This window comes from Musca vetustissima, unplaced genomic scaffold (assembly GCF_032173495.1).
Source record: "Musca vetustissima isolate MV318-11 ecotype Yass unplaced genomic scaffold, APGP_CSIRO_Mvet_v1 utg15158, whole genome shotgun sequence".
Taxonomy (NCBI): Eukaryota; Metazoa; Arthropoda; class Insecta; order Diptera; family Muscidae; genus Musca; species Musca vetustissima.
Genome location: NW_026887821.1, coordinates 668,941 through 740,997, shown reverse-complemented (window position 1 = coordinate 740,997; position 72,057 = coordinate 668,941). Strand labels below are relative to the sequence as shown.

The 72,057-nt window shown below is 33.3% G+C and overlaps 2 protein-coding genes across 2 annotated transcripts; one reads left to right on the top strand and one right to left on the bottom strand.

Annotated features, from left to right (window-relative positions):
- Positions 1–37,371: 37,371 nt before the first annotated feature.
- LOC133335569 (allatostatin-A) lies at positions 37,372–49,730 on the top strand. The gene is made up of 4 exons (XM_061543878.1): positions 37,372–37,408; positions 37,485–37,645; positions 49,113–49,551; positions 49,624–49,730. Exons 1-4 carry the CDS (start codon positions 37,372–37,374, stop codon positions 49,722–49,724), a joined length of 738 nt encoding a protein of 245 aa, XP_061399862.1. The 3' UTR covers positions 49,725–49,730.
- Positions 49,731–56,219: 6,489 nt separating this feature from the next.
- Positions 56,220–70,682, bottom strand: LOC133335568 (dorsal-ventral patterning protein tolloid). Its single transcript, XM_061543877.1, has 12 exons — positions 70,590–70,682; positions 70,176–70,522; positions 66,949–67,110; positions 64,506–64,781; positions 63,799–64,441; positions 61,704–61,905; positions 58,164–58,425; positions 57,888–58,093; positions 57,459–57,821; positions 56,928–57,395; positions 56,603–56,856; positions 56,220–56,527 (listed from the first exon to the last, which is right to left on the bottom strand). The coding sequence occupies exons 1-12, from the start codon at positions 70,680–70,682 to the stop codon at positions 56,240–56,242; spliced, it is 3,564 nt and encodes a 1,187-aa protein (XP_061399861.1). The 3' UTR covers positions 56,220–56,239.
- Between the last annotated feature and the right edge of the window lie 1,375 nt (positions 70,683–72,057).

Below are 72,057 nucleotides of genomic sequence, written 5' to 3'. Positions count from 1 at the left end.
TTTATTTAGGTATGATTGTGATCATTTTAAATTCCGATATTTAATTTACGTTCCCGCGCATTTTCTGTATTTTGGAGGCAATGTGCTTTCTCCCCGCGGTGTCACCTGGGGTAGCTACTTTCAACACCCGTTCAAATTGTGAGCTGGTATGTTCACCTTTAAGAAGTCTATAAAATTGATTAAGGCGTCGGGTTAGTTGTCCACACTCGGAAAATCCCACCTACTATTAAAAATCAAGGAAACAGAAAACCAAGCCTACCTAATCTTGGCCCCTTTATACTTTTTCGCTTTGGCGGATGTACTCAAGAAGTACAAATCCGATATTATTGACCTACAGGAAATGCGATGGAATGGAACTGGCGTAAGTAAATCAGACGATTACGCAGTATATTATAGCTGCCATGAAAGGAGGCATGAATTCGGCTGCGGATTTAGGGTTAACAGTAAAATAAAAGACCTCGTCTTCAGATTCACTTCAGTAGATGAGCTTCAGATTCAGCCCCTAGCAAGAGCATATGACCGCTGTCCTGGCCATGACATTAAAATTCAGCTTGGAGATTTGAATGCAAAAATTGGAAGTGAAAATATGTTTGGTCACACCGTCGGAAAATTCAGCCTCCATGATGAAACATCCGACAACGGCATGAGGTTGATTGACTTCGCGCCCGCAAAAAACATGGCACCAGATTTGGATTTACACAAGGCCACCGGAACTTCTCTCCATCATGCAACGATAAATCAAATTGGGCATGTTGTGATAGATGGTAGACATTCATCCAGTGTTTTAGACGTTCGATCGATACGATGAACGAATATCGATTAGGACCATTACCTTGTAATGGTCCTAACACGGACGCCTACTCCGCTCAACACTCGACTTGAAGTACAATGGTAAAGAATTGCCCACTCCCTACAAACTGCAGCAAAAGCAACGGTTTTGGTTCAGGCTCCTCTTTCTGTATGGATGAAAAAGGAGACCTGGTGATAAATACAGACAGCCTGTTGAGGATCTGGAGGAAGCACAACGCTTTTGGTATAAAATAGTGGTATAGGGTGTATACCAACAATCCAAGACAGAATAGCAATCAAACGGCTGATGAATAATTATGTAGCAGGTGCCGATGGATTATAAGACGTACTATTCAGATGCTGATCATGAGCATGCACCATACAATTTGTTAGTACAATTTGGTTAGAGGAATGCATGCCAAATGACTGGAACCTTAGAATCCAGTGTCCCGCGCAGAAAATAAATAGATATGAAGATATGTGCAACTATAGAGGAATAAGTCTCCTTCCCGTCGCATATAAAGTGTTATCCAGCGTTTGAATGACTGAAGCCAATGGTCTATGACATTATTGGACCATACCAATGCGAGACCTGACAAATTCACCATTGACCAGATTTTCACTCTGCGCCAAATCCTGGAAAATACCCATGAAAAACAGAACTACAAAGCCGCATTCGTTAGCGCTATCCGTTCAGAGGCATTTAAAGCCATGTCTTCGTTCGGCGTTAATGCAAAATTAGTACGTCTATACATTAATTGGCACAAGGTAAGCAGTTAATGTCAGGAAGCAACTCGAAAGACATCCAATTGCCTCGGAACAAATGTGAACCTGAATTCGGAGAAGAATAGTGTTAGCCAACAGATGCTACTGTGGTCTGAGTAAACAATTTGAGAACAAGACCACCTCTCGCCAAACCAAACTCACACTCTACAAGACGCTAATACTACACGAGCGCAAGCAGATGAGGCAGCTCTTGAGAGAAAAATACTCTGAAATATATATGGGCCGATCTGCGTTGACGTTGAATATCGCCGTCGAATGAACCATGAGTTGTACCATCTATTCTCGAACATCAGACGTATCGAGCTCTAGCGACTACGTTGGTCAAGTCATGTTGTGAGAAGGGATGAGGATGTCCCATCTCAAAAAGCATATATAAGCGAGCCAACTTATGGTTTATGTAGAAAGGGAAGACCACGAATTTGATGGATGGGTGGAAGAGCTGCGCACAAAACAGACGCTCCTGGAAATCTTTTTTAAGCTCGGCTTATGGAAGAAAGGTTCAGAACCCGCAAGCAAAACCCCTTCATAAAATTACCGAAATATGATTTCCACTTAACATGATCAATCATAATTCTACACATAGTCCTATGCTATTTTCGTTCACTGTAACCATAAACTATATATTTCTACGAGTAAACAAATAACTTCATAAACATGGATACAAACAAACAAAAAATATACAAACTTACATATGTATGTATATACATTTTTGTATAGAGATCTTTGCCTTTACTACCTCAAAAAGTATGTCAGTATGTCTGTCTGTCAGTCGAACAACATGACTTAGAATCACTTGAGGGCATCGTCAAAAGCACATGGTGGCTGGTCTATAGCAGTTATAGTCTGTAATTGGGAGAACCACCTCTCGGCGATCTGAGCGCTCTGTGTATGAGTGTGTACACATTACAGACGCTTCTTACGCTTGATTTTGCACTGAAGTCACAGCTGATGTGCAACTTGTTTACCGGTTGTTGCTGTTGTTTTTATTGTTGTGGTTGGGGGGGTTTTGTCGTGACTTCTGAAATTGAAAAAAATGCCGTTTAATTCTTTTTTGTCGTTCAAGTTCTGGGCTTAAATAAAGTTTTGGCAAAACCTTGGTCGAAACAATCTGATGGTTCTTTAACAGTGAGTATTTGTATGTATATATGTGAGTGCATGTGCATGTACACAATATGTCTACATACCGGCATTAGTTTACTTCTTATAACTGCCGACATACAAACGCTGCTTGTGATCGATGCGATGCGGAGTCATGGGCCATCGTAAAACACTTGTTGCGATCATAGCTCAACTTTGCTCGATCGTGTGAAGTTTTATTTTTTATTATTTTCGTTTTGTTGTTTTTTTATTTTTATTTGATGGTTATTGGCGATTGTTGTTGTATTTCGAATTATGGTTAAATTTAATTTAAATTGTATTTTTATTATTTTTTCTCGTGGAGACCATAAAAACATTCAATTTCATTGATATATTGGAATCTATGATTTATTGCGGTTTAAGTCAATAAACCATGGAAAGATTTATGAAGAGGTTAGTATGAACCGGTGTTGGAACTCATATATTTTTGGAGGACCATATTAGTATTATCTTATGTTTCTAAGGATATAGTTCTCTTCGTCTTACAGATCACAGCACGATCTTACAGGCGGAGGTTCAAGCTATAACAGAGTGTCTTAACTGGTTAATTTCAAACCAAAGACAAAATACAGTAAATATTATTACGGACATCAAGCAAGCTTTAAAGGCAATATCTTCCAAAACAATTAAATCCAAAACTGTACAGGAATGTATAAATACCATTAATGATTTCAAGGAACCTGTACGAATTCTATGGGTACCGGGTCACCAAGGAATCATAGGCAACGAGATAGCAAATCAACTAGCCAGCAGTGCCATTGCACTACCCACAATAGAGGTGTATACCGCCAAACCATTTAGCGAAACACGCCAAGAAATGAGGGAATGGGCACATGAGACCCACAAAAACCTTTGGGACAATGAGGGGACAAATCATCAAAATCTTATGGGGCGACCCAAGTGAAGACAAAACTAAGCCAATCCTAACGCTAAACAAAAAAGAAATAAGCCGACTGACGGGTGTTCTGACGGGATACCTCGGCCTGAAGACACATCTACTCAAGATTGGATGCGAAGGAAGTAACGAGTGCAGAGCGTGTGGGGAAGACAGTGAAACGCTGGAACATTCCCTATGCCATTGTCCAGTATTTACATGCCTTCGGAAACAATTCTTGGGAAATGACACTCTTCACGGACTAAGCGATCTGAGGGGGTGTGAATGGAAAAGACTGAAGGAGTTCGCAAAAAACACGGAATTCCTAGATTCATAGGAAATCAAATCCAAATGTTTTTCTTTATAATATACACTTGCACTAATTCTTGATTTGTTCTTTTTCCGAAATCTAGAGCGCACAACAGGCCTCATATGGCTAAGTGTATGTCCTTCTCATGTTGGACATGCAGTGGTATCATCCACCCCTCTTTTCGACCTAACCTAACCTAAGGATATGATATTTTCATTTCAATCTTGAACGCTGTCAAAAGCTAATTTATAAAAAAATTATACCCTAAGCAAACCATTCCGGTAAAAGCTTTGTAATGGTATGGAGCTGTATGAGCGCTGTCGGAGTAGATTCAGGGATAGGATTTATTATTTTCTAAGAAAGATCATTTGAAAAGTATTGCTGAAAATTGGATTAGAGACAATATTTCATGAATATTAACCAAACACAAGCAACGGATAGTTCGAGAATGGTTTTCGGAAACTCGGAAAACGTGGTAAAATCTATGTATACATTGAGTCACGGTCGGGTCGATTCATATATATGGGAATAATGCCAAAACATGAACTATATATTGTACATTGTTTATTAGGAGTACATATTTGTAACCTACTCACATATAGGTAACCAGGGTGGATTGGCAAATATCAGCTATTATTAAAAGCTCCTAAGCCCTCGAAAATTGGACGGGACCTTAATATGGTATCTATGTCAAAACATTGATTTAAATTTAAATTTCCAATATACCTCCATTTGCCAAACATCCTGGAAAAATACTAAAGCTCTGTCATAAAAATTGGTATATGGTGATTTCAATAGACAGACGGACATGGCTAAATCCAGTAACAGGCAGAAGGAAACGAGATGGACACACGGTTCCTTTTGAGAATATACATAGAATCACTTTCAGAGTCGATTTATGCATTTCAGACCGTCTGAACATGTTAAAATGTAAACAAAGTATAGGGCGCATTTATGATCCGATTTGGGTGAAATTTGACACAACTTATTTATTACACCCAAGGATGAACCCTATATTCGTCCGATTTAAGGTAAATGGTGCACCAAAGTCCCTATATACCCTTCGATTTGCACGACATTTAACATAACGTACTGAATTAAATCTAACGCGTTGTGTGTTAAGTTCCGATTTATATATAAATCAACCATATATATTTTCGTCCGATTTCAGGTAAATGGAGAACCAAACTCCTAATGTTTGCCCAATTGACACGTGGCGTTTTGATGGAATTGGTGCATAGCTTCCATATATACTTCGAATTGGTGTCTGATTTAGATTAAATTTTTAACAGTGCGGTATACCGCACTGACATAAATCGATTTCTATAAATTTGCCCCATTCCTTCGAGGTAACATTGACATGAAAGTGTTATGGTGCATATGTACAATACACCCAAAGTGGTGAAGGGTATCATATATTCGGACCAGTCCGACTTTACACTTTCTTTACTGGTTTAATCTTTAGTTATTGCAAACGGAATGACAAATTTAATATAAAATCCACTGAAGGGTATAAATTGAATTTTATTTATAACAATTTATATCGGTAACCAAAAAAGGTTATAGAATTCGACTCGTATTATATGGTTATACATTCAATTCTAGTTATATATAATGCGCACACTTTCTCAAAAATGTATTATAACATTTTACTACATATATGTACGATTGTGTAAACATCGTACAACATATTATCACGCTATCTAACGATAATGCGACGACATTTGTACATTTGCTATCATTTCACTTTACCAAGGATTATAAATGTAAAATGACAGAACTAGGAACTTGTTACGGATATCCACAGACCGACAATCATTCCCCATCCAGATTATTACCATCATAAATGTGTCGGTGTTGATGAGATTTATGATCGATTAGGTGGAAATGCGATGACACCAAACATGGAATATAATACACACTCATACATTCCCACACACACACATTTACATATGTTTTCATTTTCATATTTTGCCGTTTCAAGGTGATCAGAATGAATGAAAATGGTATGAATGAAAGTAGACAGATGAGAATTGGCTGGTTGACGTACGAATGTACATACATACATATATTTGGTTGTAAGTACATTTGTCTTGTCTGTCGTGTCGTCTCATCGTATATCTAATTTTATCTATTTGATATCAGCGACAAAATAATAAAGAACCGAAAAGTAAAAAAATGGTTCTGGTGGTGGTGGCAGGAAGTGAAATAAAAATACTGAAACATCATTAATTTGTATCGCCGATGAAACCTGTTGAGTTTTTATGACACAAATGTATATTTTTATGACAGAACTATTCATAATCTGCATATAGTAGTGGAAGGTCATATTATTGTTGTTGTTGTTTTTATGGTGAGAAATGAGAATTTCATGATTTGACGTCATTTGAATTGTTTGCCGCCTTGTCGCAAGTCAATTGTTGGTCATATAATTGTACGTGCCGATAAATGTCATTTGTAAATCTGTCATAAAACACCGATAATCAATAAAACTGTTCAATATGAATATCTACATGAATTAATTGAACAATGTTGTTTGCGATATAACAAGCATTTTTGGAATGCGTTTAATGAGAAAAACCGTAGGACTATGTTGGACTTCGATGAATATAACATCAGAACAAATTTGTTTTATGGAATTCAATCTTTAGTAGACTTACAAAAATTCCTTGATCTATAAACCCATTTACATCGTTGTCTCATATATAATCAAAATCACTTATAACAATGGACAAGGGACCAACGAAATTGGTCGTTACTATAAGATAGTTTTATTGTTATGACAATTTGTCGTTATAAACGCTATCAAAAAAAGGGCAAAACTTATCCTGGGTCTGTTAGAAACGATTTCGACTGTATTTGCTATTTGAAATTTATTATTGAGAACAATTTTTAGTTATTTCATATATCATAAAATAAAATTCCGTATATATATATGGGAAATTACAAAAATCTTTTAAATTCCTTGAAGCTGAGGTTTGCAAGGTTATAACTCGCGAAATATGAACATATGTATAATTTAAATTCAATCTATAAAATGAAATCTTGAAATTTGGTAATAAATAATAAGTTGCGTGGAAGCTGTGATGGTGGTAATGTAAAAAAATGGGTGAAAATGTGTTGAAGCCAACGAGTTTTTTTGTGTTCGTTCCCGATTTGTGGCTAAACTACACAACGCACACACATGTGATCAGTGACTAAGTTGCAGAATACCCCATGGACAATATGGTTCTAATGTATGATTTTTCGATATAATCACTGCATCCACCCAAAATGGATGCTGACATTTTGAAGCCGGATTTTCGGTGTTTTTTGAATTTTTCTTATAATTAGGATGCGCATCCAGACAATAGAATAAACTAATTATAGGATCGTAGAACTCGTGATTCTGCTTCGTTTAGTGTATATCTCATGAATGTGCTCACTGTAGCTTCTTTGCAATTGGGTTCCAAAGACGAAAATTTAGTGCGTAAATTTTTATAAAAAACATATTTTTTTAGTCTAAAATTAAGAAAGTCCATTCAAATTCCGTGGAACCCCGCGTGATTTTAGTTTTTTTACGTGCCGGATCTAATGAGCCCATCCATGTTCAATTCCGTCCATTAAAACGGCGGATATAGGTACCTTGAATGTGGGAAAAACTGCAAAAACTTATTTTGACAAATTCGCGTAAATAATCGCGGTTTTCTTCGAATTAATTTTACATGCATTTATGCTTGTATTGTCAAATTCGCGAATCTGCGTGGAAATAGGTCAAAAATACATCGATATGCGAATAATATGCGTATTTTATCCAAAATTGATTGTGGAGGCACATCCGCGGTTCTTAACCGATCCTTTTAAAATAGGTGTCCTTTTGCGTATTTTCATAGGAGATTACTAAAATCGGATGCGCATAAAAATCGTATGCACGTTGCGTGATTTTTAGCCATTTTTAGGGTTTTTGCATAGTAAAGTGCATCGAGTGGCACACTTTGACCGCTAAATTAAACATTGAAAAATTAATAATTATTGAAAGACATTGATTCGGTTTATACGAAAATCGCATGCGCATCAACTGATTTCAATTAATTCGCGAATTGCAAGCTTTTCAATATTGATCATTTTTATGTATTGTAAATGCAATATATTTAGCCATTAATGACGTCGAAACTCTTATCAGATGAATCTGCCGATATTTAACAATCATCTAAAAGAATTTGCAGAAGAAAGCGTCGTATATTTTAGAAGATTAAGGCAAAACCGTATCCTCTTAACCATACTAAAAAAATCGAAAATTCAAAAAAAAAAAAAAGTTTTAATTCAAAAATTAATTTATTTTATTTTCCGATATCTTCATGTTTCTATTTGTTTTTCGCGACTATTAAACCGTATTTCAGTGTGATTTGACTAGTATGCAAAGAAAACAATGGTGTTTAAGCATTTGTGAAGAAATTCGCGAATTACAACGAATAGGAATCCATTTAATATATATTTGAAATACAAGATTTAAAACCGCTATAACTTTTGTGCGCAGCATCCGAATTTGTGAACGCGAACAGATTTCGAATATAGCATATTTCTTAACCTATGTACCAAAAATCATAAATGTGCTCGCAAAAAAAATTTTCAAAATAACCTATATATATATTTCACGTACCAAAAATCATAAATGTGCTCGCCAAAAAATTGTCGTTTATATTTTTCCTCAAATAGTCAGAAAATCGTATATCTATGGACAATAATAAATTTTGTTTTGTTTGGGTTTGTCATTTGGAATGAAATAGCATTCCTAATAAAAATGAAAAAATTGTGCACTCAAGATTAAACATATGCGGTGGCGGTTTTCTGCGCCAATTATGTGTTGTCGTGGGTCTTTTCCAGGATTTGACGAAGTGTGAAAATGTAGTCTATAGTGGATTTGCCAGGTCTGAAGCCGCATTGATAAAATCCAATGATATCATTGACCATTGACTTCAGTCGTTCACACAGCACGCTGGATAGCACTTTATACAATCCTCTACAGTTGGCACATAACGTCTTATCTCCATTTGTGAGGATGCTGAGGTTATATTCTTCTCCGTTACTATTTGACACCAGAAGCATTGCAAAATACTCCTTACACAACCTCAACACGTTGTTTGTGTCTGTCACCAGGTTTCCTTCTTGATCTCAACAAGAGTATGTGGCGTCGGTTTGATGCTTAACTCTTTGGTAAAATTTCGGGACTTCATTGTGACTCATGTACATCTCGATTTGCTCACGTTTTTTCATTTATTATTATTATTTTTTGAAAATATATTTCTCCTCTCTCCTTTTCTCCCGATAATTCCCACTCGCATTGATTGTTGTTACAGTTTGCAGGGTTGCCCCATAATCTGCGTTTTCCATCTCAGAAGAATTAAGACACTCCTGATAGTACCATGTGTTTCTTGGTGATGGTATTTAGTACACAATTGTTGCTTTTGTTGCAGTTTTCTAGAGAGTGGGCAATTCTTTCCCATTATGCTTCTATATTATTATTATCGGGACAAGGAGTACTTTTGTCAAGCAGATGGGCAATTTGAACGGAGTAGGCACTTGTTATATGCTGTGTTTGCAGCTTTTCAACGTCGACTTTCCATGTTGTGTTAGATCGCACCTTTGCTGCTACATTAGGACGAGTGCGAACCTTGGCTGCAACGAGGTAGTGGTCCGAATCGATGTTCGCTCCTCGGATCGATCGGACGACTAAAAAACTGGATGAATGCCTTCCGTCTATCACAACATGATTGATTTGATTTCTCGGTGTTTGATCGGGAGAAATCCTGGTGGCCTTGTGTATATCGAGATGCTTGAATCTGGTGCTGCTAACTACCATGTTGTTTTTGTTGCCGCAAAGTCAATCAACATCATGCCGTTGGCGAATTTTTCTTCATGGAGGCTGAATTTTCCGACGGTGGGGCTAAAAATATGTTCTCTTCTGATTTTTTCATTAAAATCTCCTAGCAGATTTTTAATATCATGATCAAATGAGGAGACCAAATATATAGATTGAGAGGGGACCAAATATATAGATTTGTCCGACTCGACAAGTAGCGTGGTTTTACTGACTGAGACACAATTTTGTCGCGCATCTCACCGTGGTCGAAATCGCTGATCTAAGTGCGCAAATATAATAACTTTTAATCTAATTCAGGTATGTTGCTGAAATTTTGTACCAATTGTGGCTATATCTATGGGAATTTGTGGATTAGTGGAATGCTTCCATATAACGGTAACCTCGATTTTTATTATTTTTAAGATTTTCGACACGTTTTTCAAATTGGCGATAGTTTGATATTTTGGTTGCTCATGGAGTACCAAATATATCTATTAAATATTATTAATATTTGTCCAGCCCACATGAAAGAAGATCTATTGCATTTTAAATGAATTCTAAATATCTATGGTTGGATATTCTAAAACATTCACAGAACCTAAAATATTCTTTGACCCAGTAGTAATGGTGTAGGGTATAAATTTATCTGTTCAGTTCAACTAAACCGCTCCCTTGTTTTAAGTTATTCAATTTTTTAACAATGAACTAGAAAGGTTTGTGTACATCTCATTAAGAGATTTAATTATTAACATAACAATGTTTGTAACTCATGTGCATTTTAAAATTCAATATTTTATATCTGTTTTAGTTGTACAGAGATAGCCATAACGTTACCTTATTTATAGCGGTCGAAGTTTCTTTAATTCGGAAAGTTCATAACTACTTAAATTGTGTCGGAATTAAATGTAAGTAATTTTTATATATAATTCATATGTTTGCCCTAAATGGAGCTTGGTACCAACCATCGATTTATTATTAACAACAATGAAATCTGTATTTTGGAGGCTAATTTTTGAGTATTACTATTGCTAAATGAAATTATGTTGGTTTTAGCTTGAATATTATTTAATATTTCTTTATGTAAGTATTTTCGTCAAATAAAGTTTCGTTGTGTAACAAAAATATATCAACATATTTCATATTTCTGAACTATGCCAAAGTTTTTTTATTGTGCCACAATTACGTACAACAAGTGGATGCTGTGTGCATGACCATAAATATGTTTGTGTGTAATGGTTCTCTGATTCTTACCTACCCCTGATTGATTGTGTTACAAAACGATATACAAGTTTATTTTTATTAATTTTCATTTAATTGGAATAATGGCCTCATAATCATCACTCAGTAGCACTAACGACGTGTCCATAAAGTCGTTTAATGACGACCAACTTGTGGTTGCTGCGATGTTGTGTGTTCGAAGTGTTACCATAGTTTGGACCGCAAACTATTTATTCGCTGCAAATATAGAGTAAACATAGTCTAGAGATTCAATTAGCTAGGACGGTACAACCTAATATAAGTTTATGATAAATTTATTGAAAATATGTTATTTATTACGGTGAGGTAATAAATGAAGTTCTAAATGTTCTGTAAGTGAGTGAGATTTTAATAAATCAATTCCCAACTAATTACCTATTAAAGTCAAATCTATTTTTTTATATGAGTGGATAATAATAAATGTGAATTTTAATTGTGATTCAAGGTTTTCATTTTAATTAATTTCAAAAGCCGCAGGGCACAATAAGCGGTATTCCACTCACTCTAAAAAAAAACAGAACATTTAAATAAAACTCAATTCTTCAGACAAAATTATTATTATATAAACTTATACCCATTCCATGTCAATCCACATTAAATTTATACATTTCATATAGCACTTCAACCTTTACATTACACTGCACATTTGTTCCATTCCTATTTGTTCATAACAAATTGCAAAACATTTATTTGTAAATATAGTCGGTCAAATGTCATTCATATTGATCTCATCCTCGTTCATTGTTACAATTAGTATTTGTCTTCTTGACAAAACTACATGGGGAATATTGTGACGTCCTATCTCTGTTTGCAAGAAAGCCAATGAGCATGCAAATGCAAACCGGAAGTATATTGCTGGGAAAAGCAAAGGAAAAATAAATGATAAATATGAATGCGAATGCGAATGCAAAGTAGGCATACACATATCCAACAATTCACACCAATACTCTCTTCATATTCATGGCTATGTTAAATTTATGCTGCAACGCATTTCATCTTCAAATACAGAAGAGGACATGATTTGTAAGGAAGAAACTGTTGAGGCGGTGTTCTTGGAAATTTCTTTGTGTCTGGAATGTGTTGAACACATCCTTTGGTTGACAGTTTTTTTTATAAATTATAAGGAATATTATCGATAGTTAATACTTTAATATCAAATGGGAGAAGTTCAGTATGAACAGTGGATTTTTTATTATTTAAAACAAATCTGTCAATATTTAGGAAATCAAATGGCCCAAGACTTTGTGTGAAAAAGATATGGGCCGGAGAAGTTGACAGTATAACCAAGAGGAGCGATAGATCCTTAAAAGGGCACCAATAATATTGATGTATTTACTCAGATTTACAATTGTCTACATGTAGTGGTATCGTATAACACTAATATTATCGCCGATCATTACGAAATTGCATGAGGCATATGGATGACGTCTATAGTCTTTGGTTACGATCGGCTAATAGTTATAGGATCAAATGGACAAAAACGTCATTTTTGTCTATTTTTAATAATCGTTGTATAGATAATATTTATGGAGATGGATCTAGGCAAAATGCAAACTATACCACTTAGTCAAGATGATGTCAGAATAGCAATAATTCGGCTAAAGAATAATAAGGCAGTGGGTGCCGATGGGTTACCAGCCGAACTATTCAAGACTGGTGGTCAGATGCTGGTAAGGAGCATGCACCAGCTGATTAGTACAATTTTCCTAGAGGAATGCATGGCCAATGATTGGAACATCAGCATCCTGTGTCTTAATACTGTTATGCAGGATAACATTAACTGGCACAAGATCAGACAAGGTGACAGTTTGTCGTGTGATATTTTTAACATTCAGCTAAAAAGTCATACGAGAGGAAAAATGAACAGAAATGGCACTTTGTACACCAACAGTGTTGCCAAAACTTCGTTGGGGAAAAATGCTAGATTTTGTTGAAAAAAATGCTAGAAAGTGCTAAAAATTTTAAAAAAGTGCCAGAAAAAAGTGCTAAAAATTTCTAGAACAAAATTGTTAATATTTAATAATGAAATATTAATCAGAAACCCCATTTATTCTTAACGGTTATTCGTTGTCGATTTAACCATGTTCGTCCGATTGAGGTCGCAATATTTAAGTCAGAGCTTTGGAATTTTGCACATACGTTGGCACTACTGCTATGAGATTTGATATTGGAAATGGAATATATCGGTCGTTTTTGGGTACACCATACCCCAATATTTGTTTTTTAAGCTTTTAGGCACATTTTTATACCCTTCACCACACTGTGGTACAGGGTATTATGCCTTTGTGCATATGTTTGTAACAGGCAGAAATAATCGAGATAGACCTATGGTTCCTTTTGAGAATATGCATAGAATCACTTTCTGAGTCGATTTAAGCATGTCCGTCCGTCCGTCTGCCCGTCTACCCATGTTAAATTGTAAACAAAGATTTTAGGTAAATAGCCCACTAAAGTTCCTATGTATCTTTCGAATTGCACGAAAGTTGGCACAGCGTAATTAATAAAGTCTAGACTGATGTGTGAAAATCGGTCGGCTCCCATATATAGCTTCGTCCCATTTAAGGTAAATTGTGTACCATCTATCTTTCGATTTGCACGAAATTGGCATAGCGTACTGAATTAAGTCTAGAATGATGTGTGCTAAGTTTCGTGAAAATCGGTTCAGATTTAGATATATCTCCCATATATATATATATATATATTCATCCAATTTAAGGTCATTGGTGCGTCATAGCCCGACTTTACAACTTTCCTTACTGGTTCAACCTAAATTGCTGTATATTTGTATATTGTGTTCTACCTGGATATATAGTCTTTTTACTAGAACTTATCAGTATTGGTCCACTCTTAAGGGTAGCCCTCATCAATTGCTTAATTTGATTGTTTAAATTTTGTTTTTTTTTCTATTTTTTGTTTTAATGGGGTTTGAAGTCTTCCTACTAAAATATAAATGCTAATAATGTCCAAATTTGGTTAAGGTAAATAGCTGTAATTTTACATTGCGTACAAATATGAATACAATTATCAATTTTCGTCCCATTTGCGTACTTTTAAGGGCTTATAATCTCATTCCCAACAGCGACTTTAATATAAAAAAAATATGTTTGTCGGAATTTTTCTATTTGGTATTTATAAAGGGGTACGCTCGCCTTTTCGGTAATCTAAAGTGGTTATAACTTGGCATTCGGGATTCCCGCTGAATAAAAACCTTAAAAAAATGCCTAACAAATTAAAAAATGCTAAAAAAAGTGCTAGGTGCTAGATCAATTTTTTTGGTGCTAAACGAGTTCAAAAAGTGCTAAATCTAGCACTAAAAGTGCTAAATTGGCAACACTGTACACCAAACAACATATCGCTCATTTGCTGCAAGACAGGGATAACTCAAACAAAAAAAACGATTTTGCAGAAAATGCGTTTTATGTTTCCATGTACACAGACATTACATAGAACAGAGGAAATTATATAGAGTCTCAACACTATAAGAACAACAATCGTGCATCATTAACTCGAAAATCTCGTTTTTTATTTATTCCTGTCTTGCAGCAAATGAGCGATATGTTGCTCACCTACGCCGCACTATGTCGCGAGTTCATATTAACAACGGCCAAAAATATAAGGAGTTATCGTAGGTGGATGAAATTTGGTACAAGTGCTTATTATTGGCCTAAAGAGTAGCAGACAAAAAATTGGATAGATCGGACCAAGATTTGGCATATCTCCCATATAGTGGGTCTTGAGAATTTCAACCTTTTTGTCTATAAAATCTTTAATTTTCAACCAAATTCAACGAAAATTGGCAATTTATATTTACGTAGGTCTATAAAGCAACTGACAAAAACCTGATCGAACCAATATTTGGTATACCTCCCAAACAAAGGGTCTTGAAAATCGCTATTTTGTCTATAAAATCGTTAATATTCCGCCCGATTCGATGAAAATTGAATGTTTACTTAAAATTTGGACGAAGACAGTAATAAGTGTTGTTGGTTGACGTTTTCAGACATACATCAGGAATAAATTATATATTGTCTTCCTTGTTATAATTTAGCGCATTTGTTATATAAAATACAGGATTGTTATATAAAATACTGGATAATAATCGGTATTTGACTCGGTTGTACCAAATATTCGGGTTGCTTCTAATTGTTTTGTGGCTTGGCTTGATAGCATCTTGTGAATGTCACTTCAAAGGTTAAGTACCAATGCCATGTACGAAAAATTTCTGTATGAACTTTCCATAAAGGTAAAACAAGTGCGTTGCCTAAATTTAAACTATAATTTTCCTAAAGAAGAACTAAATAATGCGTTAAATTAGTATAATCTTCAAGCTGACCAAATCAAATTCAAAAGGAATCATAAAAAAGTAAAGTTTTAATACTAATTCGACTATATATCCGCTACCGATAGCATTCTTTTCCTTCCCGTTTGACCTCAATAATTTTTTTAATGGTATGCATAACATATTCGATCCTGAACTTCTAACTAGTTCTTGAATATGTCAAAATATTTTAATAAGGTGGTCACTAAAAAACGTGAATAGCTTTTAGGTCCGCAAGTCTCCGCTACAAATTTAATTTTACACGTTGAAGAACACCCTTTTCACAACTCAAATAAAAAAGAATTAGGACGAAACCTTTTTAAACTTTTTTGTTCTACTCCACTAATATAAGATTTGCTTTACAAATTATATGAACTAAGTAGTACAGGCGTGGATAGCTGTAAACTCCATATTGTCTCTATTTACATAAAAACAACAGTGAATCCTAGTTTTTAACATCCCAAGCAACCAAAATAATCACTTTTATAATAAGCGTTAATTTAAATATTCACGTCGTGACAATGTGCGCCGATGACATCGATATAATGGGTCGAACATTGAGAACTGCAAAAGCCACCTTCGAACAAATTGAGAAGGAATCTACCAAAGTTGCCCTGGCAGTAAACGGTGAGAAGACCAAGCTGATTGTATCAACGCGCAAGACGTCCAGTAGACTCGTGCCAACAGCGGAACTTGAGAACTACAGCTTCGAGGTAGTCAAAGATTTTATATACCTTGGTACCGCCATAAACAAAACTAATAACATCAGCTGTGAAATACGGAGAAGAATATTGTTGGTCAACAGATGCTACTATGGTCTAAGTAAGCTGTTTAGAAACAAGGCCACCTCCCTCCAGACCAAACTCACACTCTACAAGACCCGTGCTGTTAAATGGATCTGATGCATTGGTACTTGAGCGAGCAGCCGAGGCAGCTCTTGGGATCAAGTGGAAGAGAACATTTTGGAACATGACTTTCAATTGGAAGAGCTGCGCACAAGACCGACGCGCCTGGAAATCTTTTTTAAGTTCGACTTACGCAACAAAGCCAAAGACAGATAAGTAAGAAAATAAGCAAACGGAATGACAAATTTAATATTCACTTCACCTTATTAACCCTTTCAGTGTCAAAAAAATTTTTGTCGGAATAAAAATCAAAAATTTTGTACTTAAAATCATATAAAGGCACAGAGCTCAGAAAAAAAAAACAATTTTTATTTTAACCCTCGGACAGTTTTGTCTGTCTTTCAGCAAAAACAAAGACATCAATTGTAACGGTACATAGAATAACCGAAAAATTTCAAAGGAAGAGAGTAATTTTAAATGTCGAATATATTCGACAAAAACGCTGAAAGGGTTAAAAGTAAACGTACTCTCAAATAATTATAATTGGTGTTAATTACAGTTTGGTGGAATATGGAAATGTGTATTATTCCTATAAAACAAGAGTGATAAATTTGTTATAATTTTGGAGATAAATTGACATTATTTATTATCGTTTTATATGGTATAGTGTAAACGAACATTTTTACTTTGATCCACTGTAACAATAAGTGTAAATGTTAAAGTGAAAATTATAACCTTTGTGGGCGGAACATGACAAGAACATATCTGACTTTGAGAAATGTCTTATGAACATATTATTGCAATTGAATGTCACATTCAAATGATTTGTGCCAGGGTGAACAGATTGTAAAATAACAAACATAAAATAAAATGTTTTATAAGAACTTTATAAAAACCAATTACAGAATACAGATTTTTTATTATAGATGTGAAATAAAAAAATGTTATTAATTTTTTTTTTAATTGGGCGCCTTTCGTTGGTGTTAGTAACCCCTTGACAACAATCATTTACTTATTTCCCCTATTTAGTTTCAACACTATCCATCTTAAGACGCAAATAGTGAGTGACCCCTTTGTTAATGTGAATGCTTGCAGCACACGAGTGACATATTACATGCAAATTAGAATCGAGTTAAGAAAACGATTGTCACGAAAGTAAATTGTGTGACAGGAATAGAAAATTCTTTCAGATGCTGCGTGTTGCAATTTTTTTTAATGGCATTTTTGCAAACGTTTTTAGATATTCTTAAATGCATTTAAATGAAATAAAATTTAAATATATCCATATATTTATTTATTGACACATGTTGAAAGTTGAAATTTAAACTTGAATCCATGTTATTGATTATGAGATAGACTCGTGTGTTTATTTACTTGTGAATAGAATGATTATTGAATTACAAAATTAATAAAATTGTTTGAAAATATGATTAAGTTCCATGTTTACATTACTTGAAGTTAAAACTACAATTCATTTTTGCATTTCAGCAGAATAATTAATTGCAAAGATTTCTTGACATGTGTTATATATGTGCGCAGTTATAGTTCTTTATTTCCTTTAGTTAAATAGAATATTTTAATGATTTGTAGTATTTACGATTTTGTGGTTTTTAGTATTGATAATGAGTTTCCATGGGTTATGCCTGTAACCACAACTGCAGCCAACTTCTTTCTCTTCCTTGAAATGAACATGCAATTGTCCTTTTTGACGTTGTCGCTTTTTGTGCTTTGCATTCATAGAAAAAGTTAATAATGTCGGCGTGGAATGTGAATGTGGGTGTCAAGTATCGATTTATTAGAAAATATTTTCAGTCCATAAATAAACGAGCCCAAAATGCAAATATTGGTAAATGTGTATAAGTGTGCTGATATTTGTTTGGGTGGTGAAATACCGTATGGTATTCCATACCGTATTTAATGTGCCTAAAACTAAAGGGCATTCAGATCGCTATCTGTGCTAAAGAGAATTAGCTGACATATGTCCTTTAAAATTTAAATAAATATCTAAAAATAAAAATGAATAAGACTTAAAAGAAAAGTAGCTATAACTTTAATTTTTATAGCTAATAAATTCAAATGAGGAATTTTTTGTAGAACATTTCTGGATTCCTTGGGATTCCTTTATGGATTCCTTGGATTTCCCTCCTGTCCCCTAATTATTGAACCGGGCTTAAATTATACGAAGATGCGATTTTTCGTCCTCGCATTATTCTACAAAAATGTTGCTCATAAATTTTAATTGCGGTCCTTAAAGACGAAAAATTGATATTTGAACATTTTAATGCTCTTTTCACAAGTTCACTCATGGTCTTATTTACTTAGGCTGGTTTGTGACAGAACGTATGTTCCATAAGCCGAGCTTTAACAAGATTTTCAGGCGCATCGGTCTTGTGTACAGCTCTTCCAAATTGAACGACCATTTTCCGAGATGTTGTCTTGGCAGTCCCTTTCTGTTAACTGGCTTGATAGAACATTTGTTCTCATCTTCCTCCAATTTGAAAGAACATGTTTCAAGATGGTGTCTTCCATTTGATCATTCAAATTCGTGGAATTTCCTTTCTGCGCGAACCATCAGTTGGCTCTCTTTTATATGCCTTTTCAGCTAGGGCATCCTCATCCATTCTCACAACATTACCTAGCCAATGTCGATGTCCGAGAAAAGTACCATCTATTTTCTCATGGTTTATTTGACGGCAATATACACCGTCGACGCAGATCGGCCTATAGGTCTTTCGGAGAATTTTTCTCTCAAATACGCCAAGAGGTGTCTCATTTGCTTGCGCAAGTACCCATGTTTCAGATCCATACACCAGCACGGGTAGTATCAGCGTCTTGTAGAGGGTGAGTTTGGTCTGGCGAAAGGTGGCCTTGCTTTTGATTTGCTTTCTCAGACCATAGTAGCATCTGTTGGCGAACACAATCCTTCTTCGGATTACAAAGCTGATGTTATTAGTTTAGTTTATGGCGGTACCGAGGTACATAAAATCATTTTCTACCTCGAAGCTGCAGTTTTCAAGTTCCACAGTTGGTTCGAGTCTACTGAACGTCTTGCGTGTTAAAATAATCAATTTGGTCTTCTCACCACTTATTGCCAGTCCCACTTTGGCAGACTCTTTCTCAATTCGTTCAAAGGAGGCTTGTACTGTTCTCAATGTTCGACCATTGCTGTTCACCTTTGCATCTCGTATGACCTTTTCAAGCTGGATGTTAAAAAGGGCACACGACAAACTGTCGCCTTGTCTGAATCACCGTTTGGTTTTTTTCCGACTTTGACTGCCGACCTTGTGCCAGTTAAAGTTATCCTGCATAGACGTATTAATTCTCCAGGAATACTGAACACCTACATGGCGGCTTTGTAGTAGACGAATAGGTGGATTGTGTCGGTGAATTTTGTGGCTCTTTTCCAGGATTTGGTGCAGTGTGAAAATCCGGTCTATAGTGGATTTGTCAGATGTAAAGCCGCATTGATTAGATCGTTCACACAGCACGCTGGTATTGTCTCCTTTTTTGTCCACGGGACACAGGATGTTGAGGTTCAAATCATTGGGCATGCATTCCTCTAGCCAAATTGTAGTAATCAGTTGGTTTCTGCTCCTGGTCATCGTCTGACCACCTGTTTTAAAAAGTTCGGCTGGTAATCTATTGGCACATGCTGCTATTTTATTCTTCATTCGAATAATTGATATGCTGACTTCATCTTGGCTAGGAGGTACACAGCCCGATACTATTTTATACCAGAAGCTTTGCAAAATGCTACTTCCAGATCCTTAACACGCTGTCTGTATATGTCACCAGGTTTCCTTCTTCATTCCTACAGGAGGATGTGTCATTGTGTTTCTATATTATTATCGGGAAGAGGAGTGCTTTCGTCAAGCAAGTGGGTAAGTTGAGCGGAGTAGGCTTCTGCTATCTGACGTGTCCCTTAATAAATTTACCTTAAACTAAATAATTATAAAATTGTATATAAATTTGTTATTGGTCTTTCTTTCACTCAAAAACGCGCCATTTCTCATAACAATTCCCCAAATTCACCTCTTTGTGTGTTGACTATTTCTTGCATTCCCAAAACTGTTCCCATCCATTATCTGCTTATGAAAACGAAACACAACACTGTTTCCTGTTTAGTGGTGATACACAGACGCACATGCACGCAAGTAAACAACGACAAGAATAACACACACACACACACATCCGCAACCATTTCAAGTGTGGTGGAAAAGTGTGTGTGTGGGTGGCAGCAGCACCCATACCCATACTAATGCTGATAGTCGGCCGAATTGACTAAAACCCAAACAACAAGTTGTCGGGAATATGGACACTGTTCCTACTACTACTTGTTGCTTAAGGAAGCTGATGACGATGGCATCAAAGATAATAATGTTGTTGTTGGCGGTAGTGCTCTAGTGGTTGTTGTAGTAGTAGTAGTGGTGATGGTTGTGGTGATAATGAAAAAATGTTGATGACGGAGCCCATAGGGAAAGCTGCTAGATAAACGGCTATGCGTAATGATATCTATGATGTGGTGGTGGTGGTGATGGTGTTGGTGGCAGTGTGTGGTGAATGCTATTACCAACTTATTTGTAGTTGTTATTGAGGGTGGTTTGTTTTGTTGTGTGAGCGTAGAAAAGCAACAGTCCCTGTAGGAAATGTCTACAGTAAATCAGTATTGACTTACTATTGACATCGTCACCAATACTGTTGACCGACTATACCCAACACAATGCATTTTACTATTGACATTTAACATGTGCTTGTCATTGGAAATGAACTAGTGACGTGGTCAGTACTACAGCGTCGCATTGTGGACACGTTCAGTGTAGTCAATAGTTGATATAAAGGTCACATATGTCACTTGTAAATTTTTTATAATTTCTTTTGCTCAAAAAATTTTTCACCAATTAATTAATTAATTTAATTATTACCATTAATAACTTTAAACTCGCGTTTTTAACAAAATATCTGTCTATTGCCGCCAACATATTTATAATTAAAGAAAAAAAGAAGAAGCATAACCATGCTCAGTTGGTTGTTAACATAACAAATGCTTGATATGTAGACAAGTTGTAGAAAATATGGAGACATGTCGCCACAATAGTAGACAAAGGCGATACAACACCCCACATTTCCTTCAGGGAGTGTTACAAGCAAATGACACACGCACAGACACACACACTTCCATACTTTACCATTAGACAAAGTTAGTGTAGCCACAGTTCGTTTAGAACAACACCAAACTTAACGGCGGCATAGCATCGCATCGTCTGGTCTCGTCCACATATAAGTACCATGGATGTCAGCAAATATTCTGCAAAAGTTAACCGACATTTGACCTGTGAACAACACAACAAAACAAGAATCCTCTACTAAATTCGCAATCAATTGGTAGCTCCCAAATAATCACACAATTATCAAGTGAAATATATTTTCCTTCGGCCAGTGCATAATTTAGCAACGATTACCGAGACTGAGAGAAAGTGAATAGAAAGAAAAAAACTGATGCAGAATTTTCGTCGATTTCAAATAAGAAATAAGTGTTTCAGATATTGCATTGGTGAAGAATAAAAATCAAACTTTATTGTTATATTTTGGCAGATTAAGCGACAAAAATTTTGCCAAATAAATTTTGGTTTTTATTGGTGAAAAACACAGCAATTTTGTTATCTTCGATATTCCATTGAAAAAATAAAAGTAAGTGAAATCATAGTTTGGGGTGTTTAAAAACAACAATAAAAATGTGTGTGATCCATTTTTAAAATTTATTGAGAATGAAAATTTTTGAACATTCAATTCCGGAATTAAAAATATGTTTTGTATACAATTGGGAAAATACAACTGCTCGCGTAATATAAAAATTGTATTAAAAAAAATAAATTAAATAATGGATTCAGTTTTGGTTAAATTTTTGGTAAAAGAATTGAGTTGGTAAAAGACCTATTTTTAAAATAACAATGTTAATTACCTAAAAATAAAATATTTTTCAAAAATAGAGGGTTTTGTAAATCTTTAAATATTACTTTTTTATTTAACATTTGAAATTTAAAAAAAGTTGCAGTTAATGTTCAGTGTACATAAAGAAATGTAATTACTTTACATCATCTTTTATTTATTGATTCATTTTTTTCTAAAATTACAAATCCTTATTTCGGAGATTATATGTCTTCAGTCAAATCGTATGTAAAATACAATTACTTTACGGCTTAAGAAAGTTTTAACCACACGCAAAAAAAAAATTGTTTGAAGGACAAACTGTTCAGCAAAAATCTTCAATCCATTCATTATAGGAACAACAACAAAAATTTCATCATTTTCCATAAAACAAGGAGCTCTATTCATTCAAAAATAGGTTTTATATATTTTTTGCAACTGTTTGCACAAGTTTTTTTTTCATATGGAAAATATATCTAAAGGGGCAATATTCTTTCAAATATATACAGCCAATTTTTCATCGTTGATTGGTTTTATATGTTAAATTTCATTGGGCTATTTCTTCTCAGTGAGCATGGAACTTTTTATCGAATGCCAAATGCAAGCCACTTTTGTAGAAAATGTGGCTAAATCCTAAAAAAATTAAAATTTGGTAGGTTTATATGGAGAACATACATAGAACATTTTCTGTAAGGATTTTTTCATCCTAATGGATAAATTATATCCACTTCGGTGGGAAATTCAGCTAAAAGTTTCAATATACCGAAATTGGGGACATATGTATGTGGGCTATAAACGTATCTACATTGAAATAGTTCTGCAAAAATGCTTCTCGTCATCCAACAAACCAGAAAGCCAAATTACAATCACTTTAATAAAAATATGCGGCTAAGAACGTAAAAATTCCGAGAATAAATCGGGAGCTTCATATGGGGACTATGTAAAAACACGAATCTATATTTATAAATTTCTGAATGGATTTATTTCAGTCCTACAAGCTTGGAAGGCCAAATTTCTAACACTTGGGTGAATATATGCAGCTAAATAATTCTCAATATCGAAAATGGGTCAGATCTTTATTTTTTTACCATGCCTTGATCAATTTTGAAAGCGGGCTTTATCACTCCATAAATTTTTTAATTGAGTATGAATGAATTTGAATTTTTAATTGAGTTTGCCAATATAAAATTGTATTTCTTTTTTTGAATAATAATATTCATAAAATATTTATAGGGATTATTTTTAATTCCTAAAATTATCCTTATATCATTTAATGTCTTTGTTTTTAGATACTTGAGCTTATTCTGAAAGTCTTTAAGTGTTTCTTTAACTTTGGACGACATGAGTCCTTCTTCTTAATTTGTTACATATTGGAAGAAAAATCGTGCAAGATATTTCTGTTAACAACATGAGTACAGTTACTTAGTTTGAAAGAACAAAAAGTGGCCGGTACATTTCAAAACATTACATACTTCTCAATAAATTAGCTAAAATTTTGAACTTCCTTCTCAAACAATTAAAAATAGTTGTACAGTTTAAATGTTGGTCGAGATCTGAAATTTGATTATAAGTTATCTGAACTTAGCAACATTTCACTTTTAACAAAAAACGCCGAAAATCGAAAAATTTTCGAAATTTTCAGATATCTAACTATATAACTAACTTGACATTTGCCTTTTGATAGAATTTTTTGTCTACAATATCCGAGAATAAATCCATTAATAGTAATGTTGATCAATTTTTTTTTTCAAATTGTCAAATCCAAATTTGTCTCATGAATATGTATTGGTACGAACTAAGGTTACCTCCACTATTCTCGATCAAAGACATAAAAGTATAAAGATACGACAATTGATACGTTAACAATTTCCTACAGATGACTTTTTCTCTGTTGTTACGATATCATAACAACGGAGAGAACAATATTAAACGTTTTTAGTGCTATATCTTAAGCTTATAAAATGAAAATATATATTTTGAGTACAGATCTCTGATTTTATTTACATTTCATACACACATTATCGCGTATTGGCAGTTTTATTCGTAACAGGCCTCTGTTATGCCTGATTCCCACTGGATATTTTTTCATAAACTATTTTGTCAAAATGCATTTTGTCGAGTCTTTACGGTTTCTATGTCTTTGTCTCGAAATTTTGATAATTTTCAATCGGCTGGCTAAAGGCATACATTATGTTAACAACTTCTAACTTTGCATATGTATTTGAAGACTTAAAGAAGAAGAAAATATTTTGACAACGCTTTGCCGTTGTTTGTTGCAATCAAAGATAAGCCCTACTTTTCGTCGGCGATCATGACTGCCGATCACTGGATACAAAATTCCAACGCACTTAGGACTATTGACTTTGGTCGAAAATTACCAAAATGGCTGGCCTAGGATATATATATTTTTTTTTTTGAGAAACACACATGTAAGTGTCACTGCACCTGTCGAATACACAATACATCGATTCTATCTTCACAAGTTTTTGAATTTTTTACTCGAAAATTTAAAGAGACTTTTTTGAGAAGCTTTAGGACCAATTAAATAAATCGATATTTCATAACAGAGAATGTGGTGGGGGCATTAAAAACCAATAATAAAAACCTTTTTGACACTATATAAAAGCATGAACCCACAGCAACAATTCTCTGAATGGACGCCCAGCAATCACGAAATGAAAAATCCAAATCAGATTTAAATGAGATTATAAAATGCAAACTCTGAAAATTCTATTCGGAAATTACTAATAATGTAGTAATAATTATGTGTAATTTTTAAAACATGATTCCCAAATTTATATTTCTACTGTGGAGTTAAATCGTCATTACTTTATGTTTATTTCTAATTTGTTCATCAATTTCTCCATTATAATACAAAATTTTTTTTTAAATGATATGAATACGTTGTATATCTTACATTTCTTATATTGTCTTTTAAAATCACAAATTTTAATATATGCATTTGTGGTATAGATGTACCGTATAATTTTTCGAGGTTTTACAAACAACTAATCTTATAATAAAATGTTTGAACAAAATCATTGACACAGATTTTCATGTCAATGAAGAGTAAATTACAATCAAGTAAAGTCATAATGCATATACCTAGAACTATGTACATTTCTCAATCAACTTTGTTTTAGGTATAACAATACATTCAACAATAAAAAAACAAAAAAGTTGGCAAAATCCTTTGGGACTTTAAACGTAGGCCATTCGGTAGACAATATTCTATGGACACGCTTAAAATTCAATTCATATCCGTGTGTAGTGCGTATTCCCACACTGATGCTGTTATCATCTATTTGAATACAAACATATGTTTGTTGTTGTTGATGTTTCGTTTTTATTTTGTTTTTATGTTTGCGTTAACCGAACAAAAATACTTTTCATTGATTGTTTTTCTTTTTTTTTTGCTTCTACCGGAAAGTAATTGCCCCCCAAAAACATATGCTTAAACAATAGTTATTTTTCTATAAAAATCTCAGGATTTTATTATGTATTTAAAGAGAGAAATTGTGGAAAAGTGCGTCATAGTTTGTGAAAGGATATTACTTAAAAGTACAACATGTAGTAAAACAGAAATAAAAAACCTGTACAAAAATAGGTTTTATTGTATAAAAATCCGGTTTAAAAATATTAGGAATCCTGATCAGACCACCGCAAATAAATGCTAATTACTTGTTCGTCATAATGAGCTCTATGTATGGTAAATATTTCAGGTGAATTCGACTGTATTTTATATTCCGAAATTGGGTAGTGTAATTAGATGTAAGGTTTTTGAACAAGCATCGGGTTAATGTGGAAAAGGACGATGAAAACATACAAATAGCGATTTTTTGACTTTGAAGACCATATTTGAAATCTTATGTGCGATATTTTTGTAGAATATTTGGAGGTAAAAAACTGCTATTGTGGTTTTAGGGTTCAAGAAAATGCACGTGTAAGAAGAGTAAAGAAATTGCCGGGCCGAACATTTTATAACCCCCTCCATGAGGGTCTTCCAAAAGAAAATGAAATAAATTTAGTAAAACTCTGCAATACTAAAACTGCTGAATATGTCTCCACCGTATTATGGTGGCTATATCAAAAGGGAACCTATATTGACAATTATTGGGAGGAATATTTGACACTCAAGACAGTACAAAATATAAAATTACAGTCAATTTTTTGGTTGAAAACGGAAAACGAATTTACTAATATGGACATTTCTCGGATGGCAGATGTTATATCCAGCCAGTTACAAAATTAAATCCGATTGTGTTGAAAAAATATGCCCCCAATGCTACCCCGAAACATGGATTCATATTGATAATATTTATTAGGAAGATTTGTAATAAAATGAGGACCCGAAATACCACATTATTGCGAATTCGGTTGAAAACCATGGCAAACATTCAAAAAATACTGATTATTAAGACCACCGTTATAAGGAGAAGGTGAGAGCTATACCAAAAGGGGGACCGATATTGATAATTTTTGTTAGGAAGTCAAATCTTCCTCAATTATAATCCAAACAGTAAAATTACAGGCAATGGAAAAATTCCAAATTATGGTTATATTGGGGGGCTAACCCGAAATATGCGTCAATATGATCTTGATAGGAAGATGAGCTTCAAATCAAAACCCAAAATAAATGTTTTCTGCCAATTCTGCTGAAAAACGTGACCAACCTCCCGAAAATCGGTACCACCAAAATAACATTAGTGGTGCCGATATATCCCATTTGAAATGGACAGATAAATTGTTTATAAAATGTGGACCAACGCCGACAAATTTCTACATTGATATTTTTTACACATTGAGAACTCTCTGTGCCAAATTTTAGCCAGTTTGATTGTAAAATTTGGATAATATATACAAATTACCTTTAATAAAAAAAACAAGTTCGAATACAGTGATTTTTTTATGATTTTAAATATTCAAATCTCTTTGCCTTATAAGGCTCCTATAAGAATTCGAAGCAGTGTTATCTTTTAAAAAAATTCCAGCTCAAAATGTCTATCAAAAAGAATCAAAAATGAATTTTTCAGTCAGCATTTTAATTATAAAGGGGATTGATCTATATTATTATTATTAAAACAAACCAAAATGGAAATCAAGCGGTCTAAATTGAAAATTCATTCGTTTTTTTTTCTATAAAAACAGGATTGTGAAACAATATTTTTTAACAACAAAAAAATTAAAAAAAACACACACAACATCATTGCGAATAATTATTTCCCCAGAACCAAACATTTTGAAATTCAAACAGCTACCCCCTTTTGATCTCAATTAAAAATACAATCGTTATTTTAAGGGTATGTTCACACATATCCTTATATACATTCAATGTTACATACATCTAACAGACTTACAAATCAATTTAACCCATTTTTAATTCCTATGAATATATCTTTAGTCATTGTTAAAAAGAAAAGAAAAATTGAAAGGCAAACAAAGAAAAGAAGAACAAATCAAAAGCTAAATCTTGTCATTTCTTAAGAAAATAATAAACAACCGTTAATATGGAAAAATTAAAAAATAACAACATCCACCCAGTGACCCCAAAACAATTCACTGTCACCACACATATAAAGGATTTTTAATAGAATTCGTTGACAATAATTGATTTCAAGTGTCCTTAAGCAGTGGCAAGCAATTTCTTTCAACTCCTCCGACTGGACTCGACAAAGAAATGTCATAACACAGAGACACACATACACTCACACACTGACAAGATGATGTCCCAGCATAAAACTTTAAGGTCGACGAAGGAAAAAAGCCAAAGGGACCAAACTGAAGAAGTAGTAGGCAGCAGCAAGCAAATGAATAGACCAAAGCGGCAGCAGCAAAAAAATCATTATGAAAATGAGAAAATATGGGAAAACGCGCAACATATGAAAATGCCCTCAAGTTATAAACAAAATAGAACAATAACAAACACACACATTCACCACAAGGGCATACCACACACACAAACACACAGCAGTGTAACAACAGTCAGTACGTGTCTGCGTTGCGAGTTTTTACAGAAGTGGTAATAGGGAAATGACCGTCCAACAATGTCCAAAATGTAATAATAAAAAAATACTAATAACAACACCACCACCACAACTGTTCAGTTATACATTTTTTTTGCAAAGAAACAAAAAATCGCCTATAGCATCTTTGATACTTCTAAATCGCAGCCTTTTGAATATATGAAAAAACGCCCACATGGAGTAAACAAACAATCATAAAATCACAATCGAATGGTAATAATAATATTTCAGAAGCGATTACTTCGATTTGAGTACATGACAAACAAATAAAGCACGAATTTATTCAAACGATATTTATAGAAGCTGAAACAATAAAGAAACAAATAATTAAAAGGCTAGTTCTAATAGAAGATTAGATGTTAAAAATTAAAAAAAAAAAACTTTAAATAAAAATCCCAAAAACGTCATTTAATTCCACCCGGGCGAATTTTATATTTTATATGAAGTGGATTCAAAATAACCGACACAGATGGACCAATGTTGATAAGCTGATTCAATAAGATCCAATGAGGACCAAAAATATAAAATTGCAGGCAATTTAATAGAACAAAGTGTCTAAAATTTCCAAATATAGGGGCCAAAAATATAGTGGCTACTCTAAACATTCCAGTAGTACTAGCAACCAATGTGCAAAATTTTTAAAACTACATTTTAAATATTGCGAGCTCGAGAAATAGGCATAGAATTCGATCCCTTAAATAAGAAATGAGGTTTCCTGAAAGTACAGCGGATTTCTGAGTTTCAACTAAAAATTGTCCAAAAACCATTGAGCTGAGCAGTATAGACGGACGGAACTGGCCATATGCTAAGCTACACAACTACCATGAAACTCCAATTTTCTGCGGATCTATATTTCGTGTTTGAGCAATATGTCGCAATTTTTGCATCAACTTGACTGATTATTTTCCAAATTTTATTTTCCCGCGGTGAATATTTACATCACAAAATGCCTTGTTTTTATTTTAAACAGAAAGGTCTCGTTTGATTTGACCCGCTGAATATTAACCAATCACTATCAAATCACCCCTTCTAATTAGTTGGGCAGACTTCCTTTCCCATGCAAAATTTGTGATGATCGGCTTATAATTTTGGCGTCTAGAAAACCAGACAAAAAAGTTTTCGGTTCATTTCATTCCAGAAATATCAACTGATCAAAATCGAAAACAAGTAAAAAGGTATCAGTCGGTTTGCGTAGGTCTTCGGTGTTACACACAGGTTTTATTATTAGATGTATATATGTTTATAGATGTTCTTATCAAAGAGGTTTCGGATTTAATGTCCGCTTCAAATAAAATATACAAGTTAATATAAACCCTTTTTGGGGGAGGTACCAGAGGAGAGGGTGGACTTCAGACTTGACCTAGGCTTAGTAAAGATAATTGTGCAAAGTTTGGTTAAATCGGATTTAGTTTGGATTTATAAATATTGAAAATATTGACCCTTTGTGGGTTACTCCCTTCGAGGATTATCGTGCGCACCAGCAGGCTAGACAGACAAACGGACATTTGTATATCAACTCCAAATTCTCCGAAACGGATTTGGTTAAAAGAAACATTAGACCAAATGTTTCTTTGGAACCAATATTTCGATGAGGCACATTTTTGCAGTAACAAAGAATATAATAAATTTGTTGATCGGATCTTCTTTGGCAAGAATCGTCCTGCATGCAAAATTTCGTGACAATTGGTCCATTACTGAAACCTGAATTGTGTTTACAAATTATAATGGGCGGATATACATGTTTAGATCGAATTTTGTTTTCCCGATATGAACATTTATACCAAAAAACCAACCTCTTTTATTTTCTGCAGAAAAATCTTAATAGGGTGTAATGCAGTAAATGTGTACTATTTTGTAACAATTTTTATTATTATTTTTTTAAGCATACACCTGTAAGATGGATTTAATAAAAGAAAATGTTTGAAGTAAAAATATTATTGAGTATACGAATGGATTAAAATTTTGCACATAACATTATATTATCTATACCGTGAGAAACCCATCAGTAACATTTTTTTGGTACATCCCCAACAAATGGTGAAGATATTGAAAATGTATAAATTGTATATGAATTCAGTAGAGCATATGATTAAATCTAATATTTTGGACTTGACATTGCGATCTTTTCACAAAACATAGAACTTTGATTTTTTCACATTGTGACCTCAGCAAAATTGTCGGATTTGGTCCAAATATGCACCATTTTGTTGTACATATTTGTTGCCATTTTATATAGGTAACTTCATAATGCCTCTCTCATTTTTAATTGCAAGTCCTGTTCACTATTTGCAAAAAACTCCTAGTAAATGCCAATTTTTTATCATAATTGAAGACATTTTACAATGCATTTGAAGATTTAAAGGATAAGAATATGAATTGAAATAATTTTGTTGTTGTTTTGTAGTTGTATGCATTAAAACTTCCCAACCAAACTCCTGCGAAGTTTCAAAATTCGGAATAAAATGTGTGTGTGCCTATTTTTTTTTTGGTGTTTACATGCAAATTTCAACGACTATTTTTGTGATATCAGCAATAACTGAAAAGAGAACATACCATGGCGTCGATTGGTAATATAACCATTGTAGAAACTCGAAACAACAAGATTTACAATAATGTTGGCTACTCCTTGTTTAGGAACTACTTCCAGTCCATCAACTTGAGCAAGCGTGGCCTTCAAAAGAATTAGGTGGGACTTTAACATCACAAATTAGATTGAACTTAGGAACTACTTATGAGAAGCAAAATTTCACTTAATTGGCTGTATAAAAAGGTAGTAATTTCAGTGATATAGGTTTTGGTTTGCATTATTTACATGGTTAACCATTAAAAATATTTAAAATGTATTGTATTTTCTCTTCAAATGATTAATAACACGTATTTTTAACATAGTAAATAACATTTCAATAAAAATGAATGCACCAAACAAAAAACATCTAAATAATTATATAATAAAATATTTTTTTACCAAATCGAAATTTTCACTTGAAAATTTAAAGGGACGTACTTTAATTGTCAGTAATGTATTTACTTTAATTGTTTTCAAAATGTATTTATTTCTTTGAAACCGACAGTGACCTCCTTGAAAAATCAACATTCAATAAGTATTTTGGATTAATGGTATCACCCGAATTTTAGGCTTCTTGTTCGACGCCGCCAAAATAATATCATTTTTAATTTAGGTTGTAATTTTTAATAGTTAGTTTTTATAGTAGTAATACCACTTTTTTTTCACCTTGCCCTCTAGACCGGAAACCGATTTTCCTCATTGTCGAGTGTTAACTTTGAGAAAATTGAAGAATAACCAAACAAGAAGAACCTTAAGTACTCTGTCATAGTTTTTATTTCACTTCAATTTTTGTTCTCAATTTTTTAAACTAAACCAACAGAATCTGTCCGCATAGCCCCGCATTTTTAATTGGCTGAAATGCCATGTTTCCTTGTAATTGTTGGTCATGTTATTATGACGAGAGAATAGTTTTTTTTTCAGTTTTCGCTCGGGAGATACTGAAAACAATTTTCTTTTCTTTACTTTATTTCCTTTTCTGTTGTTTTCCTTTCGTTGGTGCTGGTTTTTCTCTTCTTCGTATCTTCAATGTGGTTAATTTGCAACACATTTTAAATGTTTGTGGGTCTATTGAGAATTTTCGCACTTAATAATATTCAGATTTTTAAGCATTATCATCTTGCGGAATAGTTGTGGCGTATGGTGTGACCTTGGAAGAATAATTAAAAAAGTGTTTATAGGACAATGGCGGAATTTTTTAAAGAGAAAGAAAATAATAAAACAGAAGAGTGTGACAAATATTATTATTGTAATTTAAAAAAAAGAGGATATGTATTAATGTATATTTCATATGTTTCATTTTCGAATTTCGGGACGAAGCTTTCAGCATCTCTAGATTGTGGGTCACTGAATCCAAAAAATTTATTTGTATCCTTTTTTCTTATCAGGATAATCGACAGGATCATTTTTTTTGGGGCTGTGAAAGGAGTTTTTATATTGATCTATATGAGTGTGACCATATGGTCACGCTAGCACAGCTCGGGTTAAGAATAAAGTCCCGAATAATTTGTATGTAATATTTTAATAATAAAAATATTAAGAACAAATTTCCATTCCACAATAAATGTTTGTCCCTTTTCCATATACGTATGCGCATCTATAAATTCTGTGTGTGTATGTTTTAATTTCATATCATAGAAAATCCTCCTGCTTTTTGTCTCACATACATTTTTTTTTTAAATATTACTCGAATGTCTCTCTTAATGGATCTCCGTTCCATTGAACTTTGTCAACTACTGCCAGTCTCAAGCTATAAAATATGTTTTAATTTTTTGTCGTTGTGCTACCTATAAATCCTAGGCATAAAAATGGACTCATAAACATAATTACGTGTGTATTGGCGGCAACAAAAGGATTGAAATACAATACAATTAGCAAACAAGCACACACACACACATACAGACAAACATAAATAAAATGGCAGGAAGCAGAAAAACGACAGCTTCTTTAGACACAACAAAGACTGTAACCTAAATACTGGAACGTAGAAAAGGCGGCATGGAAGCATTGTCTTCCATGAAATTTCACACGAATACTAGGACAATGAGAAAACCAGTGATGACGATGCTGCTGTTATTTAGTTAGTGTTTAGTTCCTGCTATAACTCGGTTTTTGTATTATGTCCAAAGTCTACATCATGACCATCATGGAAGCCGCGAAAAACTACTCCCACTCTTTACAGCTTCTAAATATTCTCAACTTAGAAGCCTTTGCAAAAAATGCTAATTTCTTGTTAGTGATTTCTCATATCCGTCGAAACAATGACTTTTTCATTTTCTCTGTTTATCTTTGGCGTTGTAATGTTGTTAGCCGCTCGAATGGAGTAAATGTCCTTTTAAAATAATAATGATGAAATCGCAGTTGTATGAAGGAGGGATAAAAATATTTTTTTAGTAAATTTGGAAGTAACGAGGATTCAGCTTCATAAACTTTAAAACGCGAATGGTGTAATAATTAGGGGCCAAATATGTCAGTCGCCAAATAACAAAGCAGTACTGTTGGAAGAATTAAATCCCCTGCTTAAACAAAATGGCGTGACGATTAATGCCAGACAAAACCATGATGACTTGTTTTAATATTTCAAATAAAATCGTTGGTCTATTTGACCCACAAAAAATTGGATTTCTCTGTGTAAAAGTGTGTTTAAAATTTTTGGTCTGTAGACTGACAAAACAAACAGATCATCCTAGTCAAAAACGTCAAAAACCTCCAACATGAAATTGATCGGAACTTTTATATGGGGATTTGATATGGTAACATGATGTAATAGGAAAACGAATTGCCATGCTCTTGCTCAAGTTGGAAATTCTCATCAAAATTACAGCGAAAATTTGGTGTATTTAAAATACAATCAAGTGGTTTTGCTTATATGAGGACTATAACGAAGGGATACATAATCTACACTAATAAAAAATATTAAAGTAATAGACTGACTTAACGATTCATCAACGCCAAGACGAACATGAACACTGAAGTTAGAATCTTCAAATTTGGGGTGGATGTCACTCTTGGTCCAAAGGTGTCGGATAAGGCTGATTTTTGCAAATCCGTTCAAGAACGGCACGAAAAGTACTAAATGAAATTTGAATTTTGGATGAGCCGATAGAGCTGAGATCCTGAAATTTAGTGTTATGGTCATTGTTGGGTCGTAAGATTAGGTTATGAAGGAAGTTTTGGAAAATTGTACTAATGTGTACTAAATGGTACCAATAGTGAATTTGGGTGAACCGATATAGTTGAAATCTTGCAATTTGAGATTAGGATCACTGTTAGGGTGTAGGATTGGGATATTTACGAAGAATTAGAAATTCATACTAAAGTGTTCGAAATGCTACTAAATTTGGTACAATTATATTTGGGTGAAGTGATAGGGCTGGCATCCTGAAGTTGGGAAATATGATTTCTATTGGATTTATGTTAATATTGGGAACCACATGATACTCCACAGAACAACCTGTAGACTGGTTATACCTGATTTAAATAATAATGTTCGGGCGAAAGTAGCGTTGTATAATAACACCAGAATATCTCCAAGGCACAACTATTTAAAAAAGTTAACAACTATTAAACCTATCTGTTACAAATTTTAACATGTTATTCTTGACCTAGGTAGCTATAGTATGAACTAGGAAAAATGTAATCGGTCACGATCTTTCTTATCGCCATCTTGGTTTTTGATCGAAAATGGACGATTTTAGAGGGAAGTCAATAATCCTAGATGTACTCTTTCTAGAGATTGAAATTTTGAGATTTGGATATTCCAGTAATCGGTAATCATGCCCTTCGATGAAAATCTTTTCTTTTGAAATCGAGAATGGGGGGTCCCCTAATAAAATTTTCTTTGTGGGATGGATTATCGATCTCCCATTAATATCTTACCGACTACAAGTAGGAGTCAATAATTTTTATTTGAACTTTCTACACCCACCACCTTAAGATGTATATTTTTATTTTATTTGCATATAAATATTCTGGTTGTAAACATCGATTTAGATTTTAAATATACGGAAAAGGGTTTATAAACAATATAAAATTTGAAAATTTTAAAAATTACATTGACATTGCAAAATGTCATTGTAATGTAATTGTGCTAAACACACCGAATTTTTAAAATACGGTGAATTCTGATCACTTCTGGTACATCTATTCATTTTGGATCATAATGTTGACATTAAAAGTAATAACAATCTATGACAAAGGAAAATAATTAGGAAGACGTGGAAATTAATATGTATGCTGCCTTATTTATGGGTCATAATCCCTATAGTTCTAACTTCGAGTCTAAATATCAAACTAATTCCCTTAAACACCTTATAAAAAATTTAAAAATTTGGATTTTCAATATTATCATACGAATAATTCAGTGAAAAGAATTCGAAAATATTCTTATAATAATTCCATATTAATAGTTCTGCAATATTTTACTAGAAACTCATTCCTGAAACTACTAAAATAGTAAAAATTTCAAGCAAATTTAAGAGAACACAAAACAAAATGGATTTCTCTTTGCAAACTTTTTACTCAAGAAATTTAGGCGAGTAAAATTGGTAAGCTAGAATGCTAAATTCTTATTGGCTGCTGTGTTGATTTGAAGTAATGTCATCTAATTTCGAAATACTTCTGTTCCCGAACTTTTCGATTTGTTTAGTACTCTGAAAGCGATTTTGATATTATTCCCCTTTACAAGCTTTACTATTAAAAAAGTACTGGAACAGAACATATGTTATCTAATTGAGTGGAACATGTGTTAACAAATTTGCCTTCATTTATGTATGACTATGTATATTTAGAAACATCACAAGAAAACACCCATAAATTTCCTTACGATGACACATATATTTTTTCCGTACATTTGACGATTAGACATTATCTCCAGACACCATACAAATGTGAAATTCAATGTAAAAACCAGACTATTTGACCCGTTTTCTGTTTGATCCAATCAACCAGCCAAAATCATTTAAATGCAACTTTAACCTTAAGACATGCATTCAAATCGTTTGGGTTTTGTGTAAACACTTTTCCCTATGCCCATTCCTTCTTCTCCTATTGGTTAAACTTTGACTTCTTCCTTGTCGACGGGGCTTTTTTTTGCGCTTCATTCATTCATTTGTTCCAATCTCATGGCAAAAGAGTTATAAAATCCAGTCATGCAACAGGTCACAAATCATACAACCCCCAAAGATAATGGGTTTCTATTCGTATGACTTGCCATGGTAGCTGTTAGTTTGTTTGAGTGTGTGTGTGAATGTTGTTGAGTTTGTTCCAGTGCTATCATCATAACCATCATCAAAGCAGGTGGTTGTAAATGAAAAAAATGGTCTTTGAAGAGCTAGCTATGGGAAAATGATCAGAATGCACTATGGGATTGAGGATGAGATCTTTATTTGTAAGAGGAACAAATCAATCGGAATTCTTAAGGCGCAAAATAGGCTCCAATTTGAAATTTTTACCCCCAATCGTGGGTTTCTTCAGTTCTGGAACTTGTGGAAAAGCAGGAATTTTTCTATTAGAAGAACAAGATGTATTCTTATAGAAAGCTAAACACACTTTTAATAGAAGGCCAGAAAGTCTTCTTATGGAAGACCGAAAGTTATTATTGTAGAAGACCGAAAAGTATTCTAGGACTAGTAGGAATTCCGGTAGAAGAACACAATTTAAAATTTCACTATGTCTATTTTGGGGAGAGCAAAATGTTTCTTTAAAAAGGATAGAAATTGTTCTAATAGTAGACCTGAATATCCTCCTCTAGAATAACAGGCGGACATCTTTCATAATGCCAGAAGAAGAAGGTATTTTAGTGAAGACTAGAATATGTTCTTACAGACGCTCAGGATTACTTCTCACAGAAGATCTGTATACCATGTTATAGAAAATCTGGATGCATTCTTATAGAAGACCTGAATATCCTCTTGTAGAAGACCATGATGTATACATATAGCGGTCTATTAAGACTTAATTTAGAAGACCAGAAGATCTTCTTATAGAAGGTCGCAATGTATTCAAGGACTTGACTGGATGAAGAGCATTGTTTAAAATATCGCAATGTCTACTTTCTTAAAAAAGGATAGAAATTCTTTTAATAGAATACCAGAAAGATATCTTTCACAAGACCAGAAAAAGGTAGTACTTTACTGAAGACTGGAAAATATTCTTAACGAAGACCAGTAGGCCTTCTTATAGAAGAACTGGGCTCTTCTAATAGAAGATCAGGAGTTTTGCTTATAGAATATCTGGAGGTTGTCTTCCAGAAACATTTCTTGTAGAAGACTTGGAGGAAGGATAGAAATTCTTCTCATATTAGATCAGAAGGTCCTCTTATAGAATACCAGAAGGATACTTTTCACAAGGAAGAATGTTTTTTACTGAGGACTAGAAGACCATGTTATAAAAGACCAGGATGTCTCCTTATAGAAGCTCTGTATGTCTTCTTATAGAAAACCGGGATGCATTCTTATAGAAGACTTGGAGATCTTCTTGTAGAAGAAGTATTGTTAAAGAACCCCTGAAGGTGTTTTATAGAAGACCAGGAGGCCTTCTTATAGTAGACCAGAAGGTGTTCTTATGGAGGACCGGAAGTACTTCTTATAGACGACCAGAAGTATTTTTTATAGAATACTAAAATTACTTTTTTTATAAAATACGGAAAATTTGCCATATTTTTGGAAAAACCCTAATACACATTTCCATTTTGAACTCCAAAACATGATACTGTCCTACTTCCCCAATGTCCTATCTCCATGTAAGATTTATAGCACCGCACATTTTTAAATCCAAATAAAATCTCTTTAGAGTTACTTCAACGCATTGTGCAACAGCAACACAGTCAACAACAACAACGACGCAATGTAAAGCTTTGCAACACACATATTCCCAGAGTCCTAGAGGAAATCACAAACAACAACAACAAATACCAGTACTAAAAGCGAACATACCCAGGTTCTCATGTGTGCCTCCAATGAGCCATGTGTGCCGTGAGGTGAGTGTATCTGTGTGTCGGTGCACCCACTTGACATTATAAAATTTATTGTCGGCGACAGTTTATGCTCAACTGAAGTTTATGACTTGTAAACATTAGATTGAAATACACTGGCTGTCAAGCACACACACAAACACCCGTTCACACTTGGTGATGGAGCTTTTTTGTTTCTCTCGAAATGTTAAATTCAGGTGGAACAGTTCACGCGGTTTTCCCCATTGCCTTCCTTAATCGTCGGTAATAATATGCGGAAAATCATTTTGTCAATTGTTGCTGATAACAAAAAATAATATTGAAATTTGTTATTATTTATGACAATATTGTGGGGAGATGTATTATTTACAACAGACAAACCCTACACCCCATTGTCCATTGTAAATAATTTGTAGCGTTAAGTTGTTCCCATTACACGTGACATAATTGAGTCTGAATTGCATGTGGATTAAAAAACATTCGCTCATTTTTTATTTTAATTTGCTGAGGATTTAGCTGGACGCCCGCCCTGCAGCACGTTGTCATTCTGTGTACTTAAATATGCATAGCCAGTAAAAATGAGATTATACTCGATGACAGAATTTCTGTGTCTCAAGGGTATTTTATTTATTTTGGCTGCTGTGCGAAATGTCGGGTCGGGTCAGTTTAAATGGAACAGAGTAAGCAATGGAAAATTTGAACAAAATGTGTAATATTTTTTAAAAATGGGGAATGTGTGAAAAATATTTAAATATTTAAATATTGCAAAAAAATATTTTCGGAACGAAAAAAGTGGCCGGATTTATTTTTGGTTTCTAATAGGAAACAAAAAATTCTTTTTAGGAGAGGCAAACATTTATTCTTATTAAAAACCAGAAGTTCTATGTATTTAAGACCAGATGGCATTCTTATAGGAAAGCTTGAAGAACCCTCAATGCAGGTCCTCTTGGTGAAGTTTTTATACCCTCAATCGTGGGTTTCTTTACTTTTAAGATTTGTGGAAAATTAGAAGTTCTTATATTAGAATACCAAACAGTCTTCTTATAGAAGGCTCGCAATACATTTACATGAGGATCTTCTTATAGAAAATCACTAAAAGATATTCTTCTAGAAGAACAGAAGTTAAAAAAAATCACAATGTCCACAATGTGAGGAGATCCAAAAGATTTATTAAAGAAGGCTCAAAATAATTTTAATGGTACTCCAGAAGGTCCTCTTAAGGAACACCATAAGGATAACTTTCATAAGGCCAGAAGAAGATATTTTACTGAAGACTGGAAGATAATTAAGAAGAGCACAAGGCCCGCTTATAGAAGACCAGAAGGTCATTTGTAGAAGACATGGAGATCGTTTGTAGAAGACCTGGAGATCTATTTGTCTTTTAGAAGACCTGGAGATGTTAATAGAGAAGACAATGATGTGTTTTTATAGAATTATTGGAAGCCTTCTTATAGAAAACCACTGGACTTCTTAAAGAAGGCTAAAAATGGCTGGTAGACCAGAAGGTTGTTATATAGAATACCAAAAGGACAACTTTTCAACTTTTGTAGAATATTTATACATTCACGCAATGTCCGATCTTCATCAAAACAGTCATGCGTATTCCATGGTCATACCTTTTTTTGTGTGTAAAAATTGGTTGTGTTCGGGTGATAATTGTGGCCTCTAGGACGACCATTAAACAGACAAAATTAAGTTGTTGGTCCATTTTATCCCCTAACCATATGGGTCTTAATTGGCCAGAACCCTCATACATGCCAAATTGTGTGACGATTGGTCCATAACTGTGGCCTGTATCGTGTATATCAATTATAATAGACAGACGAACGTATGCACATACATGTCTAGTTGAGATATGACGATCGGTATACTAAAAAGTGGATCTAGGACCAATGTATATTAAATTTGTCATTCACTGGAGACCCCACAATGTGTATATATTATTGGTCATAATAAAATTCTATGTCGATTCACGCATGGCCCTCTGCATGTCTGTCTATTGAAATGACGATAGAGGTCGTAATATTTTAGGAAGAGTTCTGAAATTTTGCACACACATTGATAGTACTCCTAGAACGATTGGTATTGCAAATGGGATATATCGTTTCAGGTTTTATTACAGGCCCAAATAACGGCAGCTCCACTATTAGCTATTTTAAGAATTTCAATTACCTTTTTCCCACGTATTTTCAGTATGTTCAAGGTCCTATGATAACTTAAGCTTTCTCCTAGCAGCCCTGAATTATTACAGATATTTTGATTGTTACCCTCATAGAGGAGGGTATAAAAAGTTTGGCCGGGCCAAACATAACATCGTTTTTACTTGTTACACCATATTTTCTAAAATACGACAACCCCTTGACACCTGCCGAAGCATAAAATCTAACTCATATTTTGTCTCAATATTAAAACCCTTTTGAAAACGCAAACTCTAAATCTAATAAGTTAGCTAAGAAGTATCCCCTCAACAGTGAACCAGAAATGCTGATTTAACCACATTTGAATTAACCACACAAAACATCGTAAACTTAATGAGTCGAGAAGGTCATAAAACTTTTCCAACTAAATCAGCAAGTCTTTAATGTCAGCGACACAAACGCCACCGCACATGGCCTTTTTGGTGACAACCTGAAACTAATTTCGTTGTTATGGTAAACCGCTGAAGAGGAATCTGCTCCACCTGTATACAGGATTAGCTTTAAGAAAATAATGATATTCCTTCTTAGCTATTTTTTCTTCTCAAAATTAAAATTCCTGGCATTCTTTATGAACGAGATCTTGTGTGCATTTTGTCAGGCTGTGCAGTGCATTTTGCATGGTGGAAACATTTTGGGCACCTGTTCCCGGGTGAATATCTCATAAGGTAAGGCAAAACTTATGGATGATGCTCTTGAAAGAGGTTTAGTATGTTGTGTTTATTAAAAATGTTGCAATATGGAAAGAAACATAGGGAACATGTCAGCTCTTAGATAATATGAAATAAAAAAATATTTATATGTTGAGGGTGATTATATAAAATAATTTTCCAAGGAAGATTACTCAATTGAAATTGAGAAAACAACTATCAAATTTTATAACTCTGTTATAAAAAAAGAAAAAGAACAATTTGAAAAAATATATATTTTGAAATAAATCTTGTGAATTTCATAATAATTTTGACTAATTGTTTTGAGTTAAAGAATAGTCTTCTCATTGTCCACATTATTTTTTCCTCACAAATTAGTTCACTGCAACGTATGAGTAACACCATGAACATCATAAATATTACTCATTCGCATCACGACTGCTTCCTGGATTTGTTACTATAATTTAATTGTTCACTACAATTTATTAAATAATTAAACATTTACAAAAAAATACACATAAAATTACGCTCATTATAAATAAGTTAAATAAGTGTTCGAACAACCTTTACAAATCCACTACGAAGAAACTGTGGAAATTTAGTGGACCCTTGCAATAACAATCAACATTGATTTGAACGTGACATTGTATTAATCGCCAGGGCTATTACACTCACTTCGTTTGGAGGGATACATTTCATGGACTAATTAATTGAATGAAGACCCAACATCACCTCCTGCTCTCTCTGTCTCCAGACTTCATGGTTTATTTACATGGCATTGGTATTAGAATATATATTGTGAGTATATGTGTGTGTGTCGTTTGTTGTTCATTGCCAACGGAACTGATTTAAATATCATTGACCTTCAGTCATCTAGTCCTTTTATATGAGGAAGTAAAATAACAAAAGGGAACAAACGAAAACAACAAGACAAGCCAACTAATAAACATTAAGGTGGCACATTGTTACGACAATCATATCCTTCTTATGTATTTTAATACCTTATATATTTCAATTAAGATATGTGAAAGAGGCTAATTGGTATTTATAGAGCAGTTAGTAGACGTTAAACAGCTGTTGGGTTATGTGCAGAGGAAAGTAGTAGTTAAACAGGAAATTATTTATTAAAGTGTGAACTATAATATAGGGATAGTCAATTGACTTAAATGAAGACACAAATCGATTATAATTGACACAAGGTACCCAAAGCAGTTCTTCTCTACTTTCGAAGTTTTTATTTGAACATTTAAAAAAAATATAAAATACTTTCAAATATGCGTTACTAGCTGTGTGGTGAATATGAAATTATTTGTATTCCATTTACCATAAGGTGAGGGGTACAGTATTTTGGTCACATTTCGATATATTTGTTGGAAACCCCAAAAGCAAAAACATTATAATTAGCAAATGCAGTAGTGATATAGCTTTAAATTATGTACAGATATGATATGTCTGATCATGCTTTCAGTTAGGCCCTATAGAACATACTTTAAATTTGATTATTATTGTCGTAAATATTCTCAATGGTAATTTTGACATGTACTCCTGTTACTGCTCTTCGAAGCATAGGGCTTATAATTTCGTTTATCATTGTTTTTATTCCACCTAAGTAGATGATAGGCTTCTTATAGCATGTCCTAGGTGATGGGGCTGCCTTGAAACAAGACCGCCTTGAATTTGTATACACTACATCACTATGTGGTAAGGGCATTATAGATGTGTGTGGCCACAAAAATTTGTAACACCGCCAGATATTGATTCTAGACCCACATTTTAGTATACCGATCAGTGATCGTCATATCTCGCTAGCTGGGTCGATATAGACATATGTGTCCGTCCATCTGTCCATTACAATTTGCAAACACCACACAGGCCACAGTTATTGATCAACCGTCACGAAATTTTGCATGTAGGACGGGTTCTGGCCAAAGAAGAGCCCTATTGTTTTTGGTAATGATCCGTTAATTTATAGTGGATGAAATGGACAAAAAACTTTATTTTTTGTGGCTTGAACACCACGAAATTTTACACAGAGAAAGTGATCTGACCACGAGGCAAATGGACCCATACTTTTGTGTGAATAATTACAAACTTTGCATTCTATCGCGTATAAATTTACTCTAGAAGGATATATACAGAAGAAGTTGACAGTATATCCAAGCATAGTGGTTGATCTTTAAATTAATACCAATTATATTGGTGTATGTCCTCGTATGTCGAGTTATAACTAAATATTTACAGGGGTCTACATATTCCTATTTTGATTATTATTACCATTACCGCACTATAGGACAGAAATGTGACGCTGACAATGACCCCACCCCAAAAAAAAAAAAACAAAATTCGGAAAATATGTCAGTGTGTAGTTGTGTAGAGTATGTGTAGAGTTGTAGTTGTGTAGAGTATCATATTGTCGGTCCCTTCCGACTATACTGCTTCGATCATTTTATTTATAATGTTGCCATGTTTCCTTTAGTAGCATGTTAGGCTACGGATGGATTTCACCTGGGTTGTGCCTCATTTTGTAAATATTCGAAAACCAATTGGAAAGATTTTTTCCCTCCTCCGCTGAGATCCGAGGTCCATCGATTATCTCAAAGCATAAATATGTATCATAGGTCTATATTATGACTCCCCTTTTTCGGTGTTAATTTTTTTTTTTTTTTTTTTTTGATTTACTTCGAATCTACTGTAATTCTAGAATGACCCTACACAATTTCAAGTGAAAATCTTAAGAACTCTTGAAGATATAACCGATTTATTGTGTCAGCACCAAGGGACGGCAAGAGTGGTTCTCAAACTTTAAACACATTTTTCTCAAAGCGAATGGCGGGCACGATAACTCAAAAAATAAAAATCCAATCGGTCCCAAATTTTGACACGTTTCTCTGGGAGCTCTCGTATGAACTAGGATAAAGCCAATCGGTGAAGATCTTCCTTATTTTTTAACATAGTTTGTGGTCAAAACGAGGCGATTTTCTAGAAAAAAAAAACAAAGTTCCGCCATTCGGTTAATTGTTGTGCGAAGTCAATAATCCTAGTTCATACTAGAGCCAGACAAGTACACTCTCCGTTTGAATTTTCGGATTCCGATGTTCCAGTGAGGAGTTATCATGCTTATCATGTTTCCTTAAAGGACAAGATTTTTTTTTGTAATTAACGAAAAATCCTTCTTTTCGACGGCCGGCAAGATTTCTGATCACTGGAACCTCGGCAGATCTTGACCGATTATATTTATTCCAGTTCATACGATAGCTATATACGCACAGAATAACGTGTGATTTTGAACGTCATATTAGATAAATAATTCTCCAAAATTTTAACCGTTTTGTGAGGAGGGTAACAGTGAAGTTGGACCTATGTAGCCTATATAATTGCACAAAACCTATATTAAATATAAATATTGAAGTCTGCCATGCTTAGACTACACAGGATTTACTATTCGTTTTAAGTAAGTTGACCCTCTGTGGGAAGGTACTAGAAGAAGTTGCCCGGATTAAGAAAATCCCCAATTCTCGATTTGAAATTTTCAATATATTGAAGACTTGTAACTAGTAACTAAATCCACCAATTGATAGGACAGTTCGATCAGGAATCCCTTAAGTAAAACTACCGAGGTGATAATTTTTAATTAATTTTAAATTTTCAGTATAAAAATGGCATGCATGGATGGAATAATAAATGTTTTCAAAAATTTGTTCACCGAAATTGTGAGATTTAAAAGTGGGGTATATATAAAAATTTAATAGGCTAGAGATTCTATTTCGTTGACAACATCTTCCGTTAAAATATGTAAATCTTTGGCATGTATTACAAATTATACCACAAGCCACTTCTACTCCAAACGTTCTGTCAATAAAAAGTCTCTAATATTCCAATAATCCCCCCTTTAACAAATTATCATTGATAGGATAATATTATTGAAAGTTTAAACAAAATACCGAAGATAACTGAATTTATTAATGCCAATTTATGTTGCTTTTCACGCTCCTCTACGACAATGTCAAAGCCGTGTCAAGTGGTTGGAATATTTTGCAATAAAACACTAAAATAAGGGTGCGAAAAATGTGTGCAATTCTTACATGTTTCAACTGGTGGCATGTAAATTAGACATGAAAAAAAGTCCCGCCGATGAAGATGAATGGATTGGGAAAAGGGCGTGTTTTTGTTTTTGCCACAAAACAATTCTAATGTGCTTCATGTTTCACTTCCATTTTTTTAATATATGCGGTGGAAATAACTCAAATTCCAAAGTGCTTAGAAGTACTTTAACTTGTCAGAATGTCAGTTTAGCAGCGAGCGTTATATCCTTTAACAATGAAGAAGGAAAGCAAAAAAAACAGCAACAAAAAAGACGAAGGGTGTTAGCAACATCGAGACTGATAAAAGGGACATTAGCCCAGGATGGATTGCAAAGATGCAGGATTCTGTAGTTAAACAAATATCAATGGATACAACAACAACAAACACCCACCCGTCCAAGACACAAAATTCCAACAGCAAAGAGAAATGAGCAGGCGGCGAGACAAGCATACCAAGAAATTTGTTAATAGTGGCACTTTTCCTTGAGCTGGGGTATCTGCTCGGCAGTATTAAAGATGTGTCACAGCTTTGCTATGCTTACAAGAAATTTATTTATTTTTTTTTTTTTCAAAAAATGTCCCTACATTTTCTCCTTGTCGTAACTAGAGCTTGCTAATATTAACAATCCACCAATGGATATCACATCGCAACCCATAAAATATTTTAAAGAAGGAACAAAAAACAATAAGAACTGTTGACAGCGTAAATACCAAACAAAGTAGATAAAAAATACTTTAATAGCTAATATAGCCTTAAGTCTTCCTTGTGCCCGGTATTTTGAAGAGGTGGTTTTCCGCAAAATAAATTGTGAAGTTTTTTTTTTCTTCAAAGGAAATTACTTCCTTCCTGTTACAAACCAAAGAAACACAATTATTTGTTTGCAATGGTTATTTTTTGTCAAAGCGTTTAAAGGCCAGGGTGAGTTTGATTGAAAAAAAAAAACAAATATATACATATTTCATCACAATTTCGGTTAGAAATAAAAATCTCTAAAGAAATGTAAGAAAATAATGTCTCTAATGAGGATTATATAATTTTTGTTTAAAGATATTTTATTTCTTATTGGACTATTTTTATTTCTGTTGTGTTAAATACTTTTGTTTTCACTAGAAATTCGTTTACGTTATGTTTAATGGACAATGAGTCCATTATCCATTTTCTTTAAAGTCTGGTCACTGTCAAAAAGGGGAGGATGTGCTTTTTTGGTTATGTTTTTATTTTATGGTTTAAATTGTCAATTAATTTGTAAACCAACCAAACAAGCAACCAAAAAACTCAAGGGGAAATTCTTTGGCACGGACTGTCGTTGTAATCTATCAGCCCGAGGACATTATAAACAAGATTAAGAACTTCTTGATTGGTGATGGACGAAATAAATTGTTTGACCTTCTGCGCATATAGAACAATATTTTGGGGAGGGTCAAATAGGTGGAGCTTAATAAAGTTATCTGCTGGAATTTGAAAAGCTAACAATAATATTGATTTAAAGATTGATTGTTATGTGTGGTTAATGCCACATATTTGTGACGTACTCAAAATAATAACTGGATTTCGTTTGTCAAATCAAAGAAGCTTAACAAAGATGACATATGAATTTAAGGATGAAATCAGTTTGATGAAAGTCATATCAGATAATTAATTTTCCAGATTGTGAAGGAGGTAACTGTGATGATGGACCTATATAACCTATATAATTTGACAAATCTATATTCAGTTTAGATCACACACGAATTACTATTCGTTTTATGTATGTTGTCCACCTGTAGAAAGATACCCGGAGAAGTTGCCAGAAGTTGCTTTTTTGTAATTAAAAAATCCTTCAAGCAGGCATGATTCCGACGGCTGAAACATTTAAAAAGATCAGATATTTAAAAAGATCACACGATAAACTGTCACATTGTCTGAATTCTCGTTCAGTATTGAATGGCTCGGAGTGGTCCTTTTCGACTTTAGCTGCTAACCTTGCAGGAATGCCGAACACAGACATGACTTTAAACATCTTCGAGCGCAAAGGGATGTCGAATACGGCTTTATATTCGACGAATAGGTGGAATGACTTGATGTGTTTTTAATGGGTCAGATGGTTAATCTGGTCTATAGTTGATTTGCCGTATTGATATGATCCAATAATATCATTGACCATTGGCTGCAGTCGTTCACACAGCACGCTGGATAACACGTTATATGCGATGGGAAGGAAAATTATTTTTGTATAGTTGACAGACATCGTTTTGTCCCCTTTTAGACATGCATACCTTTAGACTGATTGTACTAATCTGTTGATGCTTCTGACCACCGGTCTTGAATAGTTCGACTTGTAACCCTTGCCACCTGTCGACCTCATCTTGGTTAGGTGGTATACAATATATACCATCATCTCTTATTGGTTCTGCGGCATTTTTTTCACTGCTACTATTTGGTACCAGAAGCTGTGCAAAATGCTCCTTCCAGATCCTCAACACGCTATCTGGATCTGCCACCGGGTTTCTTTCTTCGTCTCTACGGGAGGATGTGCGAAGTCAATCGACTCAATGTTGTTGTCAGATGTTTCTTCATGGAGGCTGAATTTTTCGTCGGTGGGGCCGAACAAATGTTTCACCCCAATTCTAGTAGAAATTTAATGTCATGTCCAGGGCAGCAGTCGTGTGCTGTTTCTAGGCGCTCTTAGAATATGTCTTTGGTCTGCTCATATTCTTCTTTTGCCGGATCATGGGCGCAAATGAGGCTGATTGAGAATAAAATCGCTTTCCTGTAAAGCAATTAATCGGCTTTGTACTACATGAGTACATCCGCCAAAGCAAAAATTGCGTCAGTTCTGAACAAAGTGCGCAAATTCCAAGTGCAGATACGTCGATCATGGTCCTTTATAAGTTTGCGGGAGTCGTCAACATTAGGGGAGTTTGGTTTTCTTTTTCGTTGCTTTCTCATAGGGGGTTTCCGAGTGTGGGCAACTAACCCGACGCTCAATCCATTTTCATAGTTCTTATGGTTGAACTCGCGGCATATATCAGCTCACTATTTCAACGGGCAATTAAAATAGTTACCCCAGGTGACACCGCGGGGAGGTCAATGTCCATGATTGAGATAAAAAAGGGACCAAGATAAGCCTGGGCTTTGTCATGTTAAAGCCAATCAAAGCCACACCTTACGTTACCTCAATTTAATACGCTATGCATAATTCCGTGTAAATAGAAAGAAATATAGGGACTCTGAAGCATCAATTATATAAGATCGGCCGAAAATATATGTGGGAGTTATACCTAAATCTGAATCGATTGCAACGTAACTTAACACACGCTATTCTATTCTTATAGCATGCGTTATTCCAAATTTCTTCTCTATCGGACTTACTTTGGGAGTTTACCTAAAACCGGCCAAATATATATGCATGAGAGCTATATCTAAATCTGAACCGATTTCAACGAAACTTAACACACATCAATCTGGACTCAAAACATGCAACATTTTGTGTAAATCGAATGAAATGTATGGACTTTGGTACACCATTTATATAAAATCTGAAACGACTTCAACGAAACTTAAGACACGTTATTTTTTATTAGGGTATTTTTTCTCAATCGGACTAACTTTGGGAGTTTGGTGGACCATTTACCTAAAATGGGCCGAAAATATATATGGGAGTTATATCTAAATCTTAACCAATTTTAACGAAACTTTACACACTTTATAGTCCCAATTTAGTACGCTACGCAAAAAGTCGTTTCAATCAAACAAACTTTGGGAGTTTGGTTGACCATATACCCAAAATCGTCCGAAAATAAGTGTGGGTGCTATATCTAAATCTGAACTGATTTTTTTCCAATTTGTCTTTGGGTCTAATAAATGAGCTGTGTCAAATTGCATCTGATTCTGTAACACATATCCCAATTATATCTCGAGTCCTTCTACATCTTCTTCGTCCTTATGAACCGTAAACTACTACCACTAGACGAAATTTTTTACCTACACATATTTTACAAAAATGACGCTCATATGTTCATATATAGGACCCTCAAAGACAAGAAATCGAAATTTGTAAATGTGTATTTAATTGCTTCTTTTGCCCGAACCGTGCTCAGAAAACCTTATATCTACAAACACTAAGAACATTTTCGAATTTTTGTAATCCATGACATTTCTCAAAACTTCACAATGTTAATTCTTCTCAATTTATCAAATAAAATTAAATAGTACTAATGACTTTTATTACAAAAATAAGAAAATGGCACTGTAAAATGTCCATAACATTGCAAATATATACTATTTGTTATTCCCCAAATAATGTTGATGGTAATACAGATGTTCCTTGCATATGGTCATCGTAGTTGAGATTAATTTAAGATATTGACCCAAGCATTGTCATGTCAATGGTTATTCAATTTCAAGTGATCGTCAAGCATCATTAAACACACTTGCACACAGACACCCACACACAAAATCAAACCTTCTTCCCCCGAATAACCAAAAATCGCTTTACTAAATACCTTGATGTGTGTTATTTGTTTACTTTCAGCTACACCCACCCCGTAAGAAAAGTCATTCTGTTCTGATTCCCCCACCCCTCAGAACAAAAACATCCTCACAATGAACAAGTGTTTTGTTAGTCTTTTGATGTTGGCCTGTTGTGTGAGTGTGGCCTACAGTGAACACAGCTACAATGAAGACGCCGGCGATAATGGTCCCGCCACAGGCGCAGACAGTGTCAATTCGTTGTTCAATACAAATGTAGATGCCAGTAGTGCCGATACCGATGTGGCTAAGGACAATTTGGACAAACGAGTGGAACGTTATGCCTTCGGTCTGGGCAGACGTGCCTACACCTATACAAATGGCGGTAATGGCATCAAACGTTTGCCAGTCTATAACTTTGGCCTGGGCAAGAGGGCACGTCCTTACTCCTTTGGTTTGGGCAAACGTTTCGATTATGATGATTATGAACAAATGACAGAAAATGCCAATCTAATGGCAGCCAGAGGTATGTTGGCTGGATACGGAACAATGAATGGTATGTTGTAGCTCTTTGAAGAAGAAAAACAATTTTGTTACAACATTTAATTTATTTTTCTCTACTCCGCAGATAACAAGCGCAATCGTCCCTACAGTTTTGGTTTGGGTAAACGTTCCGATGATGGTCAAATGTACTCAAGACCCTATGGTTTTGGTCTGGGACGTCGTTAAACACCATTAGCAAACACCTTTAGACTTTGTTTTGGCCAGTTGAGGAATATTTCAAAGGAAATTCCCCCGAACATATTTTTTTCGTTTTGTTTCCAGCCTAAATTTCCTTTGAAATGTGACTTCAACCAGAGAAGGCCATCACAAGGAAGCAAGCAAGCAACCAACCAATTAACCTGCAACACCCTCTACCAAAAACCACGCATAACTAAAGCAACAATTCGGGAATATTCTAATGGAGATAGTTTCATTTGAAGGGATAACAAACAACAAATCAAAACCAAAGAAAAAATTAAAATAAAAAATGAATTCTAAGGCAGCCAAATATAAGAAAAAATTATTTATAAAAAAATAAATGTTAAAATTAAATAAAAATCTTAAGCAAATAAAAATTTAAAGAATTTATTTTATCTGTTTTTGTTTAATATTAAAAAATAACATTATAAGGTGTAGCCTCCTTATTTAGTGTTTTAGATTGAGTGCCATTTGCAAAATATTCTAATCAACATTCAGCAGAAAATAATTATAAAAAAACAAATCTAAAACTCAATGTCAATGTTTGAAAACAATTATTTAAACAAAAACCAAAAAACATATATTTATATATAAAACACACAAAGAAATGTAACCACACAATTGAAAATCAGACAACAAATATATCTAAACCTAAGTTCAATTAAATTATAAAAAATATATTAATTTTAGCCAAAAACAACTAAATGTGTTATCTGTGTCATTTGAGCAAAAACCAAGAAAATAAATAATAAAAAAAAATTGTCAAGTCGTTTCCGGAGGAAATAATCACATAACACACGATCTGATAAGAAACTGTCCTCATCGTTCGTGCATTCGCGGTTTATTGTCAACAGAGCCAAAACAAAAAATAATCATCAAAGAAGAAAATAATTTAATAATAATAAAAAAGTAAAAATCTTCAAACTAGTCAACAAACTCCCATCATTGAAAGCCGCCCACACTCCACTCCACTTCCTTCCTTACTTTTTTGTCTCTGTACTTTTTTTGCTGTCTCTGCTAAGAAAACTGACTAACATGTCAACGAAAATTAACATCAATAACAAAATAAATTAATTAATTGTAAATAAAATGTTTAACATTCATGTACTATACAACAACAATTATCAAACAAAAAGTAATAAATGAATACAAAATATATATAAAAAACAATGTAAGCAAATAAAATATATTTAAACAAAAAGGTATCAATAAAATATATATTATCTCAATGTTGAATAAATTTATTTTCAAGTAAAGTCGTTTTGAAGGCAACAAACAAAATATTGGATACATAATAGGAAGTATAGGTTCTAAAAGTAACATTTTTATACAGACAAGAAACATCAGTAATCAATGCAATTGAGACGAACGGTCTTAAAATATACTCGCACAGGAAAATGTGCAGCAATTCCAATGGAGACGTTTAGAAAATCGGTCCAATAAAAAATAAAAATAAATATATCTCAACCGATTTTCAGCAATTTTGATAAGGTCCTTGAACAAAAAAAAATGAGCTATGCCAGACAGCATTTTAAACAGCTTTTCTTGTAATACCAAGGTATATTGGATCTAAAACAGTTTATGAGTGTGTTCCATTTCTAACCATTCGAACAGTATTTGTAAATATTTTACATAACGGTCTAAAATAAAACTAAGTTGGTGTGTCATCTAGCGGCGAGTAGTTCAAACTATACAACCTATATGTTTGTCAAACTGTATAAATGTTCGAAATGTAGGTGGCGGTAATAATGGCATTCTAGGAGTATTTTAAAATTTGTAAACTCGAATCTTAAGGGGACCCCCCATTCTCGGTGTCAAAATTTTTTTTGATTTAATTCGAATCTACTCTAATTCTAGAATGTCTCTACAAAATTTCAAGTGAAAATCTCAAGAACCCTTAAAGATATAGCCGATTTATTGTGTTAGCATCAAGTGACGGCAAAGGGCTTCTCAAACTTTAAACGCGTTTTTCTCAAAACGAATGGCGGGCACGATAACTCAAAAACTAATAATCCAATCGGTTTCAAATTTTGGCACGTTTCTCTGGGAGTGTGTAGCTCTCGTATGAACTAGGATAAAGCTAATCGGTGAAGATCTTCCTTATTTTTTAACTTAGTTTGTGGTAAAAAATAGGCGATTTTCCATCAAAATTTTTTCAAAGTTCCGCCATTTTGTTAATTGTTGTGCGAAGTCAATAATCCTAGTTCATACGAGAGCCAGACATGTCCTCTTTCTAAAACAGTCGGAATTTTCGGATTCGGCCCATTTAAAATCTTAAAAATTAAAAAAATCGAGAAGGGGGGTGGGGGGGGGTCCCTTAAACGAATGTGCGAAAAAATCCACGCCAGTAATAACTATTAAAAAAAATATAAATGCAAGTCCATTGGTAGCTCTTGAAAAACTGATCTTAAAAAATCCTCGCCTATTAGTGACCCATGAAAAATTAATTTCATAACTCCACGCCTTTTTTGGTAACTTCAGAAGTAATTTTAAAGAAGCCACGACTATTAGTGACCCTTGAAAATTAAATTTAAAAACTTCACGTTTTGTTTCACACTTAAAAAATTAATTTAAAATAAACCATAACCATAACCCCATTAAAGGCCAGCTGCCTTTAAAATTAAAAATTATCCATTCTGTTCAAATAGTAAATAGAACTCAAAAATATAAAATTTTATAAAAAAGTATTTTTATGATTTTTAGTCTGTACCCAAGCAGGTGGTATACATGAGGAGTATAATTATGTATATGTGATTAACCCTAGTCTAAATAACCCAAAATCAAATCAAAAGCAGAAATAATAAATTTCTTAGAGGATTTATGGCATTTCAAATATGAATATTTTTCTGTACCTGTGCAAGTACAATGGACACTAATGAGTTAAAGCAAAAAATCCACTCCAATAATAAGCCTTGAAATGTTAATTTTAAAAAAATCGATGAATTTAACAATACTTCTTGAAAAATAAATTTAAAAAATCTACGCCTAAAGCTATACCTTGAAATTTAATTACAAAAATGTAACCATGAACGGTCATAGACTTAATAAACCTGAAAAATATGCTAAATATAAAAAAGTAGAATCACATTTATACTCAGCAACTAGATATATTACCCTGTCTAATGCTTTTTATTTCACTTTAATACGACTATTATTACCAGAGATATACCAATTTAAAGAATCAACGACACAGCAAAGCAGTGCAATTCAAAAATATGCATGCACAATCAATGGAGACCTCAAATCGAGATCCTCCCCCCACCACCCACTTTAACTACAATACGAAAGCACATAACAACAACAGCAGTATTTGCTTTGAACACCTATCCTCCCATTGCCACCCACTTTGTGGAGCATAACAATATCACAATAAGGGACCAGAGCACGAAACACTGGTAAGAGAGTAATTGTATTCTGCTCCACTCAGTTACATATTCACATAATGAGAACAGTTAATAATATTAATCAATGGTTTTCTCTTACATGAATCTTCTTCATTTATTAAATTTAATATTTTTGAACAGTTAAAAAATAAATTCTTTAAAAAACCATAGTTTATTATCTTTTAAAATCAAAAAATGTAAAGAGAACAAAAGTTACTTGATGCCTTTGTTTTTCTTGGGAGACTCAAAGAATGTTCTTGTTCTTACCTTCCGATCATGTCCAGTTTGGATAAAGGGCTCGACATCTTAACTAACAGAACATACACACGGACATTTAATGAAAAAATATTTTTTCTTATAAACGGCAAAGGCGAAAATATAAAACCCCGAAAATATTTTAACACACAATCTTTCTTTGAATATTTATCGCACGCTTTCGACACAGAAACGAAAAGGAAAATCAGTAGGAAGAAAAAGACTTAACTACTACAAAACACAGTTATGGCAAAGCGACACACGGTTTGTTTCCTTCATAAAATATATTTTTATTAAATTCATTCGCGAACAGAATACGGATTTCTACCGGGCAATTTATTTAACAATTTTGCAAAACAAATATTCCAATACGATCGATTTCTTATTGCATAGCAACTCCCGCAACCGCACTTCACGACATTTAAAGTCGAACTAAAGTCGAGTAATTTCCGAGAACGATGAATGGATCAAACAAATGGAGAATTACCCCCACTCTACCTAGGAAGAGAGCCAATTGTTAAACTCCATTACATTACGCACCCACACACATAATTGTTGGTGCATGGAGATGTCGTGAGATGCAAAATTAAAAATCCAATTAGAACTCCCAAATTCAGGCAATCCACTTTACTACAGCAACATAAATGACAATTAAGCGATTTTTTTGGTTTTGACTTTTTGAAAATTTTAAGAGTAAAATATTTTCAAGGACTATTTCTTATGCTCCATAGAGTGAGTGACAATACGGTTGGTTTTTTTAATTAATTAATTTTTTTCATTTTATAAAACAATTTTTTTTTTGCCACTCGCTGTTGTAAATTGCATTGCCTGAATTTTGCGAGTTCTACTTGGAACTTTTATTTTGCATCTCATGACATCCTCTCGTACCAACAGCTCTATGTGTATGTGCGTAATGCAATGGAGTTTGCCAATTGACTCTCTTCATAGTTAGAGTGGGTCAACTCTCCAATGGTGAGTCTCCATTTATTTCATCCATTCATTGTTCTCGGAAATTTCTCGACTTTAGTTCTTCTCTGAATGTCGTGATGTTCGGTTGCGGGAGTTACTATGCAATAAGAAATCGGTCGTATTGGAATAATTGTTTTACAAAATTGTTAAATAAATGGCCCGGTGGAAGGCCGTTTTTTGTTCGCGAGTGAATTAAATAAAAAGCTTATAAGGAAAAATCGTGTGTAGCTTTACCAAGACGGTGTTCTTTTTATAGTTACGTCTTTAACGTCCTACTGATTTTCCTTTTTGCTTTCCTTGTCAAAATTGTGCAATAAATATTCAATGTAAAATTGTGTGTCGATTTTAATTCGGGGTTTTTACAATCGCGTTTGCATTTTATAAAACAATAATATTACATTTTTTTAATTCCCCGTGTGTGTCTGTGTATGCTTTTTGTTTTGTTAGAAACGACGAGGCCTTTATAAAAAAGAAGAATATTATTTGTGACTCCTGAGAAAAAAGGCGGCAAACAACATTTGTTGTTGTTAGGGTCTATTGATGTTAACTGTTCTCATTATGGGAGAGTACACATGTACTCTTCTCAGTGGTTTGTTCTCTGTTTTTTTACTGTGATATTGTAATGCTCCACAGAGTGGGTGGTAATGGGAGAATAGATGTCCATAGCAAATACTGTTGTTATTGTGTGTGTTTCAAACTATAGTTAAAGTGGGTGGTGGGGGAGGATCTCCCGTCGCAGTCACCATTGGTTATGCATTCTTTAAATGGTTGTATCTCGGGTAATACTGGTCGTATTAAAGTGAAATAAAAAATATTTGAAAGGATAATGCATCTAGTTTCTGGGCAAAGAGCGATACATACGAGTGGATTTATTTAAATTAAATTTTGGATTTTTTAATTAATTTTCCAAGGGCTACCAAATGACATGGATTTTTTAAATAGATTTTCCAAAGATTTCCTATTGGCGTGGATTTTTTTTTAAATTTATTTTTCAAGGCTACCAATAAGGGAGGATTTTTAATTTAAATTTTTCAAGGGCTACCAATAGACGTTTTTGTTTAATGTAATGTCATACGGGTGTGTTATCTAGCGGTGAAAAGCAGAAACAACATCGATGTTTGTCAAACTAAACAAATATTCAACATATAGATGGCGGTAGAGGTGGCAGTTAAGAAATGATTTACACAGTATTGACTGAAACGAAGATGCTTTGTTTTATGTATAAAGAATTGTAGTCAATGTAACTTTAAAATTTTATGTTTGATTTCATATTTGTTAAATATAGATGTCGCTAAGACTTAACAGCGTCTGTTAAGTAGTAACATAAAATTTGCTGTTGTAAACAAATCCTACTCTACCACAGCACAGTAGTCCAATTTGTTAACATACAAAGTGTGATTTTTAGATATCTTTATAGTATGTTTAGTGTTTTAGTATATGGATAGCATTACAATAAAGATTCCATGATTTTTCCTGAATTTTATGTTTATTAACTTTTCCATAGCTCTTAAAAATCATCCTATAAATAAAACTCCTTATTTAAAATAATGATAATATTTTTTTTAATTTTAATTTATTATTTTTCATATCAACATTTACTTAATACACATACAGGAATAATAAAAAAAACATAAGAATAAATTTATGGATCTGTGCGACTTTGTACAATTGTTTGGCGGAATAAAATCTCTTAGATATCTTAAGGCAGGCAGGCAAATATTTACAATGGACATTTAATATACAACATAATTATAATAATATTAATAAACAACAACTATTTAGTAATTAATTAATGGATATTTTCTTTTTCAAACAAATCAAAATATTCAACCATGAACATGCAAGCAAGTTTATTTCACAACTGATTTTTATAGGAAAAATCGCTAGGAAATCACTTCAATTGAGGCGTAAACGTTGACCCGGTGTGCGATAGGGTGTGTAGTTACGTATACCCCGATAATCGTCTTGATCGTATTCATCACCGGAATTTGTGTCCGAACCACCATAGTACACCGATTTCATATAACCGGGGAATGGTGTTACAGACATATAATCATCGGCCACATCATCCTCTGGTGGCTCAACGGCCACAAAGGAGAGTGCAAAACCACGCAGGGAAGTCGATTCATCGGTTTGGAAACGTATTAATATTGTATCGGAATAGGACACAATGACGGGGGGTTTCTGCAAAAGGAGAAATAAAAGAAAAATTGATTGTTAATTTGAGAGACTTAAAAACAAATAGATTTTGAAACTTACCCTATTGCCACAGTATCTGCCATGAAAGGTATTTCTTTGGAAACTCTGTTCCTCGGATATTTCCACAGAATCATAATCACATCTATCGGAGTACTCAATTTCAAAATGTAGGAACTTGATTTTGACACTGCTGTCCGGATCGGCCTGTATACGCCAATTACAATACATGTTGCGTTTGTAATTACGCTGGCCGAAACGTGGATGGGAATAGAAGATTTGAGAGCGATTTGTGGCCCTTAAGTAGCCACCACATTCTGCAAGGAAGAAAAATAAATAAGAAATTATTTCATAATTCATTTTTCTATATGGAATATTTTTTACTTACCCGTTGAATATGTGGCCATAAAGCCTTTCCGCTGCAACCCCGCATCTGTCTTCAGCACCATAAACATATCATTGGACGAGGCCACTACGGCATAGGGTTCTTTGCCACCACAATATATACCCAATATGGAACTATTTTCCGATTTACCATCATGTATGCCGACATAGTCATAGATACACTCTTGATGATTTTCCAATTGAAAATCATGGAATGTCAATTGAACACGATGACCCAAAACCGTGTGGAAATGCCAGTAACAATAAATATTGCGTGGATAATCCTCAGGATAGTGGGGGCTGGAGATCACACCATATGGATTGGTTATTTCAAATTTACAACTGGTCTCAGTGCAGTTGTGGCGATTTTCATGTAACGTAAAACCATTGCGGCAGCTGCAGACATACGAACCGTAGGTGTTGCGGCAGTAGTGTTGACAGCCTCCATTGTTAATGCTGCACTCGTCGGTATCTGAAATATAAGGAAATTAATTTAGTATTTAAGTTCAATGATTATTTTTTCTGTTCCTCTTACCAATTTCAAATTTCGCTGAAAATCCCAAATGTTGTACCGATTTATCCGAAAAGAATTCCAAACGCAAAATATTTTGCTCCGAATTGACAGTGGGTGGTAGTTCATGACCACAATATACCCCAATTTTCTTTAGACGATTATCTCTCAGCTTGGAGTAGATAACCAAATAATCGTAATTACATTCGGTGTATTGCATTTTGGTACCCTCTAAATCGAAATGGGTAAAATTCAAGAATACCGCATGATTTGCTGGAGCCACAATCTCCCACACACATTCCTTTGAGATGGGATAGACATCTGGCCAACCGGGTGAATTCACCGTGCCATTACCCACACTGGCATCAATGATACCGCCACAGGCATCTGAAAAAAATTGGAAATTTTATTATTTAAAGTTCTTTAAATTTTAGTAAGGTTTTTGCCACTTACCTTCACAACTCTTTCCATCCGCCTGCAGCTCATAGCCAGCAAAACAACCACACTGATAACTGCCCAGTGTATTGATACACTCATGCTCACAGCCATGATTGCCGAATTGACATTCATCAACTTCCTGCATGAACACGGCTGAAAAGCCCACCTTTTGCACCGAACCATCCGATACGAATTTTACGTACATTTGATTGCTGTTGGTCCTATAAATAATACAACAATAAAAATTTTGATAAATATTTAAACTTAAAAAAAAAATTATTTTTTACTTACTTTATATTCGGTGGCAATTTATAACCACAAAAGATGCCAATTAATTCCGAATCCGTACTATTGCCATCTCGTATTTCAACATAATCATACATACAATTATCATGATTTTCCAATTCGAAAGATTGAAACTTGAGGGCCACCTGATGATTTTCCGGCACGGTTATACGCCAAACACATTCCTTGTCGGGAAAATATTCCAAGGGATAGTTGGGTGAATCGATGCGTCGATCATCGGTTAAATAAATATCGCCACCACAGACAACTGGGAATATATAATAAAAAACAAAATATATTAGAAATATTAGTTGAATATAATAATTTTAAAATAAAATTAAACCAAAACTTAAAAACAAAAATTAAATAAATATTAAAACAAGTCTTGAATTAATTTTAATAGGATAAATTGAAAAAAGTCGAAGTTATTATCCCACTATCGAAATTCGAATAGAATGGGGTCTATATTACAATGTTCTCATGAATCCAGTAGTACGAAATCATATTGTTAAAATGACAAAAACCCCTCAAATAATTTCAGACAATGATGGTAGAACTTGAGATGTTAGAACATAATGCCAGAATGCTCCTTATCAGACTACAGTAAAATGTCCACCACCTGCCCAATTTTAATATCTTATTAATTTTGCCACTTATCTGTGAATTTGCATCTCATTCATCATATTTTTTAAATTTAATCCTACACATAATTTAGTGTTTCTAAACATAAAAATTCTTGATCGGAAGAGATTTTCTATTAGCACCTCCACTATTTGAGAAGGAGTAACAAACTTAGAGAAATTCAGTTCAAAGTGTACTGTACTGAACTAAATGAATAATAATACAAGATAACAACAAATTCACAACAGATTTATATGGTTAGTGTTTAAAAAAATCTCTCTCTTCAATTGAGACGTAAACGTCGGTCCGGTGTACGATAGCGTGTGTAGTTACGTATACCCCGAAAATCGTCTTGATCATATTCATCACTGGAATATGTGTCTGGACCACCATATTACAGCGATTTCATATAACCGGGGAATGGTGTTATAGACAGAGCATCAGCCACATCATCCTCCGGAGGCTCAACGGCCATTATATTCTTTTATATTTAGCCCTAGAAATAATTTGATGCTTGCAAACATAAATATTGGTAGGAAGAAATTTTCTATGAGAGAGATTTTTTTTTTTAAGAGAGAACAAAAAAAAATTAGTGAATTTCTTTTCAAAGAATACTGAGCTAATTAACTGAATATGATCACGATTTAAACCAAATTCGAAAAAATAACAATACTAAAGAAATATCTCAAAAAAAAAAAAATCCTTTAAATATCTAGTTATTTAGACGACTCTATTATGGTAATTTTTGTGGTCTTAATACTTATTTTTTTTGTTTTTCCACATTTTATCAACTTTTCAAATCCTACTTTGTAAAAAAAATAAAAAAGAGGACTTACCCTAATAATTACGAATAAAAGACATATGTATAACGCCTAATCGGAATTTCTTAAGAATAAATAGTTTTTTTTTTGCTACTGGTAGGACAGAGAACCCTTCACCGTTTCCTTTTCCTCAACACTGAAAGAAAAGAAAAAAGTTGTTGTTTAAAGCCCATTGGAGAAAAATTCGAGAAAAATATAATTTTCAAATAGAGATGGATATCAGAGCTACAACATAATAGTACCCTGTGCCGCAGAGAGGCGTAGAATAAAATATACAAGGATTCTATAGGGAGGAGAAAAACCCCAACACATATTGATGGATTTGAATTTATGTTGGATGTTCGCTGGATATACAAAAAAATATATTTGTTTTAATACTGAAATATTATCCGATTATATTTTTTAACTGCATGACAAAGTTTGACAAATCTAGATACAATATAAATCCTGCTGATGTTACTACCACTTCGGAGAAGTCTAATCTTAGCTAAAAATAGCCTTTTAAAAATTGCTTTCTTGAGGTAAAAATTTAAATTTATAAAGTTTAAGAAAAATTGAAATTCACTTCAGCATAAATACGTATATGAGTCGTTTATTTTAAAAGTGAGTTACATACATTTTAGGTTAGGTACGTACATTTTAGGTTCTGATACACATCCTACTTTTCTAGTTTCGGAATATGATAGAAAATTCATAAGAGAAACATATAGGATGCGTTTTCTTATTTATAAAAAGCTTCATACACGAACCAAAATAAAGACATATATTGACACATATTGAGGACATAACAATAGGATTCCCTTTCTAACGAAATTTCTTCCGCATATTGAAAGGATTATAGAGAAAATAGCAGTTTAATTTGCATTAACAGCCTTAATTCAAATTAATTTGTACATTATCCTCCTTTTTATGTGTTTTTAATGCACAAAATCAAACTGAATTTATACCGAATTAAGCAATTTCAATATGGCAATGCCGTAGAAAATAAATTGATTGTTGTCAAATTTGTTTGAAATTCAACAATTATTCAAATTGGGAGCTGTTTTACTATCGTTATAGCTGATTTTCTTCCTTTCTGCAATGTATCAATTTTATAAAGACGTAATCCCAAAAAATATTGGAAACAAATGCCAATATCTTCTTCCTACACACAGACGAACAATAGTTTTGAAACAAAAAATTGTTTCATAAATGCAGAAATTTGCCTGTCAGGGGTAAATATTAATTCAAATTAAGAACTTTTTAATGCAAATTAAGGCTGTCGTCTGTCTAGGGTATAAGTGATAGTACTTTTGAAGTCATTGTTTTGGCCTTATTTTATGCATTATTCGAGGATTTAATAATTCTTTTCAATTTATTTCCTAATTTATAATACTTGGAATTTCATTTCAAAAATTGTGTTGAATTCATTAGCCAGGTAATTAACACTAATGTCCTATCAATAGAGTATCGAAAGCTATACAAATATACATACTCGACTGCAAAAATAAATCATAATTATTTCAACATCATTTTTGTTTAATGGCATGAAATGAACGAATTCGCCTAACAAAGCTAATGGCACCATTGTTAACAATTGTATTTCAAACACTCTACTAAATATCGGCTATGACATGTGTGAAGGAACTAAATAAAGTGCTCTGCAATGAACATTTACCATAAATAAGCAAATTCAAATTGGTGGGCAATTCCAAAACCATAGCAATAAAATGTGTCCCCATGCATTGGGGAAAGTATTTGGCAACGAAGCATGGTAATATTCTGAAGGGAAGTGAATGTGTAAAGTGTAAAAAACACACTATGCGTTCTAGAACATACCTGCATATAAATATTTGTAATGATGTTTTTTGAACCAATGTTGTGCAGAAAATTTAAATTCTCATGCGAATCAGAAAAGGTGTGAATTTCTGAGGGGAAGTGTATGTGTAAAAAACACACCGTGTGTTCCAGAACATACCGAATATAAGTACTTGTAATCATAATTTTTTTGAAGCCAATAACCCCATAACTATTTTGATCTTATATCGCCACAGTAGTAATTAATAATTCATAATATTAGAATTCATCTAAAAATAACCAATTTTAATTTGTTTTTTTTACTTACCTTCAAAATCGGCAATGAATCCGCGATAACCTTTACTGCCACCATGACGATTAACGTAACTAATAAGCATGCGACTGGAATCACTTTTTATCGTCACAGATGTATGATTCCCACACAGGCGTTGTATAACCGGTGATTTATGCCAATAACCATCACGTATTTCGATATAATCCTTGGAACAATCAGGTGATGATAATAAATTCTAAATTGTGTGGGGGAAAAAGAGAGACATAGGGTTAGTGAACGATTAGTTTATGTTATTGGCAAGAGGGAGTAAACAATTAAGCTTTGTATGAATTATTAATAGAGGGTATGGTGATGCAATTGCAGATCGTATATCCAAAAAAGGTCAGCAGTACTGGAAAAATTTTTTTGAGAGCTTCATAATATATATTTTGATCGAAGGCCTCATATTGGTAGAATGTAATTAAAAATTGTATATTTACAGGGAACCTTTTCAATATACCTCGAAGTAAATAAGTCTTTTTTTAACGTCTCCTATCAGCTGAAGATATTTGAAAGTATTCTCATAAACCAAAATTTTAAGTGACCCATTATTTAGAATGACGTTCTATTCTAAGTATTTGAAGGGTATTTTATATTCCAAATACCTGATGAAAATATTATATCCTGGTAATATGAGGGTAATCCCTAATATAGGAGATTTAGTGTTTAATTTAGAAAAACATATTGATTTTCATCATCATCTCATTTTCATCATCATTTAGAAAAACCTCTAACAAAAGAAGAAATTTAATTATTTTGTTTATTAAATTAATTACTTTTGAAGGAAATCCCCTATATCTACATATATTTTCACTGTACTTTACATTTGGAAGACCAGCTAGTGAAGATTTCATATTTATAAAAGATACTCAATTTCGATACACAATTTTAAGGACCTCTAAATAAAGAAGACCATGGGATGTATTTAATCTACTGAATGCGAGTTGGCTGTAATTCGAGTGAAGGTCTTTCTAATTCCTCAATAAAGTCTTCGGACGATTTTTATGACTTTATATCTACTGAAGTCATAACATTTTTTATTGGATCCAATATAAACCTCTAATACGCAAATAGAACTCATACATAGGGATCATTCCATGGCATTTTTCATTGGGCCCAATATAAATTTCTAATACACAAATAGAACTCTTTTATAGCGATCTGTTCTCTTTAGAGCTGTCCTTCCTTTGTCCTTTGACAATATTTTTGATCTCGCATGGACCATTGGAAAATCTTCGTCCTTTTGGAGAATTATTTGATGTCCCCTTTTATATCAAACCGTTTTTAGATCTTTTAAGATAATATTTTTTACGTCTTCAAACCATAATGAATATAGTATGGATCCACATATTTTGAAGTTAATAGAATCCACATATTTTGAAAGAAATAGACAGGAATTTCTTTGACATCTATTTCAATATATTCTGAGATTTTAAAGTTTTTGGTCAGTCAATTTGTCATTGGATTAAAATTTGAAAGGGCTATATTTATGTTTAACCCTTTGAGCCCCGAATTTTTTCCGTAATCATAGAACAATTTTCTGTTCACAGATTTAATGCAACTATCCTAGATAGGATATGGACAAATTTTGACGCCGCTACATCCTTGCATTCGGGAGATACAGTACATTCTTTCTGAAAAATAAAAGCCCAATATCAAGAAAACCAAATGAAAAATCGACGAAAAAATAATTTTAAATTATTCTCTATATTCTGTTTTACAAGAATCAAAAATAATTCTTCAGAGTATATTTCAAATACGAAGCGATTTAAATAATTTGGACTGTATACACAAATCAGTACTGTACACATTTTTGCCCTCTTCTCTATATTAAAAAGCTCATAACTTTACCAAAAATTTGAATTTTTTAGATTTTTCTTGTGGTATGTGTCGTCCATAATCAGGCCTTTACGAAAGGAATATATATCTACTATATATTAAATATTAGCTCTAAAACATTTTGTTGCCTGTGGGCAACATTGGGCCACAAAGGGTTAAGGATTTTCTATTCATAGAAGACTTTTTTAAGTTTTTATGTAGTTCATAATTGTTTTTTATCTCATAAAATATTAAATATTTTTCAACTTACCACTTGATGCAGCTGCAAGATAATCCTTTCACCATTCGTTGCCGTTATTCTCCATTCACACGACTCCAAAGATCTATCAAAATCCGTAGCTGTATCATCATCATCCTCATCCAACACACCATTACCACTACCCTCAACATCCAGCACATTTTCACGATCTTTCGTTTTGGATCTATAATTAAAATGCGGAGCAATAATTTGTCCAGCATTCTGTTGAAAAGTGCGACCACATGTTGCACATTTATATAGCAAATTTGCTTGGGCAATATCACCACGACTCAGTCGCACACGTTGACCAATTTCGATTTTTTCATTTTCTCTTACACCAATCGGTTGTATTGTATCGAGATAGACATTTTTCGAAAATGTATTACGGGCATAGTGCATTATGGAATTGTAATCATAGGGTAGACCAAGCGAATCAACATCTTCGGGGGAGAGTACATCAAAATTATATTCCTGACCCTTCATAATATTCGCCTTATTGATGATAATGTGGTTGTCACGATCTACTCGGGTGTGTTCATGCCAAAAACCCACAACGTGACCCAATTCATGAACGACAATGCCGAATTTTTCACAATTACGGCCAATTGAGATGGCCTGACGTCCATTGCCACGTTTGCCAACAAAGGAACAACATCTATAAAAAACAATTGGAAATTAATTTGTGTTACCAAAAAATGTCTCAACTCAACTGAACTTACCCGCAATTTTTAATGGTGAAATAGATGTAGTTCGGATGCACCTTGGGATCTCTTTCCACAAATTTAATACACGTAAAATTCTCCCAATGACGCATGGCCTGTTTAAACAAAGCCTTGTGGGCGCCACTGAAGATGTGATCAATTTCATAGGGTATAACACCATAATCCCAGATCCTTTCCTTTTTCGCTGTCACAGCTCGGCGATTGCGATGCACATCATTTTGATTTTGCTGCTGTTGTGTTAATAAATGTTGTTGCGGCCTAGGCAATTTAGGACTATGAGAAAAAGAAAACAAATTTTTATATTTTTCGATTTTTTACAATTTTTTATTATTACTTTTTCAATTTTTTCTACATTTTGAACTAAAACTAATTTTTTTAAACATTTTTGTCTACTCTAATACTGTTTTTATTCTATGAGCCTCTGCAATGTATTTTTGAGAGATCATCCGTTTTTTTTCTTGTGAAGTTTTACGTCTTTTCGGATATTTATGTATGTATGTCGTGTTATGCCCTGAAAGAGAAGTATATAGGCCAAATTTAGTACAGTTTTCAAGAGAAAAATTAACAAAAATTATTAGATTTTTTTTTTGATGGCAAAGAAAAACTGAATAAAACTTTGGCTATAATGGCTTCTCCGAAGGAAGTTTAAAATTTGGGTTTACAAATTATTGAAAATAAAATTCAGAACAAGATAGTGAAGGAAATATTGAACGCTCCTGGAAATATTGAACATATCAGATTCTCAGGAACGATTGAAAAAAATGTTCGATTTTGAAAAAAGATTTTCATGAAATGGCGGAGTATCTCTAAAAATAGAATAACTTAAAATGAACCTCTATAGACACCATTTTTTTTAAGGCTGGTATATATTTTATGGTTGATATAGGAATGAAGAAGTGTAATAGATTTTCGAACCATCGGGACCTTGTATGAAGTCCATTTGAATGGAAGATTAGCAAAATAGATTCTTCAAAAAAAATTTCACAGGTTGTTTATAGTTGGGAGGCCTCTTAAATAATATAAAACCCTATTTTATTATTTAGTAGATTTAGTAGATTATTTGTAAGAGCCTTAAAGAAATTTTAAATAATTTAGAGTTTATGTATCGATGAAAGCCTTTCGGCAATAATATAAGGCTCTTTATACTGATTTTATTAATAGAAGACCCTATTCAGGCTACTCTATGCAGAGGACACTATGTTGTGCAATTTCAGAAGAGAATATATTTGGAAGTCTATATAAAGAACAGTTCTACCACTTTTCGTGAGGGTCTTTTTAGCAGTTTTCGGAAAATTTTAAAGAAATTGATAGAAAACATTTTTCAGGGAGAATATGAATAGGAGCCTTTTAGAAATTTAAAAAAAAAATCTTTCGAGGTCTTTTTAACCATTATTCAGAGAGAAGCCTTTGTTTAACCCTTTCAGTGTTTTTGTTATATTCGACCATTCTCTTTCTTTGCTATTTTTCGGTTATCCTCTGTATGTTTTTGTATTTGCTGAAAGACAGACGAAACTATTTTAGATTTTAATTCCGACAAAATTTTTTTTGACACTGAAAGGGTTAAGTACTCCAAAAATATAATCTAAATTTGGAATTAATTTGTAAATCTTCTACGAACTGATTATTTGTTAGACTGGTGATTATTTGTCGATCTTATTTAGAGAAGACATTTTTCGAAAGCTTTTCTACAATTTCAGAAAATATTTTTAATCTTGTGGAAATTATTTGTCGATCTTATTAGAGCGAACATTTTATGAAGGCTTTTCTAGAATTTCAGAAAATATTTGTAATCTTCTATCGATATGTGATTCTCCAGAGAGATTTTTTGGAAGAACCTTAACTTCTTGAAAACCCTTAAAGGCCACCCGATTAAAAAGATTTCTTCACTGAATTTCGATCTACATTTGACACATTGGTTCTGTTTTGCGTGTACAATTTAAAACATCAAAAAAAAAAAAAAAAACATTTTCAAGGATTTGTTTTATCTCCCTTTTGATTTCATCTCAGAAAACATATAATTTTGTAGAAATTATTTTGAAATATAGCCTTCCATCACAAAACACCTGCTGTTTGAATATTTTTAAATTGTTTAACCCATGCTGAGATTGATGTTATTTAACAAACCATTTTAAGGTTATTTAAATTCTTTTGATTTTTATTTCCTCAAGTGGCTTCTTCAAAACACCTCTTATTAGAATATATTTTTGATATTCTAGCGATATGTGGTTCTTCTGATAGATTTTTGGAAGAACTTTAAAAAATATGAGACCCTATATATAAATAAGTCTTCTATAAAAAAAAGTAAAATCGCTAATATTTTTATAACCCTTTATTTTAATGACACCACTTCATAAATATCCGAAATATCGTCATAAATCCTTCGTTTTTAGCGGCAATTTAATTTGTTTATAACAATTTAATTATGTACACATTTATTTACCTGTTCATTTCCTTTTTCCGTTTCGGGGCATCCTCTTTTTTGTGACTTTGATCATGCTGATGATGGTGTTGTTGTTGTTTTTGTTGGTGACGTTTTTTATGATTCTTAGAACGACCACCAGCCACTTTTACTTTCTTTCCCTTGAGCTGTTTGAAAAGGCGCCTGTAAAGAGTGTGAAAGAGAAAGAAAATTAGAGTACCATAAAATAAAAAAATTGCACAATTGCTGCAATAACACCTAAAACCAATGTAATATGATCTTGATATGATTTAAATAGCCGTTGTAAACAAGCCGAACTCAGCAGGTAGTAACACTACGATCCTCCTTCCAGGTAAACACACTCGCACATACACACAAATAAGAAAAACATCCTTAATTGACAACTCCCTGGGATTTTCCAGGGAATTTCTACCTTGACGACCCAATTCATAATGAGTCACAAGAAATGTTAGAAATTCCCGGGTAAAACCCATAACGAATTGAATTGAAAATCGTCGGCCGAACATAAGTGGTACTACCACTTAAGGTAAAAAGGGATCAAGGATGTTGCAAAAACAAACCATTGTTTTATTGGGCTTATCAACAAAAGTGGGTGCTTAAAACACACAGCGATCATAAAACACTTGAAATCCTCTATTTTGCAGGTAGCCGTTTTGTAAGATATACCGATTAGATACTTGAGATTTCCTATCGTGTAAGTCAAGAAGAGATAGATAACAATAGCACGAGTTTTGTGTGTTCGGAGTTTTAGGAAGAAAAATGAGAGAGGAAATGCAGAGATGGGAGTATCATTTCTGATATAGAAATAATAAATGATAAAGAGAGATTGTATGAAGGAATCTATAGGCTTTATGATACTCTTGTATATCGCTAAGGGGAGGAATAAATTAAAAAATGAGAATTTTAAAAATTCATTTTTTGAATTAATATTTGACATGAGTTTTATTAAGAATTGAAATGCTTACTATTGGTTTGTCTTTAGTGTTATTAAAAACTGAATATATTAGACACTTTAATGATGTTTTTATTATTTTTCCGGGAAGATATTAATAAACCATTAAATATTTGTCATGGAATTATAAAACTATCATAATTATAAAACTATCGGGACGACATTTGTTTGTAAATTCTTTTCAGCAACAATTCTTTGTAAAATCTTTGAACAGCAAAAATTAGAAATTACGAAAATATGAGGATTTTAATGAATAATAAAAACTAAGAAAATATAAATTGTCCTACAAAGAACTAAACAAAAAATTGTTTCGATAGACTTTAGAATTAAAATAATAACAAATCAGAAAAAAATATAAATAAATATCGAAAATTGACCATATATCTATGCATTATTCGAAAAGAATAAACTGGGAAGCCTTACAAAGGTCTTGAAAAAATTTAATAGATTTTTAAGGGTTTATTTGTAAGGTACCGACTACTTTTATCCATTAGTTCGGAAGGCTATTTTAAAGACCTTTTAGAATTATGTAAATAATTTAGTGGTTTAAAGCTCTTTACATTTTATTAATATAAGATCCTATTCAGCCTACTCTATGTACAGGATACAATGTTGATGGTTTTTTCGAGGAAAATATATGTGGAAATCTTACAAAGGTGTTATAAAAATGTACTCGATTTTATAGGTTTTATTTATAGCGGACAGTTTATCCATTATTTCGGGAGGGTCCTTTTTAAAAGAAATTGATACAGAACATTTTCGAGAGAGCACGTGTATGAGCAGAAATCTTGAAAAAAAAAATAAATAAATCTGTAGAGAACTTTGTTATCCATTATTCGGAGAGAACATTTTAGGGATCCTTTGTTAAGACTATCTATAGAGGTTATGTATATCTATTAAAGCCCTTCTGGAATAATATAAGGTCCTTTATACTGTTTTGTTTTTAATGTAAGATCATATCCAGGCTACTCTATGTAGAGTACATTTTGTTGATGCATATTTCGAGGAAAATATATTTGGAATCTTTGTAATAAAAATTAAAAAAAAAAATATATCGTGAAATTTTTTTGTAATTTAATAAAAAAAAAATCAGACAAAAATATTAAAATTAAAAATTGTAAATAAATAGCCATTAAAATTAAAACAAAAAATCAGAAAGAAGTAACGAATCGAAAAAAATGTTATGTAAAAAATACAATTTAAAATTATTTTACAAATGTAAAATAATTTGAAACTGGATCATTAAATATATAAGAAGTTTTAATATTTGCCAAATATATTTTTTATTTGAGGGAATATTTTCTCTTAGAATACTCTTTCTATAGATATCCTTTCAATGCAGTGTTATAGATGACATATTTTTAAACGGCTTCAAGGAAACATACTAATAAATATTTTATATATGAAAATAAGTCAAACAAATCCATAGAAAATTCCAAATATTTAAAAAATGTTTTAATTGTAGTAAAGGTTTAAAAAGGTATGTCATTTATTCTCAATATGACCCTTAAGAGATTTCTCATAGCTACAACAACAAAAATGTCGCAAACAAAATTCCCAATAGGAAGTTGCAATCTGGTAATTCCATACAATTGGAAAATTTTGCATACAAATGTTTGCAATGAAAATTGTCACTTAGGAAATTTAATGGCTTTTCCGACATATGTATGCGTTTTTAAATATTTACAATAACTATAGAAAATAGATATATGCCCCTAATTTCCATTGAAGTCAAAATTTCCATACATCTCAAAACTAGGCAAATTTTCCAATAGATAAAATAGTCTAAAGGAATTTTTAAATTTAATAAAAACGCCAAAAATCTAATTCGGAGAAAATCGACTTCTTGGAATTTCAAAAGACAATTTCTTTTCTGAATTTCGCTCTACATTTGACACATTGCTCCTGCCCTGTGTATTTTTGAAACAGAAGACAAAATATTTTATTTTCAAGGACTTGTTTTATCTCCCTTTTTTGATTTTATCTCCGAAAACATATCATTTTGTAGAAATGATTTTGAAATATAGTCTTCCATCACAAAACAAAACACCTGCTGTTTGAATATTTTCAAATTGTTTAACCCATGCTGAGATTCATGTTGTTTAACAAACCATTTGAAGGCTATTCAAATCCTTTTGTTTTTTCTTGTCTTTTGAGATTCTCAAGTGGTTTCTTTGAAACACCTGCCGGTATTGTTTTTGGCAATTTTTGATATTTGGTTGTGTTTTTTGTTGGTTTTGTAATTTGATTTGATTTTCATTTCTGTTTGTCTTACCTTTTTAAGGTCATTTGTCTTAGTTTCTCCTTGGGTATGCCATGCGAATCATCACCCTTGTCTTTCTTCTCGGCAATAAGTTTCTCTGCCGGTATACTCGGCTGGGTGATGATGTTGCGCTCATAAAAGAAATTATTGTGAATGTCGTGTTCAATATTTTTGCCATTCGATTGTATTTTACTGGCATCGCCATTATACAGAAACGAAGGCAAATTATTATGGGGCTTCTTGCGTCCTTTTTTCGATGACATCATAGATTCACGATCAGCTTCGGCGGCGGCTAATTCCAGCAAATGTTGGACATGGGCTGGGGATTTTCCCGCCGTATTGCCTTTGGTATTGGGAGCCTAAGGGAATTAAAAAAATAATTTCATTATTTTTATAATTAAATTTATAAAAATATGAATAACTTACAATTTGTTTATCGATTGTTATAAACTGCTCCGGCCTCTCGATTATATCAAAAAGACCATCGGGATCGATTTGTAATTGCTCATGTTTTGCCATAAGACTTTTTGAATTATAACCATAATTAAATCCACTTGTTTGGCTTATTAACAATAAGCACCACACACAATTCAATATTAACATTTTACTCATTTTTTATTACGATAATTTTTTTCTTTGAAAATGAATTTTCAAAATTTATCACTTCACTTGTATTTGATGTTGTTGTAATTAAATTCTTATCACCAACATATTATTCCTTTAAAAATTGATTTCTTGGTTTTTATTAATTCCTAAGAATTTTATTTTTTTTTTCGAAACTATTTGAAATATTTTCTTTTATTTTTTGTATTGCAATGATTTATGTTTTCAAACTCTCTCCTGGTTTGTTTGGTTTGGTGATATTGAACTTCACTCTTTGAAAACAAATCTCTTACTGATCGCCTAACACACGCAGTGCTCGTAATATATTTGTATTCTTAGTTCAAGAACAACATCATCACGGCCCGAGATGTGATGAGGAAGGAAGGTAGAAAACCGACAAAAAAGAAATGTGTGGCGTCGGCGGTGTTGGTGGCGGCTGCGCACATGCATACATACACACACACACACCGGGCACCAAAAACAAAACACACAAACAAATAAGGCTGATCGTATTCACTAAGGCATCCCATTGCTACAAACGGATCAAAGGCACATTAACACACAGAAGTAGATAGGCACACACACACACCATCGCACTTTCACACTGAACTCATAAAACTTCTACTCACAGTTCTCGGATAAACCTTAATGTATGTATGGATGTGCGCCAGCAGCAACAACAACATCGACCGCACCAGCATTAGCCTTTGCATTGATACGCTTTAAGGGTATCTTCTTGTTAATATAATCTGCTCCAAAAGATCGCAAGCCTATCATCATAAGGCGCAGGCGTATCCACCGCTCTGGTCGAACAAAACAACAATTCACTGCCACACATTTATGGGGGAGAGTTGTGTGTGTTGTCTTTATGGAGCATTTCTTAAAAAACAGTCACACACACTAACACACTTATGTTCTGCTTTTCGTTTGTTTGCTCTTTTGGAGCTGGATTTTTTGTCTTCATCTGCATACCGTAAAGAATCCAACAAATATTGCAACATAACTAAAGCTCTGGGTTTGTCTTCTACCCCTTATCTTTGTGGTTCTACACAACTTTGTTGGCATTCTTTTTGTATTCCCCTTTTGGAAATGTAAATAAAATTGTATCGAAAGTAAATTTTATTTGGCACAGTTCACAGTGTTTTGCAAAGTGTCTGGCAAAATAAAATACTATAAGAAATGCGGAACCATATTTATAAATGTAGGTATATCTTTTTAGAGTCAAATATTCAATAATATTGTAGTTTCAAGTATAAGTATTCCAAATCTAATCCGTTGTAAACTTTTTATC

Coding starts and splice junctions, on each gene's coding strand:
- LOC133335569 (XM_061543878.1), top strand. CDS start 37,372: ATGATACTGTCCTACTTCCCCAATGTCCTATCTCCAT. Junction 37,646..49,112: donor TGAGCCATGTGTGCCGTGAG/GTGAGTGTATCT, acceptor CCCACCCCTCAG/AACAAAAACATCCTCACAAT. Junction 49,552..49,623: donor TGGATACGGAACAATGAATG/GTATGTTGTAGC, acceptor TCTACTCCGCAG/ATAACAAGCGCAATCGTCCC.
- LOC133335568 (XM_061543877.1), bottom strand. CDS start 70,682: ATGGCAAAACATGAGCAATTACAAATCGATCCCGATGGTCTTTTTGAT. Junction 70,523..70,589: donor TAACAATCGATAAACAAATT/GTAAGTTATTCA, acceptor TAATTCCCTTAG/GCTCCCAATACCAAAGGCAA. Junction 57,396..57,458: donor TTCAGCGAAATTTGAAATTG/GTAAGAGGAACA, acceptor CTTATATTTCAG/ATACCGACGAGTGCAGCATT.